General features: G+C 38.3%; 1 protein-coding gene across 2 annotated transcripts; it reads left to right on the top strand.

Annotated features, from left to right (window-relative positions):
• The first annotated feature begins 23576 nt into the window (after positions 1-23576).
• PLEKHF2 (pleckstrin homology and FYVE domain containing 2) lies at positions 23577-54363 on the top strand. Of its 2 annotated transcripts, XM_066266016.1 has the most exons (3): positions 23577-23915; positions 40776-40885; positions 51689-54363. In XM_066266016.1, exon 3 carries the CDS (start codon positions 51703-51705, stop codon positions 52450-52452), a length of 750 nt encoding a protein of 249 aa, XP_066122113.1. In that variant the 5' UTR covers positions 23577-23915; positions 40776-40885; positions 51689-51702; the 3' UTR covers positions 52453-54363. The 2 variants fall into 2 exon arrangements, with proteins under 2 accessions (XP_066122113.1, XP_066122112.1); XM_066266015.1 differs by lacking the exon at positions 40776-40885.
• The last annotated feature ends 1358 nt before the right edge of the window (positions 54364-55721 follow it).

Genomic DNA, 55721 nt, shown 5'->3' with positions numbered 1-55721 from the left:
AGTGGGAATACAAGGAACATACCTCAACATAATAAAGGCCATCTATGACAAACCCACAGCCAACATTATAATCAATGGGCAAAAATTAAAAGCAGTTCCGTTAAGATCAGAAACAAGACAGGGGTGTCCCCTTTCACCACTTTTATTAAACATGGTTCTGGAAGTCCTAGCCACAGCAATCAGATAAGAAGAAGAAATAAAAGAAGAAATAAAAGGCATCCAAATTGGAAAAGAAGAAGTAAAACTGTCATTATTTGCTGATGACATGATACTGTACATAGAAAATCCTAAAGTCTCAGTCAAAAAATCACTTGACCTAATAAATGAATTTGGCAAGGTGGCAGGATATATAATTAATATTTAGAAATCAGTGGCATTTTTCTACACCAGTAATAAACTGTCAAAAAGAAAAATTAAGGAAACACTCCCCTTTACTATTGCAAACTAAAGTATATACTTAGGAATAAATTTAACCAATGAAGTAAGAGACTTGTACTTGGAAAATTATAAGATATTGAAGAAAGAAATCAAGGAAGATACAAACAAGTGGAAGCATGTACTGTGTTCATGGATAGAAAGAATTAACATTGTTAAGATTTCCAAAACAATCTAGAGTCAATGCAATTCTTATTAAAATACCAATGGCGGCCCTGGCTGGTTGGCTCAGTGGTAGAGCATCGGCCTAGCGTGCAGAAGTCCCAGGTTCGATTCCCGGCCAAGGCACACAGGAGAAGCGCCCATCTGCTTCTCCACCCCTCCTCCTCTCCTTCCTCTCTGTCTCTCTTTTCCCCTCCCGCAGCCAAGGCTCCATTGGAGCAAAGATGGCCCGGGCGCTGGGGATGGCTCCTTGGCCTCTGCCTCAGGTGCTAGAGTGGCTCTGGTCGTGACAAAGCGATGCCCCAGAGGGGCAGAGCATTGCCCCCTGGTGGGCAGAGCGTCGCCCCCTGGTGGGCGTGCCGGGTGGATCCCTGTCCGGCGCATGCGGGAGTCTGTCTGACTGTCTATCCCCGTTTCCAGCTTCAGAAAAAATACAAAAAAATAAATAAATAAATAAATAAGAACTTAAAAAATACTAATGGCATACTTCACAGATCTAGAACCTATTTTGCAAAAATATATATGGAACCAAAAAAGAACACGAATAGCCTCAGCAATCTTGATAATGAAGAACTGGGAGGTATCACACTTCTTGGTATCAAGTAGTATTGAAAGGTCATTTCAATCAAAACAGCTTGCTTTTGGTATAAGAACAGGCATACGGATCAATGGAACAGAACAGGGAATCCAGAAATAAACACACGCCTTTATGGTCAATTAATATTTGACAAAGGTGGCAAGAGTATACAATGGAGTAAAGACAGTCTCTTTAATAAATGGTGTTGGGAAAATTGGACTGGTACATGCAAAATATGAAACTAGGCCACCAACTCACACCATTCACAAAAATAAACTCAAAATGGATAAAAGACTTAAATATAAGTTGTGAAACCATAAACATCTTGGAAGAAAACAGGCAGTAAACTCTCCAATATCTCTTGTAGCAATACTTTTGCCAATTTATCTCCATGGGCAAGTTAAATAAAGGACAAAATAAACAAATGGGACTATATTAAACAGAAAATCTTTTGCACATCCAAAGACATCATTAACAAAATAAAAAGACAACCCACACAATGAGAGAAAATATTCACTGATACGTTTGATAAGGGGTTAATAACCAAAATTTATAAAGAACTTGTAAAACTCAACACCAGGAAGATAAACAATCCAATTAAAAAATGAGAAAAGAAACTTAATAGATACTTCTCCATAGTGGACATACATATGACCAACAGATGTATGAAAAAATGTTCAACATTCCTAAACATTGGCCTGACCTGTGGTGGCGCAGTAGATAAAGCGTCGACCTGGAAATGCTGAGGTCGCCGATTCGAAACCCTGGGCTTGCCTGGTCAAGGCACATGTGGGAGTTGATGCTTTCAGCTCCTCCCCCCTTCTCTCTCTGTCTCTCTCCCTCTCTCTCTCCTCTCTAAAAAATGAATAAATAAAAAAATTTAAATAAAAAAAAAACAAAAAAAACAAAACAAAACAAAAAAAAACATTCCTAAACATCAGAGAAATGCAAATTAAAACCACAGTGAGATAGTACCTCACACCTGTCATAATGGCTTTCATGAACAAATCAACACACAACAAGTGTTGATGAGGGTGTGGAGAAAAGGGAACCCTCCTGTACTGCTGGTGGGAATGCAAACTTGTGCAGCCACTGTAGAAAACAGTATGGTGTTTTCTCAAAAATTAAAAATGGAGCTGCTTTTTGACCCAGCCATCCCACTCTTAGGAATATATCCCAAGAACACCACATCACTGATTCAAAAGAGGAAATACAGCCCCATATTTATGGCAGCATTGTTTACAATAGGCAAGATCTGGAAACAGCCCAAGTGTCTGTCAGTGGACGAGTGGATTAAAAAGCAGTGGTACATATACACAATGGAATACTACACAGCTGTGAAAAAAGGAAATTTTACCTTTTGCAATGGCATGGATGGACCTAGAGATTATTATGCTAAGCGAAATAAACGAGGTAGAGAAAAACAAATGTTATAGATCTCACTTATATGTGGAATCTAATGAACATGGCGAACTGAGGAATAGAATATCAGAGACAGGGTCATGGGGAACAAAGGGACAGCTGTCAGAAGGAAGGGAGATTAAGGGGCAGGATTAGAGGAGTTTAAGGGATTAGTGAAATTATATATACATGACACATAGATACAGATAACAAGACAGCAAATCTGAGAGGGAAGAGTGGAGGGAGTTAGGAGGAGGGGGCAAAGAGGGTGTAATGGGGGCCATGTTATTGGGGGGTGAGGGTGTTATATTGACTGGGACACTTGAATCCATGTTAACACCATAAATTAAAAAATTTAATAAAAAATAAAAATAATAAATAACCTACATCTATCTTAAAATAAAATAAAATATTAGTGTCATTAGTCCAAGAATAGCCAATAATAATGGCCAGGTGTCCTTAGGGCCAATGGCATACGACCAAGAGATGGTTGAAGAAGCAAAGACTTCAGTTTGGGGACATAGAACAGAATGAATGATGTATTTAAGTCTACAGTTGTGTTCTCATTAGCATCCTGCCTCACTAACAAATCACACACCAGGCAGAATGTGCAACCACCAAGATACCTTTGGGGGGGTTCAATATTAACAGACACAATTTCATTCCTCTGTGAGGTTCATTTCATGGGTGCCACTTGCTTATGAAGCCAGATGGGCTATCTAAGCAGTGTCTGTAGTATTGGAAATGTTCCATAAAAGTATTAGCAGTTAAAACACACTGAGTGCTTGCTGAATGCATCCCAGGCACTTTTCAAAGTGCTTTTTATACATTTGCTCATTTAATCTTTAAAACATCTCAATAAAGTAGGTGTTTCTATTGAACCAACTGAGCAGATGTAGAACAAAGAGCTGTCAAGTCACATAACCAAAAGCAGCAGTCAATAAATGGCAGAGGGGGGAAGGAGCCCAGAATATCTGGGTCCAGAATCTGTGTTTTCAAATTGTTCTGCAATTCTGCCTTCCTTCCCACCTTTACTTATGATTTGTTATAATGGATCATTATATATCAGAACTGAGCTATCTTCCAGGCTTCTGAAGGACATGCTTGCTTGTTTTTCCCTAACAAGGTGTCATGGAATTACATTCTTTCTGGATCCCAATGTTCAATGTCAGAATTGTGTTGCTGTGAAATTTTTCTGAGTACAGTTTCTCTGCTGATTGGTAAGTAACTTGTAAGTTTTTCAGGCAATGTCTTTCTGGAAGGGAATTATTATCCCATCTCTCTGTTCCCCTCATTCAGGGGTCGGGAAGCTTTTTGGCTGAGAGAGCCATGAACGCCACATGTTTTAAAATGTAATTCCATGAGAGCCATACAACAACCCGTGTACATTAGCATTATCCAATAAAAATTTTGTGTTGTCCTGGAGGACAGCTGTGATTGGCTCCAGCCACCCACAACCATGAACATGAGCGGTAGGAAATGAATGGATTGTAATACATGAGAATGTTTTATATTTTTAACGTTATTATTTTTTTAAATTAAATATTTGTCTGCAAGCCAGATGCAGCCATCAAAAGATCCACATCTGGCTCGTGAGCCATAGGTTCCCGACCCTTGCCCTAGTTGGTGTTGAAGCCTGCAAGGCTGGCCTGGCTTATCTGACCCTGAGTAACCTGGCAGAGGGTCTGAGGTTCTCATCTACAGTTTTGAAGGGAGAGCCAAGACTCCCAGACTGGGTGGGTTATCCAGTGAACTTGGGAATTTCATTGTACTATGTCATCTAAACAAGGTAGAGGTGAGGTAGGTAAAGAGAGCTAAAGCTAGGTAGAATGGGATCAGAAACCCAGTGAGGAGAGGAGAAGGAGAGGCAAGCCAAAAAGAGTCACCGGAGGGCATTATGGGCAGTTCTGAGCAACCTGGCACGATCGGAGACAGGAGGCTATTGCCAGAAATGTAAGAATGTTTAAATAAACTTTACTTCAGAGAAAACTTAAAACTCTATTCAAATATTTATTAATTTATTATGCTTTAAACAAAATTTAATCAGTATGAATAATTCTGTGCACTCTTTCTACTTACTTAGTGTTGTGAGTAGAACCTTTCCAGAAATCAACATAGTCTACATTCTTGGATTTCTGGTAGTTTTATGGCATTTCTTCCCATTGCTGGTTGGCCATTTCCTTATTCTAGTATCTTTACGTTCTGGGCCATGCTTTGGTAAGGTGTTGTAAAACTGTGCCTGCTAAAGTGCCATTTCCCCATGCACAAAGACACCTGGACTATTCATTGTGGGCATAGACTCTTGACCAAAATAGTCATTCTTTGTCCACCTTGTCCAGATTTTCACCTATAACAATAACCAAGGGAGTACTGGGACTAAGGGCTTTATAAAAACCTCAAAGGATTAATTGAGGAAGACCAAACCCAGACAATGAAAAACTATATACCAATTATTCTATGTGGGTGGAGCGCAGAGCACATTCCTAGCAGCTGTGGCTGATGCAATGCTGTGAGAATACTCCAGCTCCCAGAAGCCTCCTGGGCATACCCAGGAAGGAAGCTCACCCACTATAAGGAAGTGACTTAGCACCAACCACACAGCTCCCTGATCTTTTCAGCCATTGGCTATGAAGGACATGCTGTAACATCCTATTGCCTGAACCTGTGTATATAAGTTAACTGAATAAAGTGGATCTGCGTCACTGAACCTGGTCCCTGGAGTTGGGTCTTTGCGTCTCCGTCATCCTCACCCGCGGCAGGGCTTGTCCACAATTCTATACATGACCAGATATTCCATAAGTTTCAAAATTTTGCCTGGGGGCTTCTATGTTAGCTTTCAAATCCTCTGGTTATGGCTAACCCTTTTGTCCCTACTACCCAGTATGATTCTTCCTCTGCTTTGTCATCCTGACTCTGCTGGTTTCACTTCCCTGCTCAACACCCTCCACTGAGTCCTACTGCTCTCAGAATGACACCCAAGTTTCCAACTAAGGTCCACAGAATAATAACCCCCAAAGATGTCCACATCCTAATTCCTAGAACTTGATTATGTTATCATACACAGCAAAAGAGACTTTGCAGATGTGATTAAACCAAGGACCTTGTGATGGGGAGATTATCCTGGATTATCTGGGTCGGCCTACTGTAATTATAAGGGTCCTTGTAAAAGGGCAGCCAGAATCAGAGAAAGAAGATGTGATGATTGTGAGCAGAGATGGGAGTGAGGTGAGGCCATGAGCCAAGGAATGCAAATGGCCTCTAGAAACTGAGAAAAACAAATTCTCCCCTTGAGCCAGAGCAGCAGAGGATGCTGAAGAACATTCTGGGTAAACACCAATGCTTCCACATTATACTTTTTAATTTTGTAGAATTAACCTTCTGAAAATCTTCAAGCACAGTGAAGATATGTATCAGTCACGGTATTTATTAAGTGCCCTAATGTGCAAAGGCCTCTGTTTTGTATATAATTGTATTGGGTTGATAGTACAAAATAGTGGTTTACTCCAAAAGATATGTTCAAATCTTAACTGCCAGAATGTGACAGTATTTTGAGAAAAGTTTTTTGCAGATGTAATTACATTAAAGATTTCAAGATGAGATCATCTTGGACTTAGGAAGGACCCTAACTCCAATGACAGATGTTCTTATAAGAGAAAGGCAGAGGGGGGATTTGAGGTCCGGAGACCCACAGGGGCAAGGCTGTGTAAAAAAGGAGGCAGAAACTGGAGTTATGTTGCCAAAACCCATGAACACTTGGAGCCATCGGACTGTGGAAGAGGAAAGGAGAGATTCTTTCCTACTGTTTTCAGAGGGAACGTGGCCCGGCCAACACCTTCAGAGAGAGTTCAAACTTCTGGCCACCCAAATTATGAGAATAAATTTCTTTTTGTTTTAAACCCAGGTTGTGGCATTGTTATGGCACCACAGAAAACAAACACCACCATGTTCCCTACACTTGCTATTATGCTGAAAACCATTAAGATCCTGTTTGCCTATTGTTTCACAGATGAAGACACCTTGCCATCCTGTGCTCTCCCATTCCTCCATGCTTCTGCTTGTGATTCTTGTCTCACCCTCCAGTGCTTTGATGAACCAATGGAACACATTTCTTTGACTTTGCTTTCACTATATGTAGTACAGCCAGCATTAAGATTAAAAATGTTTAGCAACCAGGATGTCACAGGTGCTGAGCAATGGGAGTAGACACTGTCTGCAGTATTGGAGCAAAGTCCAGGAGGCCCCCGCTGTGGCAGGCATTACCTCTTTAGGTGCTGGATCATGGCTACCAGATATTGACAAGAGTCCTAATTTTAATTCTTACTATGTCCTGGGAAATGTGCTAAGTAAACTGTCTTTTGTTGTAAAGTACCTTAGCGCCAGGTTTACGTAGAGACACCAAGTCCAAATGAATTTTTAAGGAGTTTTATTAAAAGAAGGAAATTTAATATGCTGGCTAACACAGGGCATAGCTGACCCAAATCATGCACGCTGCACACAGCCCTGAGGCAGGTTATATACCTTTGATCACACACAGGTTGGTGGGAAAAGGGGGAGGGAAGAGATGACACAATTCCTTAGCAAGCTTATAACATTCTTCTATAGGATTTATAAAAAATATTTCTACATATTAAAACTTATAAGATAATACCATAGCGAGAAGTGTTGTTCTACATATTAAAAGATATTCCCAAATTTTTTAGTGTTCATTTGCCACCCTTTGTTTAGAGGTATATACATTAATCACACGTTTTTTAGGAGGGGAGGGGGAGTCTACATGCTGCCTAATGGATAAATGCCTGCGAATGGCCCATTAAAGAGGAAAGAAGGAGAAAGGAAAGGCTTCACTTAATTTTTTCTTCCCATCCCCCGCACCTAGCTAGGTGTTTACTGTTACTCACAGAGGTGGGGGAAGGGGAAATTTAAGTCTTCTTAGCAAAAAATCTTTTTACACTACAATACTGTTGTCTATCCTGAGTTGGTGCAAAGCACAAAAGTATAAAAATCATTTTTACAAAATATCTCTGTATGCCTAGCCCAAATTATAAAATGCCCTTTAAGCTTCCTGGTAAAAAGGGGTTTCCTACACAGTATGTCTCTGCAAGCTAGGAAACTCCCACATCCCTTTACTTTCACTCCCTACAGAAAGGAAAGGACAAGAAACCTGACTTTAAAACATCAATATTAATTTTTCAATTCTTTGGTACCTTACCACACTTTCTGAAACCTCACTATAGCCTGATGGGTGAGAAAACTGAGGCTTAAAAGCAGTGGTGGGATTCAGCCAGTTCGCACCAGTTCAGCAGAACTGACACCTAATTTTTTGTTGAGTTCTGCGAACTGGTTGTTGAAATGGTATTTATAATCAGGGTTCTCTCTAATGTGGGTGTCTGAGCAGCCGCCCTATATGGAAATCACAAATTTACGTTCCTTACTTTTTTTTTTAACATTCATCTGCACAACAGCTTATTCTAAGTGCCTGTAGTAATGTTCATACTGTCCACAAGTGAAAATAATTCAAGTGAAAATGCCAATCAAGAAGCAATATGAAAATATCTTAAATAACAGTATTACTGGGTATTTTTTTTTGGTCAGGTATTATTTAATATTTTTTCATTAATATTTTAAAACTCTTCCTTATAATATAATGTAGTTTTGTGTACCTGTATGGCCAGTGGCTGTAGCCATTCAGGTTCCATTGGATTTGGGCAGATGGTAAAGGAACTGTGGAGCCAGAAAATGGTGGGCCATTCTGCTTATTAGAGTCTCGCAAAGGCGGACAAGCAAGCAGATGGGGAAAACCGCTTCCCTCTCTCTCTCAGGACTCCCCGGTAAAACAAGCAGGCCGGGTAGGAAAAACCCCTTCTCTGGCAAACAATAGCAAACAATGACCCCTCCAAAGCAGGCAGGCAATCCACAATTTGCAATCTGCCACCCTGAGGGCAAGCATTCCATAGACTATGCACACCTGGGGCTGCCTCCCATGATGCATCAATCAGGCAAAATACAAGCAAGCAAGTCTAACACACTTGTTATACACTTGTTTGCCCAACAGTACCTCTTTTATTGTTCTTATTTATATTAATTGCATGAAATAATAAACTATGTTTTAGCATATTGGTTTTTTATACTTAAAACAGTCATTAGGGCAGAGAACCAGTTGTTAAATTATTTTAACATCACCACTGCTTAAAAGAGTTCAGTAATGTGCCCAAAGTCACACATGTGGTCGAGCAAGTGCGAGGAAGGGGTGAGCTCCATGCTTAGGATACAACCCAGTGCAGAGAACTCAGACTATGCAGAGGCTCAAGGACTGCCAGGAGTCAGAAATTTCAGCCAGGACCTCTAAGGTGAGAACCTGGTAAGATTTCTTGAGCCCTTGGGCTTCCCCACACTTGCTGTTCTTTCCCTGCCTGCTATCTGCACTGATCTGCAGGGAAGTCTTGGCATGGAGAGGACACGTGCTTATGTGAGGTCGGAGCAGAGACCAGGTAAAGCAAGCAAACCTGTATTTCTAGCCTTGGAAGGGGGAAGTGGAGCCAGAGAGAAAATGGGTGGTAAGGCTATAAAGAGGAAATGGCCCTCAGCAACCTGAGGCCTGTAGAAGAGAAGAAAGGAGAACCAGTGAGACCCACTTCAGCCTTAGCCAGATGCATAGCCCCTGGGGCTTAACTACTGAACACCTGTGCTCCCCAGACAGGCAGGGGGAGGATAAAGTAAGGGGGCTTGTGCCATGATGCTTTTTAGTGTTTGACCTTCCTGCTTGTTCCTTATAATGCTTATAAGCCGTGCTTGCTGAAAGTCAGTGGCATTTCTGGTACTACAATTGTAGGTGTACTTTACAGGAACTTTTAAACAATTCTAGTCCCAAGTGACAAATCTATCACAAGTATGCAAAGTGGAGCTATTTCAGGGGATATACTTATGAGTCATTTGCTGACTTTATATTTTCTACCACTGTTCTACAATTGCTTTCTTTCATTCAGTGTATACAGGTGATAGTTATGTTTTTACCTCTTTCTACCTTTTCCCCCCCCTGTGAGATCGAAATGGCATCAACATAAAAAAAGGCAGATATGGTTTTCTTTAATATTTCATGGAGATTTATAGAATTAACTTTGATACTAGTTCTTCAACTTACATCTGAAATTACAAATAAGCTCATTTAAATGCTCTTCAGAGATTTGTAATACATAAAAGTATATACATCAAGATAGCTTTGCATTTGAAGAATTTATCAAATTGTGTGCCCATCTTGCAAGATTGCCAACTCTTCATAAAATTTTTTATGTTTAATATATCTACTTAATCCAACATTGCTAGTGAATTTTAAAAAATTTGTCTTGAACACCTCGCTCATTTTATGGCAACACCAGGAGGGCTAAAGGAGAGAAGAAAAAATATATATAGTGACCCAAGAAATGATGACTTGGTGTGACTGAAAAGACCAAGAGTTTTTATTCACTATACTATTTCTGGAAGGTCTCCCTTGGCAACTCTTAAGTGTTGTTGTATCACTTTTCTTGGAGGCTTCTCTAGTGGTTTAAATATGGTGAGATATAATGAGAGAATTATAATACAAAGGGAGGGGAGAGTTTGGCTCCTCTGATTGAAAATGTGTCTCCATTTTCCCCTTTTATGTTAGCTCGAAACCCTTTCCAGTTGACTCAGCTATACTGGTTGGAGCTGTGTTGCAAACACTCAGAAGGACCCACACTTCCCCATTCATATCACCACATCAGGAAGTTAGAAGCATAACTTTAACTCAACAGTAGTTTTTCTCTCCACATCTTTTCCATAAAGTAGTCAGGCCTCAGATGAGGGTCTTTACTCTGCACCAAGGTTTCTTTTCTGTGGTATCAAACCTGATTGCTCTGCGAGAAGTTCTCAGATAGTTCTGAGGGAAGCTTGGACCTCAGAGAACTTCCCACAGTCATTTATCTAAGCAGATGCTCTAAAATTACAGCTATCTACAAATTAACACTCAAGGAACGGTGTTCCTCAATAGCTGCAATGTTCTGTTTTTAAAAGGCTTTCGAGATACTGCAGATGGTAATTTTTTTGTCAGTCATGACAACAGAGATCAGGATCATGTTTATGGTGATTATGCTCATTACATTTAGGGCTCAGTTTAAGCATATTTTGAAATAAAAATAAATGTATTTTAGAGACCCAAAAGTGACTCAAGGTGGCTGGATAAGACTGTTGGTATTTTGAATTAGGGGTCTTTGTTGAAATCAACAGAAAACCCAATTTATACTGACTTAAACAATTAAGGGAATTCATCATTTCACCTAAAAAGATCAAGGTTGTTTAGGCTATAGATAAGGCTTGATGCTGTCCAAGTCTTGTTTCTCTTCCTCCCTCTGTTCTGGCTTCTACTGTGTAAACTGCATCAGAGGGCAGACTTCCTTCACGGTCCTGAGATAGTTTCCAGCAGTTCTGGGTGATAGGATTCCAATATTTCACAATTAAAAAGTGAAAGTAACATAAGGTTATGACAGACATTATCAGTTTTCACCAGTATATCATTTTCCTTCCTTCCCGGATGCACAAGAGAGTATACTTTCTAGCTTGACTGGTGCTGACCAAAAATGAGTGTACGCTTCCAGACTGAGGCAGTGAAAAGTCCTGTGGGAACGTTCAGCTCTACCTTCCCTTTCAGGGGGATAGGGAGGGCCAGATATTGAGATGGTGAAGACACAAAAGCAAAGCAACCTAGATCCCTGAGTCACTACACGGGTGTCTGTTGCCTTGGAGAGTCTTTAGATGTTCTGGCTGTTGATTTCTGTGTGTTACATCACTCCAAAACTTAATGGCTTCAGACACCAATTTACTATTATCTCTATGGTTCTTTTTGGGGTGACTGGGCTCACACAGTTGCAATTCTCACACTGTTGCAGTCAGGTGTTGGCTGGAGCCACAGTCATCCAACAACTCAACTGAACTGGATGTCCAAAATGTCTCACTCATCTGGCTGGCTAGAATTGATGTTGGCTATTAACTTGGTAATCTGGAGCTGTAACCAGAGCACCTATTTGGCTTGGGCTTCTCACTGCATAGGTTCTTGGCTCTAAGAGGAAGTATCTATCCCAAGAGTGTGTGTTCCGAGAAACCCAGGTGGAATTGAAAGGTTTGTTATGACCTTGGATGTCCTTGAAGCATTATTGCTGCCATATTCTATTGGTCAAGGCAAGTCACCAAGTCTAGTCCAGGTTCAAAGGTAGGAAAATTAGATTCTTAAATTTTTTTTTTCTTGAGAGAGAGTGAGAGAAAGAGACAGGAAGGGAGAGAGATGAGAAGCATCAACTTGTAGTTGTGTCACTTTAGTTGTTCATTGATTGCTTCTCATAAGTGTTTTGACTAGGGGACTCAAGTTGAGCCAGTGACCCCTTCCTCGCTCAAGCCAGCAACCTTGGGTTCAAGCCAGTGGCTTTGGGACAATGTTGATGATCCTATTCTCAAGCTGGCAAGTCTGGGCTCAAGCTGGCAACATTGGGTTTTCAAACCCAGGTCCTCAGCATCCCAAGTTGACAGTCTATCTGCTGCGCCACCAATCACAGGCTAGATTCTTGCTTTTGATACAGGGAGTAGCATATGGTATAGAAAGGGAAATTATTAATAGTGGTGATCTTTTATTATCTACTATACTTGACCAAAGTGGATTTTAGGAAAATGAAATGTAAATTTTATGTGTTAAGCTATTGAAATTTTAGAGGTTGTTTGTTACTTTAGAATAAGCCTAGCCTACGCTGGGTGGGAATTATAGAAAATACAAAATAGACTGAATAAAAAGATGATGATTAATCTTTTATATATTTCCTTGTCAATAGTTATCAGGTTATTTAGACAAATTTGTAGTGTTTTTCCTCACTTAGCATTACAATATAAACATCTCTTTTTCATCAAGGTCTTAGTAAAGATTTTAATTATTGAATAATATTTCATTGTGACAAAGTATGTGACTGCTCCCAAATAGACATTTAATGTTTCCCCATTTATTTGATAGTATAAATAATACAGCAATAAATACCTTTATGCACAAAGCACTATTTCTTTGTTATATTATATTCATTCATCTTTAGATCCTTGGTTTTGAAAGGTTTTATTATAATAAATTTCTTGAAAACATCTTTAACTATACTATCATTCCTATTTTTCGGTGGACAAAGCCCACATTCAGATTTTCAAGTCCTGATATCTCCTCTTACTCTAGATTTGACATTATTGCTTGGGATCACTAATAGGCATTTCAAACTAAATATGTCAAGTGATTCTTGATTCTCTTTCCATTTTCTCAAACTAGCTTCTTTCCTAGGCATCTTTATCTCAGTAAATGGTGCTACAGTCATCCCAACTGCTCACGCCTAAATCTAGAAGTCCTTCTTCCTTCCATTCTCTCTCCTTCTTAGTCAGTTAGCAAGTCCTACTTGTTCTACCCCCAAAATTTATCCCACCAGTCTGTTTCTCTTTCTTCCCAAAGTGACCAACCCGGTCTAAGCTATCTGCTTCCCTTGAGCTACTTACTGCAATGGCCTGCTGAGAGATGTTCCTGCTTCCATTTTTGCTTTCCATTCTGAATTAAATCTGGTGAAACTGTAAATCAAACAGTATGATTGTCCTGTTTTTTATCCTTTAGTTAGGCTCTTCTGGTTCAGGCCCAAACTCGTCTGGCCTCTGCCTACCTCACTTAGCTCTTTATAGCTGCTCCTCTGCCAGCAACACTGCTCTTCTTTCTAGTCTGAGTTCACTACAAACTCTTTCCGCCTTGAGGCCTTCGCATATGTTTCTCTCTTGGCCTAGAACACCTTTTTCTATCTCTTCCAAGAGTGGCTGCTCTTATTTTTCAATTTCATTGTTGTCTACTTAGAGAAGCTATATGAACCTATCTAATGTAGCCAGTCACTTTCAATTTAGTACCCTGTGATGGCTCCAGAACTTTTCTTTTCAACCACAGTTTATATTCAATATTATTTTATATTAGTTTCAGGTATACAGCATAGTAGTTAGACATTTATATACAGTGGTACCCTGAGATACGAACAGACCAACATACATTTTTTTTTTTTAAGATATGAGCTGCGACTTGGAACTGTATTTATGAGCAGATTCCCCCAATAAGTCTAGTACCCATCTGGTACCACACATGGTTATTACAATGTTATTTACCATATTCCTTATGCTATGTTGTAATTATCAACTTGTACTTCTAAATAACTCCAGAACTTTTATAGGAGAGTAGTTTAGGGGCAATAATCTGGTTGAAAGTGTGTGATGGTGGAAAGGGATAGTGGTGACTTTAGGTTAGGACATTTGTCTTGAAGACTCATTTGCAAAGCAATTTACACAATCATAATCAAGAGATTCACAATTTTCCTTCTCAAAAAAGAGTATTAGTGGTTGTGAGATGAATGAATATTATAGAGCTAAAGTACCCTAAACAGACTTAAGTGATGCCATGGTACTTACCATGTCTATATCCTTTATTGTATTCATCACTGTCTATAATTATTATTATTATTTTTTAGTGAGAGAGAGAGAGAGAGAGAGGGGTGGGGACAGACAGAAAGGAAGGGAGAGAGATGAGAAGCAACAACTCATTTGCGGCACCTTAATTGTTCATTGATTGCTTTCTCATATGTGCCTTGATGGGGTTGGGAGGCTCCAGCTGAGCCATTCACCCCTTGCTCAAGCCAGCTACCTTGGGCTTCAAGCCAGTGACCTTTGGGCTCCAGCAGGTGACCTCTGGGCTCAAGCCAGCAACAATAGTGTCATGTCTATGATCCTAACCTCAAGCTGGAGAACCCATGCTCAAGCTGAATGAGCCTGCCCTCAAGCCAGTAACCTCGGGGTTTAACCTGGATCCTCAGAGTCCCAGGTCGACACTCTATCTACTGCGCCACGCCTGGTCAGGCTGCTTGTAAAAGCATTCCAGGTCAATGTTTTATCCACTGCATCACCTCAGGTCAGGCCCCAGTTCTTAAAATAATACTTAGCTCATAGCAGTCAATAGATATTTATTTGAGTAAATGAATAAATTGATATATAAGTAAATAAGATTAATTCACATTATCTTTACTTTCCACCCTAACTTATCCCCAACTAAAAGATTTCCATGGTTCATTTTAGTTTTCAAATACATGATGTACATATTTATATTTCTATACATATACACTATGCTCCATTTCTGGGAAAGTAGAGCATATATCAGAAGTCTTATTTCAGGAAATCAGAGGCTAAGAGAAAATAAGGTGAAGTTATGTTGTTGACGATCTGGCAAACAAATAGGAAAGCAGTTCAGTCCTTGGAGAGAGTAGGAAGAAGGTGCTGCGTGGCAGGAGGAGACCCTTTATAACTTTGTGTCACCATCAAAAAGCTTTTAAGTATTTTTCAGGTTGACATGTCCTTTCCAAACCTTAGGAGTTTTGACCCCAGCTTTAGAAGTAGTCCTCTGCACCAAGTCCTATGGTCTCTGGCAGTGAGCCCAGGTTTCTTGCCTCTGTTTCCTGTTTCTGGGGGCTTTGACAGCCAATCAGTTTCATTTCCAAATTTGGGTTTCCTTCTGTGTGAGTCATAATGCAATAAATAGTGATTGTATGCACTGAGGCCCATTTGAGGTGGAGCAGGGCAACTGCTCTGCAAGTTTGGACTTTCTCTCCGGTTGCTCCTGGTCCATCCACCTTGCTCCTCTTCTAGAACTAGATGCATTGCTCTATCTGGCCATCTGTGCCTGTCCTGGAGCTCAACAGGTCTGATGGCTGAGCTTGAGCTAAGAAGTCAAGAAATATGTGGGTGGGTTTGGGTAGAAATCTGGGTTGGAGATCGGTGTCAGGGGTAGCTCCATACAGAATTATAGGTAGACCAGGTGGGGAGTGCAGTTGAGTGGTTGCTGCTGAATGACAGCTTATTTACACAGGGTTTGTCCTGTTTATGAACATTCCTGCTTATCTCAATTTAAAGTATATAAAGGGTCATTAGAGAGGCACAAATACAGAGGAAAGACTTTTGTGAGAATTTGCCAGAAACTGTGAATCAGGGATATCTAGGTTTTATTTACTATTTCCTGCCTTTTCACATAAGTGGTAAAGCTATTTTATTAATAATTTTGATAATGCCTGACCAGGTGGTGGCGCAGTGAATAGAGCGTCGGACTGGGATGCGGAGGACCCAGGTTTGAGACCCAGAGGTCGCCAGCTTGAGCACAGGCTTATCTGGTTTGAGCAAAGCTCACCAGCTTGGACCGAAGGTTGCTGGCTCAAGTAAGGGGTTATTCGGTCTGCTGAAGGCCCACGGTCAAGGTACATATAAGAAAGCAATCAATGAACAACTAAGGTATCGCAACGAAAAACTGATGATTGATGCTTCTCATCTCTCTCCATTCCTGTCTGTTTGACCCTGTCTATCCCTCTCTCTGACTCTCTCTCTGTAAAAAAAAATAAAAATAAAAAAAAATTTGATAACAACATTTATTACTACAACTAGTAGCACCACATCCACTGTTTACTGAACACCTACTATTTGCCAGGCACTTATTATTTACTTATATTTACTTGCTTTAGTTCTGTTATCCTTAATCTTTATAATTATAGGGAGTAGAGATTATTTTTCTCATTTTACAAATTTTGGCAGTAAGAAAATTAAGGCACAGAACAGTTAAGCCATTTATACAAAGTTATACAGCTAAATTACAGAATTAGAATTTGAACCCTGGTCTACCTGGCTCTAAATTATAAAAGTTTTTGTTTTTAATTTTATTAAAAAAAATAAAATTTTAATTAAACAATGCTTAAACTTCTTCTCTTCCCATAAAAGTATGAATGATCTATTTATACCAGTATTCTAGAAAAATATATTGCTTTTTTAAAATAGATTTTTTTGAGAGAGAGAGAGAAAGAGAGGGAGAGAGAGAATGAGAAGAATCAACTCATAGTCGCTTCACTTTAGTTGTGTATTGGTTGCTTCTTGTATGAAGGCTTGACCAGGGATTGGATCTCAGGCTCAAGCCAGTGATGTTTGGGCTTTCAAGCCAACGACCTTTGGGATCTTGTTGATGATCTCATGCTTAAGTCAGTGACCCCTTGACCTGTGCTCACGCTGGTTACCTTGGAGTTTTGAACTGGCGACCTCAGCATTCCTGGTAGATGTTCTATCTACTGTACCACCACAGACTAGGCATAAAATAGATTATCCTGATAATATATAGATTTAAAGTTTCTGTTGAGTTTTATTCAATCTGGCTCCTGCTTTATAAGTTATATACAGTGTTCTAACTTTGCAGGTTGTATACTTATTTTGGCCTAGTTTTATAGAAGGTGAGCTTTTTCAGTAACGCTTATTGAGGTTTATGCTTTATTTATAATTTACAGTAAGTAATGTTGAAGAGTAAGGAATTAGTTACATAATTTCTCTCTACTGGAAGGGAAGGCTATATGTAAATAACTTAGGAATTTTCTATAGAATAAAGCAGCCATTATGTCCTTTTATGTATGAGTACTTGAATATGATTTCTACTTCATTGAAAAACTTACTCATGGTATTTGCCTTTAAAAAAATAATACAAGTCTGACCAGGTGGTGGCACAGTGGATAGAATGTTGGACTGGGATGCAGAGGACCCAGGTTCAAAACCCTAAGGTTGCCAGCTTGAGCATAGGCTCATCTGGCTTGAGCAAGGCTCACTGGCTTGAGCCAAAGGTCGCTGGCTTGAGCAAGGGGTCACTCAGTCTGCTGTAGCCACCTGGTCAAGGCACATATGAGAAAGCAATCAATGCATAACTAAGGCGCTGCAACAAAAAATTGATGCTTCTCATCTCTCTTTCTTCCTGTCTGTCTGTCCCTATCTGTCCCTCTCTCTCTGTCTCTCTCTGTCCCTGTCACAAAAACAAAACAAAACAAAAAAACAATACATACTTATTATAGAAGTAAATTGCAGAGAAGAAAAGAATCATGAATACTCCCATCAAAGATAACAATTGATGTAGTTGTATATTTTATATGTCTTTTTATACAAAAGTTTATATATTTTACATGTAATTCACTAATCTACCTGGAATTTATTTTAAGCCTTATGTTTAGGATAAGACAGAGATAATGAGAATGAAACTAGTTCCTTTAGTTTTCAATATGACAAATAAATTATGTTCTTGTTAGATATATAATCTTAGTTTGGAATGAGTCAAATCCTAATAAATTTTTTCCATTGTTAGAAAAATTCACAAGATTTTTGCTGTATATTAGGTAGATAGGTTAAAACCTTCAAGATCAAGATCAGATTTCTACCATGAAAATTTAATTTTTAAAAATATGAATATGCTTCTCTGTTCAAATTAAAAAAAAATTTTTTTAGGTTAGATAGTGAGGCAGACTCCCACATATGCCTGGACTGGGATCCACCTGGCAACCCCATCTAGGTCGATGCTCCAATTCTAAGCTATTTTTAGTGCTTGAGGCTGATGAGCTCCAATGGAGCTATCCTTTGTGCCCAGGGCCACACCTGAACCTATGGAGGCACTGGCTGCTGGAAGGGAAGAGGGAGAGAAGGGGGAGTGGGAGGAGGAGAGAAATAGATGTTTGCTTCGCCTGTGTGCCCTGACTGGGAATTGACCTGAGACATCCATATGCTGTGACAACACTCTATCCACTGAGCCACTGGCCAGAGCCTAAATGTCATTTTTTAATTTAAGCAAGGGAGAGAGAGACAGAGAGATGAGAAGCATCAACTTGTAGTTGTGTTACTTTTAGTTGTTCATTGATTGCTTCTCATACGTGCCTTGACTAGGGGGCCCCAGCTGAGCCAGGGACCCCTTGTTCAAGCCATGGACCTTTGGACTCAAGTCAGCGACCATGGGATTATGTCTATGATCCCATGCTCAAGCTGGCAACCCTGTGCTCAAGCTGGTGGGCCTGCCCTCACGTCGGTGATCTTGGGGTTTCAAACCTGGGTCTTCAAAATGCCAGGTCGATGCTCTATCTACTGGTCAGGCTTAAATGTTATTTTTTGATACTAAGATAAGATAGCTTGACAGATGGTTAAAAGAGCAGTAGTCTGAGAAATATGATTTACAATAAATCTTTCAAGAAATGAATTAAAATGCCCGCCAAAAAGCTTTTCAAATAACTTCCCAACCTCTCCGAGACATATGCAATAAGTTTTTTAAAAATAGATTTTATTATTTTTTTAAAAGACGTTTTAGGTTCTCAGCAAAATTGAGTGGAAAGTAGAGTTCTTATATATCCTTGCCCCCTTCCCTCCAACACGCACAGCTTCCCCACTGTCAATATCTCCAGAGTGGTATATTTGTTATAACCCATGAACCTACATAGACATGTCAATATTACCTAAATTCCATAGCTTACATTAAGATTCGCTTGTAGTGTTGTACATACTATGAGTTTTAACAAATGTAAAGTGACATGTATCTGCCATTATATAGTATCATACAGAATAATTTCATTGCCCTAAATATCCTCTGTGCCCTGCCTGTTTATTTTTCCCTTCCCCCCAACACCTGACAACTTCTGTTCAGCTTACTGTCTTGCAATATTTTAAAAGGAATCTTCTATGTCATTTAATTGGGAAAAAATTTAAAAATAATCTTCTAACTAGAGACTGTAAGGCTCTCTGATAAAACAGCATTGAACTGTATTTCCATGAGTCTTAGGGCTTCCTGCTTCAAAGCAAAAAGTACAATGCTGCAATTTGGGAATATGGTTATAACTTTTATATATAATATTTAACTTATATGTTATATGTGAAATTTTTTTGTGAATCATTTGAGGGTAAATTACATCATGGTCCTTTACCCTAAATATTTTAGTGTGGATAGTCCAAGAATAGGGATATTCTTTTATATAACCAGAACAGTGAATTTAACTTTGGTACAACACTTTTATCTAATTTTCTGTTCATATTCCAATTTTGTCAATAATGTTTTTCGTTGCATTCTCCTCTTCCAGTACAGGATTCAGTCTAGGGTCAGGTATTCTACTTAGTTGTCATGTCTCTTTTGCCTCTCTTAATCTAGGACATTTCTACTGTCCTTTTAGAGAATATATTCCCCACCCTCTTTTAAAAATAGAATATTCATTTTTTCAGGGTTGTCTGAAACACACCCAGAAGTCTAGGGAAACAGCCCCCTGTGACCTGAGCTGCCTGTTCAAAGCTATACTGGAAAATAATAATTTCTCATTTTCTTCTGCCTTTCAAATCTCACACACGTGTCTCCATTGGCAAAATTCAACCCGGAACCATTTGGGAAAAGTTCTCTGGAAAATAGAGTTCTAGGATTTCTCCCCAAAGTGCAGAAGAGAGTGTAAAAAGGAGTGGCAGTAATGCTGAGTGGACCACTGACTAACTGGCTCTCAGATAGAAAGGAGAACAAGACAGTGAGTTGTCTGCCCTCATAGAGCTTATAGTGTTCAGGGATATCTGTAAGTATTGTAGGGGAAATACATAGGGCTGTGACTGAGAATAATAGGGGCACTCTCTAACGGCACAGAGGCCTGAAAAATGACAAGGAGCCCCAGCTCTGTGAAAGGCAGGAAGGGGTGGGCTTTAACTGTCTATGTAGAGAAGTGGCCAGGGCAGTGGGATCCATAGCAGAAAAGAGCTTGATATAGTTTAAAAATGACCAAAGGTCTGTCTACATGACTGGAATTTGATGGAGCTTGGCATTATTTTTAGGTGGAGGGGATGGTGGAGGTTGGATTGTGCTGGAGCTTATAGGACCTGGTGATAAGGTGGCATTTTGTTTCTATGTGAAATAAAAATTTTCCTACCCTATGTGTCACACTTGGGCACATAATAATGCATCCATTCCTCAAGACTTTTCTTTTTGTTGGAAAATAATAGTAAAATACTTTTATTAGAACAAGGCACTTCACTAAAATCTACCAGAGAATATTTGTAATAAACATAAAATTTACAATGCTTCAATGTGAAAGGTACTCTTCCAGAGGGTTGTTCTACTACAACCTATATATAACTGTGTATGGCAGACTCAGTGGGGAGCCCCAGAAGGGTTTTTGCAGAGGAGTGACACAATTGTGTGTGGTCCTATATGATGGGACAGAGAGGGGAGTGTTTTGGTGTTCGATCCTACAATATTTTGAAGGCAAAGGGATTAGATGCAGAGATGGGAAAGCGGATGAGATAGTGATGACTCATAAGGTTTGTGGATAGCAGTGGCATTTCACTAAGATGTGCAAGACTGGGAAAAGACCAGGGTCTATGGGTGGGGAAGACAAAGAAATCAGGAGGTATTAAAATCCAGGTATTTAACATTCCCTTGCACACTCTGTTTTCAACTAAAAGTTAAGCAAACTTCTCTCTTTTCTAAAATCAGTATCCTTCAGCCTGACCAGGTGGTGACGCAGTGGATAGAGCGTCAAACTGGGATGCGGAGGACCCAGGTTCGAGACCCCGAAGTCACCAGCTTGAGCGTGGGCTCATGTGATTTGAGCAAAGCTCACCAGCTTGGACCCAAGGTCGCTGGCTTGAGTAAGGGGTTACTCGGTCTGCTGTAGCCCTCTGGTCAAGGCACATATGAGAAAGCAATCAAGTGCCACAATGAAAAACTGATGATTGATGCTTCTCATCTTTTTCCATTCCTGTCTGTCTGTCCTTATCTATCCCTCTGACTCTCACTCTGTCTCTGTTAAAAATAAAAAAATTAAAAAAAATAAAATCAGTATCCTTCATATGCTTACCCATTAGAATCAAGGACAATAACAAGGTTTTTGCCTTCTAGACTTTTATAATTGGGTTAATTTAAACTCAAATTTTACTAATATTTGCAAGTTTCTCTATGTTTTAGGCACTCTGCCAGAGGCTTACATACCTACCGTTTCTCATTTCCTTCGTTCAGCCATCCATGAGGTATTTTCCATATTTATCTTCTTTTTTCAGAGAAGATGTGAAGCTCAGAGAGAGATCTATGGCTTGATATGAACAGTTGCTCTTACTGCCTGAGTCCCTTGTTGTTTTTTTTTCAGGCTTGCCAGTGCTATACAGTAGAACTTTCTGCAATGATGAAAATATTTTAGATCTTCACTGCTCAACAGTCATGTGCTTTTTAAGTACTTGAAATGTGGTCAGTGTGACTGAAGAACTGAATTTTTAATTCAAATAACTACATGTGGTTAGTGGCAACTGTATTTGCAGCATGCTCTAAATCAATGGTCTCCAAATAGGGGTCCACACAGCCCAGGGAGGGTACAGAATATTCAGACAGCAGAAAGAAAACACACACACACACACACACACACACACACTTTAAATCATTATTACTGATTTTTTTCTGTATGTTTTATAATGTACCTATTAGATATATAGTATATAACTATTATATATTGTATATAGTGATTTTTATTTAACACATAGCAGTTGCCACTTTGCTTTGCAAATATTACCTCATTTAATCTTCATAATGACATTTTTGGGTAGAGACTTTTATTATCCTCAAACTAAAGCAATATTTGAATGTGTTTAAGGACATAGGCAGTTGATGGCAAAGCCAAGATTTGAGTACATTTTAATTTCTAAGTCCATGCTCTTTAGGATAAACTAGATAAGTACACTGGACAGGGGGAAGGCGGCAAACATTTTTACTGATGGGTGACCAAAAATCTTTGGTGACTAATTGTACTAGACATTAACAACCAATGAGATACAGCAATTCCTAATCTCAAATTTTAAAGGTACTTTGGAGATGAAGATCAAGTCCATCTTTTTCTACTGACAGATGTTGCTCTGCATATATATGGGTATGAGGATGCATGAAAGTGGGGTAGGTTACGGTTGAGCCAAGTCATCAGTACTCATCTGCAGAGACAACTATAAGGCATGTAAAGATTTGTGTGATCGTGATCCTATAAGTTTCCCCATTAAAACAAAAAGTTTATCCCTTCCATTTTTGTTCTAGTTACTAATTAATATATATATGTATGTATGTGTGTGTGTGTGTGTGTGTATATATATATATATATATATATATGCTTGTATTTGAGGCATTGAAGTTCGGAAGGGTGGGGGGACCAAAGACCTGGAGGAGGCAGAATCCCAGACCCAAGGGCAGGTGGAAAGAACGAACGCACATAGGAACTAAGAGTTTCCTTGGTGGGTGCCGAGTTCAGTGCGCTTTCGTTGCTGGCGGTTCTAATTAAAGTGTAATCAAACAAAGGTAAAAGATCCCTGAAAGAGATCAACGAGGAAGATGAATGTACCCAAATCTAATTTCCACATACACACTTTGTTTGAAGTGAGTATGCCGTCTTCTTTCTCCAATTCCTTGTCTATTCTAGAAATCCCCAGCAGCTCTCCAAGCACCCACCAGCGCGCTAGCCTTACACACTTATCGTTGGAGTTTCCAGGTAAGTGAAGTACTAGATGAGGTTTTGCGTCATCAGAAAAAAGTTTAGGAAAGACTAGAGATCTAAGGCAGGGAATAAAGCCACTCACTAAAAAAAGAAAAAAAAAAAAAAAGCGGGGACGGTGGGTGGGTGGGCTGTGCAGAGTACGTGAGGTATGGCTCGCTCGGTTTCAAGCGCTAGGAATTTTAGAGAAAGCAATGTAAGATGTGCCTAGCAGGACGGCCCTGCTAAGTGGGAGTAGCAAATTTCCGCCCAGCAGCCTTTGGGCATCTAAATTCAAAGCCTTTTTTTCCCGGCTGCAGAAGGTTCTTGAGCTGCTGAGGAAGGCTGTTTGGTGGTGGGAGAGAGGGGGCCCAACCTTCCTTCTATTCTCCCAGTCTACCTAAGAACTTCGGAGAGAGATGAACAATTCTTTTCAAAAGCTTGAGGGAGCTAAGGCAGGCAGGGAAGGTAAACTATTCCACAAACACTCAAACTACTCCCGAGACCGCACCCCACTCTCGGCGGAGGAACCAATCCCAAGACTGGCTGGCCGGGTGGGTGTGGCCTCCGAGGTGGCCCCGCCCCCTAGAGCGCGGCGCGCGGCGTGCGGCGTGCGGGGCTGCATGGGCGGGGCGAGGGAACCAGCAGGAAAGGGCGGGGAGCGAGCGGTGTGGCTGGCTGTGCTTGTGCCCGCGCGCTCGCGCGCTCGCGCATGGCATGTGGGCGGTGGCGCGCCCGTGCGCGCGTAGAGGAGGGGCCGGCTCCAGCGCGGTAGTAGGGTTCGACCAGGGGGGTGGGGGAGTCACCTGAGAGAGGCTACGCCCGTCGCCCGGCCGCTTGCCCGCCGCGTCTGGATCGCGCCGGCTCCGCGGGGCGGCTGGCCGCACACCCTGGGAGGCCGGCGCGGCGAAGCGGGTAGAGTCCGCGCCCCACTCCTGGGACAAGGAGGAGTCGGACCTTGGCCGTCGCCGCCGCTGCCTGTGCCCGGCCGGGTAGGTGAAGGCTGGTTGATTGTCCGCCGGCCCCTGGCGGGCCGGGAGAGGAGAAGCGAAACTTTCCGGCGCTTCTCCTCTCGCGGTCCCCGGGCTGCTTGCGGCGCGGGGGGGTGTTGTCGTCGCGGGCGGCGGCGGCCGACGCCATGTTGGGGTCTGTGATAAACGGGGCGCTCCCGGGCGGCTCCCTGCGCGCTGGCCGGCCCGCGGCGCTCGGAGCGGACGCGCAGCCTGCGGGACGCTGTCGCTGCCGTCGGCGGGCTCCAGAGCCGCCCGGAGGGTCCGCGTCGGTGCGGGTCCGGTCCGCGGGTCCACGGGTCCACGGGGCGGCGGTCGGGCGGACGCACTAAGGGGGCCCAGAGGTCCGGCTGAAAGTTGTGGGACTAGAGGACCAGAGTCCCTGTCGTGTCCAGGGCGTCTTAGGGCTCCAACATGTTTCTGTCCAGAAGTTTGCAGAGTTTGGGCATCAGAGACGTTGTAACTTCAACAGCGTATCTTCAGTGACTTGGGGCAAAAAAAATGGCACCGCAGGATTTTCTGTGATAGAAGCGATGGCCCTTACACATGATTTATTTGGAATCTAAAAATTTTGTGGGTTTGTTTTTTTTTGCCGAGTTCATGTTTCCTTTTTAAAATTTTATTGAAGGCCGGCAGCTTGCTGTTCATGTTGCTTGAATATAGCCTGTGTCCTCTTGGTCCATGATAGCAATAGCTTGTGTACGGCAGAAATTAGTGGTATTAAGGTAGCAGATAACTAAACCCTGCTTAGTATTCATAGATTCACAAAATATGTAAGTTGATAAATGCCTTCTTGGGTTTCCGTACAGGACTGAAGAACGTCATTAAAGAATGATTTAGACAGGAACTTTGACTGAGAGACTTAAAGGCACGTGTTCTCTTAAGAACCAGGTGAAGTGATGATCCTGATATAGCGAAGTTTTTTTCCTTTCTGGTTCCTTAAAGGTGCATGCCTGCCATGTTTTGAGCATTTACCTTTTTCTGTACTCGGGTAGCTTATGGGGTCCTTAGGTTAATTCAGTATTAACGAAGGCTTCTATTTTTAATCTCTTCGGGTCCTGACAGCACTGGAGGTGAATGGTATTAAGTTACGTATTTGGAAAGCACACATAATCGCATCAGTAAAACTAGTGTACTAACCAAGGCCTCAAACGACATTCAGCTTCAATTACTCCAGTAAATATGACTTGCTATTTTTTAATAAAGGCTTTAAAATTCTGTTAAATTAACTGACAAGACATTTCAACACATGTATGATAAACCCTAAAATGTATCTTGAAGAATTTATCTTAATTTATAGGTAAAAATACAGCTTATGTTCAGATTTGGTTGCTGATTTTCTTATTTCTTAAAAAAATTCGTTTTTGTTTTGCTTCGCTGTCAAGTAAGTGCCGTTATACATACTTGTTTTTATGGATGAAGAATTACCTAGAAATGAGGTGACAACTAACTGCACAAATCTAGCAGCCATTCTGGGGTTTAACTCAGGTCTTATGGCTCTGAAGTCCTCTCATTTTTCTTATAGTATCATTTTATAATAGTGATCTGTTACAAAGGTGTTTGTAACATCTCTGTCCACTTTTTCCTGTGCCTTGCTGCTCATTCTAATTTTAATTTAGTTTCTCAATATGAATACTTAATTTCAAGAGAGCTGATATACAAGGGTTCTTGTACTGAAAATTTTCCTCCTGAAAATGCTTAAGCCTCTATATTATTTAAAGCCTTTTTTGCCCTGTTCTTAACCACAATCCCTCTCTATCTACAAGAATAATTCACTTATCCTATTGCATCTCAGTAAATATTCATTGACCTGTCATGGTACCTCCTTGACAGCAGGCTTTGCAGGTCTGATTTGCCTCTCCAAACCCAGTGTGCAGAGAACATTAGCAGATGCTCATGGAAGGCTTGAGCAGATGAGTACACATATGTTTCTTGTAAATATACTTCATGAATTTCTTACTAGAGTTCAGTTTCCACGGCATAGTAGTTAAATATTCTCTAATGCCTTTATTTATTTATTTTTTTGAGGATATACATTGGTAACTCAAATTTTGGCCTGGAGATACAGGACTTGAATGTTAAGGAAATTTCCAAGTAGATGATGGACTGAAATATACACTATATAATCAGCAAAGAAGAGCCATGGGTCAACAAAAGGATAATAATCATAGTATTAAAGTGTGATTGCATTTATTTGCACAGGATGGAAATAGAGTTAATGCCTAAACGTTTTGAGTTATGTTTATACATTTAAGCTCTTTGATGGAGCAGAGGTCATTTTTCTGCCAGTTAGTGTTTTCTAAGAATTGTCTTAGGATTTTGATTTAGAATGCCTTGCTTAGTGGAAAGCATGTACAAATTACTTTTCTGTTTATAAATTTTCTTTGAGAACTAGCTTTGTACACCAGCTGCATGTTTAATAGCAACATGAATGTACATGTTGGCTGAACCCAATGAAATGTGCTTAATAGATATGCTTTTAGAAGGCTATTTTATAAGTTGCAAGAGCCCTGTATTCTGTAATAAAACTGCTGTAGAATTTGAGGTTAATTCTCTGCCCCCCACCCGTGATAACTTTCTCTCCAGTGAATCCATAAACTACAAATTGGTGTGCTGCTCAATTTGGTACGTCCTGGGAAGAAAATACAATAGAAGACATTCAGGTCGTTCCTGTGTGAGTGCTAGAGAAAGCAAGTTACATATAGGACTGGAACAAAAAAGCAAACCTGAATCCTACCTCGCTCTGCTCCTTACTAGCTTGTGACTCATGGACAAGTCCCTTCACTTCTCTAAGCTTTACTGGTTTTGTTTGTGAAATGTACAAAGAAATATCTGCCTCACAGTGTTGTGAGGATTTACTGAGGTGTTCGTAGAAGTGCCTATTGTATGAAGTTAAGTAAGTTATATTAACAAATGAACAGAGTAACAGTGAATTATTTAGAAGCATAGAATTAAAAAAAATTTAAAGGAAGGTAACCTTTAGAAATTCTTAGTTCAGGTGTCACACTTGGCTGCGCATTAGAATTCCCTCAGTGGCTTCTTAACAATACTGATACCTTAATGTCACCGTACAATAAATAAATTAGAATTACTGGGTTTGGGTAGTAGGTAGTTTTATCCTTTTTCCCCCCACCCATTATTTTAATGTACAGTTGGGGTTGAGAACCATTGATTTAATTCAATATCCTATGTCCTTATTTTCTTCATTTTGTGGTGGAATGAAGTGCAGAGAAGGTTAAATGGCAGCCAAATTATTATCATTCAGGCTAGATGTATTTGCAGGGGAGGAAAGTGAAATTCATATAGGTTAAAGAATAGTTACATTTATTTCAAACCAGAAAGGCCACATTTGGAAATACAGATCACTAACTCCAGGGACCTTTACCTCTACTCTACATCAACATCCTTGTCATTATTTAACCTTGTCATCATTCAGAACTACCTCTGCTCTTAAGCTCTGTTGCTAGAGATGGTGATTGAATGCCTGTCTTTCTTTGTATTTCTGTTTTCTGTCATACTTGATGAACAAGCTTTTTGTCTTCATTGTCACCTCTAGTTCCAGGTTGTTAGTTTTCTTCTGTCTTTGCAATCCTGCACTCTGTTGTTCATATTCTGTGAACTCACTAGCACTGTATAGACCTCCTCTCCTTGACCTTTTTGTTTATAACTGGTCAGTTCTCAACTTGTAAATGTCACCATTTACTTTTTCTACTTTTGTCCCTGCCTACCACCTTTGAAAACAGTCACAGCTGTGGTGACTGTTAATACTTGTTTTCCAGCTACCTATATACTAGTTGCTTTCTAATCCTTCTCTTTGTGTGTGTGTGTGGGGGGGGGGGGAAGGGGGGGTTCATGAATCAGTATTGTCCATTCCTTTTTTTTAATTTTAAAATTTTATTTAGAAAATTAACTCTAACACAAGAGTAATATGTTTCAGGTACACATTTCTGTGGCATTTGAACTGTTGATTATGTTGTATACCTATCACAAAAAGTCAAATCATTTTCCGTCACCTTATACATATTTGTCTTCTTCACACTCTTCCCCACATCCCCTCCCATGTCCACATCTCCCATGTCTCCTTCCCCCAAGTAACCACTTCACTTTTATGTCTATGAGTCTCAGTTTTATATCACACCTGTGTGTGAAATCATCCAGTTCTTAGCTTTTTCTGATTTACTTCACTCAATATAATGTTCTCAAGGTCTATCCATGTTGTCGTAAATGGCACTATGTTATCGTTTCTTATTCCATTGTATATAGGTACCACATCCTCTATCCAATCCTTTATCGAGGGACACTTTGGTTGTTTCCATGACTTGGCCGCTGTGAATATGCTGTGATTAAATGGAGGTGCATGTGTTTTCAAACTTTTGGGTAGATACCCAGTAAAGGGATTGCTGGGTCATATGGTAATTCTGTTCTTAATTTTTTGAGGAAACACCATACTTTCTTCCATAATGGTGGTACTTATTTGCATTCCCACCAACAGTGGATGAGGGTTCCTTTTTCTCCACGGTCTCTCCAACACTTGTTATTACCTGTCTTGTTGATAATAGCCAATCTAACTGGTGTGAGGTGTTATCTCATTGTGGTTTTGATTTGCATTTTTTGAATAGCTAGTGAACATGAGCATCTTTTTATCCATCTGTTGGCCATTTGTATGACATGTCCTCTTGAGAGAAATGTCTGTTTATGTCCTCTCCCCATTTTTTAATTAGATTGTTTGCTTGTTTGTTGCTGAGTTTTGTGAGTTCTTTATATATTTTGGATATTGACCTCTTATTGGAGCTGTTGTTTGCAAATATCACTTCCCATTTGGCTGTCTGTTTTGTTTTGATGTCAGGTTTTTTATTTTTTGCTGTGCAGAAGCTTTTCAGTTTGATATATCAATAGTTTCATTCATTTATTGTCGCCTTTACTTTCCTTGCCTTTGGGGTTAAATTCATATGTTGTTCCCTATGGCCAAGATCCATGAGCTTAGTACCTCGGTCTTCTTCTATGTAATTTATTGTTTCAGTTCTTATATTTAGCTTTTTGATCCATTTTGAATTAATTTGGGGGGACAAACTGTAGTCAAGTTTTATTTTTTTGCATGTAGTTTTCCAATTTTCCCAGCACCATTTATTGAAGAGGTTTTCTTTTCTCCACTGTGTGTTTTTGGCTCCTTTGCCAAAGATGATTTGTCCATAAATACGTGGTTTTATTTTTGGGCTCTTGATTCGGTTCCATTAGTCTGTATGTCTGTTTCTCTGCCTATACCATGCTGTTTTGATTATTGTGGCTCTGTAGTATGATTTGAAGTCCCGTAGTGTGACACCTCTGGCCTCATTCTTTTTCCTCAGGATTGCTTTGGCTATTTGGTTCTTTTAATGATTCTGTACAAATCTGGTGATTTTTTAATTCTATTTCTTTAAAAAATGACATTGGAATTTTGATGGGAATTGCATTAAATTTGTATATTGCTTTGGGTAATATGGCCATTTTCACTATGTTGAGTCTTCTAATCCAGCGGTTCTCAACCTGTGGGTCGTGACCCCGGCAGGGGTTGAACGACCAAAACACAGGGGTCACCTAAAGCCATCGGAAATACATATTTTATTTAAAAATGTATTGTATAATAAATATGTATTTTCCGATGGCTTTAGGCGACCCCTGTGTTTTGGTTGTTCGACCCCACTGGGGTCGTGACCCACAGGTTGAGAACTGCTGTTCTAATCCATGAACATGGAATAGTTTTCCATTCCATTGTGTCTTTTTAAAATTTCTTTCAATAATCCTTTGTAGTTTTCAGTATATAGGTCTTTCACATCCTTTGTTAAGTTTATTCCTAGATATTTTATATTTTTTGTTGCAATTGTAAAAGGAATTGTTTTTTGAGTTCATTTTCTGATGTTTCATTGTTGGCGTAGAGGAAAGCAATCGACTTTCGTGTATTGATTTTGTATCTTGTGACTTTACTGTACTGGTTTATTGTTTCTAATAGTTTTTCAGTGTAATCTTTGGAATTTTCTATGTACAAGATCATGTCATCTGTAAAAAGTGATACTTTTACTTTCCCGATATGGATGCCTTTTATTTCTTTCCCTAGCCTGATCGCTCTGGCTAAAACTTCTTGAACTATGTGGAATAAGAGTGCAGAAAGTGGGCACCCTTGTGTTGTTCCTGATTTTTGAGCAAAAGCCTTCATTTTTTTTCACCATTTAGCATGATATTAGCTGGTGGTTTGTCATATATGGTTTTTATTATGTTGAGGTACTTTCCTTCTATTCCAATTTTATTGAGTGTTTTAAACATAAAAGGATGTTGTATCTTATTGAATGCCTTTCCTGCATCTGTTGATGGGATCATATGATTTTTTTGTTTTGTTGATGTATATTACATTGATCGATTTCCATATGATGAACCATATTTGTGTTCCTGAAATGAATCCCACTTGATCATGATGTATAGTTTTTTTAATATGTTATTGTATTCTGTTTGCTAGTATTTTGTTTATGATTTTTGCATCTGTATTTATTAGAGATACTGGTCATTAGTTTTCTCTTTTTGTGTTGTCTTTGCCAGGTTTGGTAGGAGAGTTATGTTGACCTCATAAAATGTGTTGAGGAGTATTGCTTCTATGTTTTGGAAGACTTTGAGGATAGGTACCAAATCTTCTTTGAGTGTTTGGTAGAATTCACTACTCTAGCCATCTGGTCCTGGACTTTTGTTTTGCGGAGGTTTTTGATAGTTGTTTTGATTTCCTCCCTGATTATATGTCTATTTGGGCTTTCCACCTCTTTGTGACTCTATCTAGGAAGATTGTATAGTTCTAGGAATTTATCCATTTCCTCTAGGTTGTTGAATATAGTGACATATAATCTTTCATAATATTCTATGGTCCTTTGTATATCTTTGCTCTCTGTGGTAATTTCACCTCTTTTATTTTGGATTTTGTTTATATGAATCCTTCTTTTTTCCTTAGTGAGTCAAGCCAGTGGTTTGTCAATTTTATTGATCTTTTCAGAGAACCATCTTTTGTTGTATTGATTTTTTTTTTGAGTGTGTGTGACAGAGACAGAGTTGGAGAGAGGACAGATAGGGACAGACAGACAGGAAGGGAGAGAGATGAGAAGCATCAATTCTTTGTGGCACCTTAGTTGTTCATTGATTGCTTTCTCATGTGTGCCTTGATCCTGGGGCTACAGCAGACCGAGTGACCCCTTTCTCGATCTAGTGACCTTGGGCTCAAGCTGGTGAGCCTTGTTGAAACCAGATGAGCCTGTGCTCAATCCGGTGACTTCAGGGTCTTGAACCTGGGTCCTCCGTGTCACAGTCTGACACTGTATCCACTGCCTCACTGCCTGGTCAGGCTTGTATTGATTTTTTTCTATAGGTTTTTTGTCCTCTATTTCATTTAGTTCTGCTCTAATTTTTACTCTTTCCTTTCTTCTGCTGACTTTGGGTTGCCTTTTTTCTTCCTTTTCTAGTTTCTTAAGGTGTGATGTTAGGTTGTTTACATGGGGTCTCTCTGGTTTCTTAACATAAGCCTATAATGACATAAACATCCCTCTTATACTGTTTTTGCTGCATTCTTAAAATTTTGATTTGTTGTGTTGTCATTTTCATTTGTCTATATATGTCTTTTGATCTCTGCTTTTATTTCTTCTTTGACCCAGTCATTTTTTAGAAGTATGTTATTTAATTTCCACATTCGTGTGGGTTTCTTTACTTCCTTTATACAGTTGAATTCTGATTTCAAAGCCTCATGATCAGAAAATATGGTTGGTATAATTTCAGTCTTGAGTTTTTTTTTTTATTTTTATTTTTTATTCATTTTAGAGAGGAGAGGGAGAGACAGAGAGAGAGAGAGAGAGAGAGAGGAGAGACAGAGAGAGAGAAGGGGGAGGAGCTGGAAGCATCAACTCCCATATGTGCCTTGACCAGGCAAGCCCAGGGTTTCGAACCGGTGACCTCAGCATTTCCAGGTCGACGCTTTTATCCACTGCGCCACCACAGGTCAGGCAGTCTTGAGTTTCTTGATGTTAGTTTTATGACCCAACATATGGTCTGTCTTTGAGAATGTTCTATGCACACTGGAGAAGGATGTATAATCTGATGTTTTAGTATGAAATATCCTATAAATGTCCATTTGGCCCAGTGTGTCATTTAAGGCCTGTTTTTCTTTATAGATTTTCTGTTTGGATGATCTATCTAAAGCTGTCAATGGTGTATTGAAATCTCTAAGTATGATTGTGTTTTTGTCTGCTTTTATTTTTAGATCAGTTAGTACATGTCATATATTTTGGTGCTCTGATTTAGTTCACATACATTAAGAAGTGTTATGTTTTCTTGATACAGTGTCCACTTTTTCATTATGAAATGTCCACTTTTGTCTCTGGTTACCTTCATTGTCTTGAAGTCAGCATTGTCAGATATTAGTACGGCTATACCTGCTTTTCTTTGGATATTATTTTGCTTGGAGAACTGTTTTCCAACTTTTCACTTTGAATCTACTTTTGTCGCTGCTGCTTAGATTTATCTCTTGAAGGCTGCATATGGTTGGATTTTGCTTTTTGATCTGATCTGCTACTCTGTGCCTCTTTATTGAATTCAGTCCATTTACATTTAGGTTAATTATTGACAAGAGGATTTTCTATAGCCATTTTATGTTTTGTTTTCTGGTAGCTCTGTGTCTTGTTTGGTTCTTCTTCACTTTTTTGTTTCTGTCAGTTGTTTTTGCCTGGTGGTATTCCACACTTCTTTCCCCTGTTTCTTCTTTAAGCTGTGTGTTTTAGTAGTGGCTTTTTCATGGTTTCTTAATTAGGTTATTAAGAGAAAAATGTTCATATGTACAAGAGTCCTTTGTCTTATGAGTTCTTCTGCACTCCATCCTTCTTTGCTACTGCAGATCTTTATCCTCTCCCCCTTTATGTTGTTGTCACAGATTATCCTTGTTTTTATTGTGACCTTGTTGGAGCTTTTACTTGCAGTTTTGATTTGTTTTGTTCTTTGTGTGATCGAATATCCCCCTTGAGTATTTTCTGCATGGGGTTTTCTGGTGATAAATTGCCTCAGCTTCTGTATATCTGTAAAAATTCTTATTTCCTCTTGGTATTTGAAGGATAACTTTGATGGATGTAGTATTCTTGGCTGATAACCTTTCTCTTTTTTTGAATGTTTGGGTCCACTGTCTTTCTGGGTTTTAGAGTTTCTGCTGAGAAGTCTGATGATAACCTAATGGGCCTTCCTTTATAGGTTATGTTGTTCTTTTCCCTAGCTGCCTTTAGGATTCTTTGTCATTTATTTTTGATAATTTAATTATGATGTGCCTTAGAATACGTCTGTTTGGTTTGAGGTAACTTGGTGTTCTGTTTGCTTCTTTGATTCAAAGCTCTCTTTCCATAGGCCTGGGAAATTCTCATCAATTGTTTGAATAGGCTCTCCATTACCGTCTCCCTCTCTTCTTCTGATATACCCATTATTCTTATATTGCTCTTTCTGATGGAGTTAAACAATTCTCGTAGAGCTCTCTCAGTTTTTTAAAATTTGTGAGTCTTTTACTCTCTGTAGCATCTCTAGTTGCCTGTCTTTGTTGTTACTGATTCTTTCCTCTATCTTGCTCATTCTGTTAGCTAGACTTGCTACCTCAACCTTCAGTTCATATATTGACTTCTTCATTTCTGTTTTTAAAGTTTCATTCTCCTTGGTGAGGTATTTGCTTTATTCATTAATTTGTTTTCCAAGGTCGTTAAGTTGCCTATTGATGTCTTTTCGCCTCTAGTTGAGTATTTTCTTAACTTTAATTTTGAATTCTTTATTATTTAAATTCAAGGTTTCTATTTGATTGAGATTTTTTTTTGGATATTTCATTTTCTTCCTGAACTGTGTCTCTGTCTTGTGTAGCCATGTTATTAGTTTACTTTTCCCTTGATGGCATTTGAGACTGCCATCAAGCACTCTAACATGAACCCTAATAAAAAAATTTTTTTAAATGGAAAATTAAAATGAAAAATTAAAATGAAAAAATACAATAAAAAATAAAAAAATTATTAAAAATGGCAAGTAAGGAAGAAAAACCACATAAAAGCAATTGAAAGCAAAGAAAAAAGAAAACACCCACAAAAATAATAGTATAAAAATTAAAATGAAATTCAAAAGAGAAAAAGATTAAAAAATAAAAAAGAGAAAAGGGGAAAAAGAGGAAAAATAAAATTTGATTCTGAGACGTTTCTTCAATAGGTGTTTCTGTATTGCAGTTTTATTTCTGTGATGTTCCTGGGTGTCCTCTGCTGAGATGTTGCTGTGGTGATGTAGGCGGGGTCAGAGTCGGAATGGTTTCTGTGGTGTCTTGTGAGTGCTTTACAGCTTTAGCTTTTCCCAGCTTACGGCTCTAGCAATGGCAACCTCAAGTCTTGTGGGTGCCTTTCCTTACCTCTGAACAGACCCAGGGACCGGACATGTAGCATCACTGTTCTTCTTGGGAGAGAGTGGCTCTGGAGAGATAGCTGTGGGGGTTTGTCTGCCACTCTCCATTTGGTGGGATGGGGGAGGTATGGGATATGGAAGGCTGGGGGCTGCACTTTAGCTTTCTCTGTCTGTTGAGTACCAGCGGCAGGCAGACTTTGGGAACGCTGGCCGTGACCCTGCACTCTGGCCTCTTTGGTTTATCTTCCCCTCTGCCCTTCTGTCTCACCACTCCTCCCAGCAGAAGGAGACCCAGTTACACTGAATTTCCCTCTCCATACCCCTCAGACCAGAGAGCCCAAGCTTCCTTTGTCGCCTTAGTCCAGCAGAGAAAACAAGACCCAGTCACTCCAGGTTTGTCTCCTCTCCAGAGCCCACCATGAATGCATTTTATCTTCTGTCCCCCTTTTCACCCTGACCTACCTTTAGTCCATTTGGTATGTGGATCTTTCCAGTGTGCCTGTTAGTCCAGCTGGGGTTCCTTCACTGTGTTATAGTTGTTCAATTTGTTGAAATTTCAAGGGGAGAGATAAGGAGTATCTCTCATGCTGCCATTACTCTGATGTCTGCCTCTTTCTAATATCAAGTTGACTCATGTTCTCTATTGCTTTCGCCCTCAAATTCAGGTTGCTAACCTCAGTCTTGAAACCCTTGACTCTTAGCAGATGACCTTACTTCTTTCTAAAATGATTAATATTTCATGATACGAGGTTTCTGTGTTCCCTCCTTCCCTTCCCTTCCCTTCCCTTCCCTTCCCTTCCCTTCCCTTCCCTTCCCTTCCCTTCCCTTCCCTTCCCTTCCCTTCCCTTCCCTTCCCTTCCCTTCCCTTCCCCTTTTCCCTTCTCTTCCCCTTTTCCCTTCCCTTCCTCTTTTCCCTTCCCTTCCCTTCCCTTCCTCTTTCCCCTTTCCTTTCCTTCTTTTTAGAGGAAGAGAGATAGACTACTGTATATACTCTGACTGGGATCTACCTGGCAACACCTGTCTGGGGCTGATGCTCAAGCCAGTTGAGCCACTGGCTGTGAGAGGGGAAGAGAGAGAGAGAATGGGGAGAGGGAGAAGAGAAGCAGATGGTTGCTTTTCCTGTGTGCCCTGACTGGGGATTGAACCTGGATGTTCACATGCTAGGTCTACATTCTATCCACTACCAGGGATCCCCAAACTTTTTACACAGGGGCCAGTTCACTGTCCCTTAGACCGTTGGAGGGCCACCACATACAGTGCTCCTCTCACTGACCACCAATGAAAGAGGTGCCCCTTCTGGAAGTGCAGCGGGAGGCTGGATAAATGGCCTCACGGGGCCGCAATTTGGGGACGCCTGCACTAAGCCAACCGGCCAGTGCCTGAGTTTTCTTTCTTCTTAGCTTCAACTTTTTTTTTGTCTTTCCATTTTTATAAGTGGAACTATCCTTAATTTTTTTAATTGAACTTTATTGGGGAGACACAGGTTAACATAATTATATAGGTTTCAGGTGGCCAGTTCTACAACACATCTCTGTACACGGTCTTGTGTTCATCCTGCTCCCAGGCCTTTGTCTGTCACCATTTATTCCCCCATGCCTTCCTCTGCCCTCCCCCCTCCCCTCAGCCCCACCCCTGCAGTTACCATACTGTTGTCCATGTCCACGAGGCCTTTTCTGGGGGGGACCCTTTATTCTAGGCCTCCACCTTTCTCACCCATCCTCAATTATTTATACTTGTTTCATTTAAACAGTAAGTAGTTGGGGAAAAATTAAAATGATTTTTGTGTTTTTCATATTTTTATTTGCCTATAATTGTATTTGCTTATTGTTTATAATTTTCTATATATTATTAGCATTTTGTTACTTAAAAGTGTTGTGGTTTTTTTTTGTTCATGAGAGAATATGTGTTCATTTATAAAATTATTAGGCAGTATCAAAATATTTTACCCTAATACATAGATAAAACCAGTACTAAATTTTTGTTGTGTATCTTTCTAGACTTGAAAGGATTTCTATTATATGTGTCGTTTTAAAAACTTTTATTTAATGTATTTCCTCAAATTTTTTCCACATTAAATATTAATCTGTATACTCTCAAAAGTTGTCTAGTTCTGGCTGGGTTGCCCAGTGGAGAGAGCATTGTTTTCATGTGCCAAGTTTGATTCCCGGTTGGCACGTACAAGAAGCAGTCAGTGAGTGCACATCTAAATGGAGCAACGAGGTGATGCTCCTCTCTTTCCTTCCCTCCTCCCCTCAAATCAGTGGAAAAAAATGTTAAAAACTGCTATAAAAAAGCTTGTCTAAAAATCTATTATATGGATATGCCATAATTTATTTAACCCATCTTCTGTTGCACGTTTAGTTTGTTTTTACCTTTTTAGCATTATAGACAAAGCTACAGTGAACTCTATATGGACAACTTTGTACAGTGGTCTAATTAATTTTTGTATATATTCTTGGGAACAAAATTGTGTGGACCTTCTGAAGTGCTTATATTACCAAAAATGGTATTAAGAAAAGTTGTTCCAGTGTATATTCTTAAGACTATGAGTGCCCCCATTACCCCCACATTTTTTCTTTTTTTTTAGAGAGAGGAAGAGAGAGAGAGAGAGACAGACAAGAAGGGAACGAGTGGAGAAGCCTCAGCTCATAGTTGCGGCACCTTAGTTGTTCACTGATTGCTTTCTCACGTGTTCCTTGACTGGGGGGCTCCAGCCAAGCCAGTGACCCTTAGCTTAAGCCAGCAACCTTGGGGGGCTTTAAGCTAGCAACCTTTGGGCTCGAGCCAGTGACCATTTGTGTCTTGTCTATGATCCCATGCTCAAGCTGGTGACCTCAGGTTTCGAACCTGGGTCCTCACCATTCCAGGCTGGTGCTTTATCCACTGTGCGTGCCACCACCTGGTCAGGCATCAATAATACACCATTTTAATTTTTATTTCTCTAATTAGCATGGAGAAATAACATATTTTTTCTATTTACTGGTCATTTTCATTTGTTCTTTTGGATTTGCCATTTATATCGTAACCATTTTTTCTTTGGAAGTATTTTCCTTTTTTCTTATGATTTACAGGAACCCTTTATATATATATTAAAAAGTTGACCCTTTGTGATAAGTTACAAATGCTTTTCCCCTCCTCAGTGTTGAAATGTACAATTTTTATGTGGTAAAATGTTTTGTTTTATACTATTTGGACTTTTTCATGTTATATTTAATCATTTCTTTCTATGGCTAGAAATTTAGGTTCTGTTTTTATATACAGTATTCTGTCCCTCGCCCTTAACAATAGTTTATTTCGCAGGATAAATTTAATTTCTGAGCTTAAATATGGAAAGGTCAAAGAGCAGTGTTTTCTGAAATATGTTATTACACGTTATCATTACTTTAAAAATTTTCCATGTGTTTCACTGCTTATTGTGACTTTTTGGCACAGTAAGGTTATTTAGTCTCTGAGACTTGTGACACATGTGAAAGCATGTTGAAAATGTTTTGTACTGCTCAGTTGTCTCCCCTTCTCTTGTCTCTTCTACTTTCTAAACTGGATGTTCCTCAAAGTTTAGTCCTTGGCCCTCTTCTGTATTGCATATCATCAGCCAACTATGTGGATGACTACTAAATCTTTTCTGTCCTGGAGCTCCCTCCTCATCCTGGTGTTTTTGTTTGTCTGATAGATATTTGTCTTATGGGTACCCTAAAGGATCTTCAAGTTAAATATGTCCCAAACTGATTTTTCTCTCCCAAAACAAAATTAGCGTCTGACCAATGGCTTGTGCTTAAAATTTTGAAGTCATCTTACACTCACTTTTCATCTGCATATTTATAGGTGGCTCCTGAATCCTAACTGCTGCCCCTCAGTAATCTCTTGTTTGCATCTATCTGCCCTTTTTATTTCTGCTGGCAGTTATTGTGGCTTAGGCTTTCATTACCTTTAACTTAGAGACTGTTATAATACCTTTCTATCTTTTTTCCCTTCAATTTGGCTTCTTCAGTAGTCTCTGTAGTCCATATTGTGTACTGCTTTTGTGTACTGATTGATATTTCTCTATTTAAAAAGTTTTCTTTTTGTTGTCATTGCCTATATAATAAAGTCTGGCTTTCCCCCTTTTACCAGATTTATGTCCTACTGCTATACTTTCTCCTGGCCCTGGCTCCTCCAGCCTGGGCTCAACCATTTTCTCTCTGGGGAATATATTTATTCCCTAACAGGTTGTTGGCAGTTACTAGAATTATTATTGTGATTAAAAATATTAGAAGGTATTTGAAGAAGCGGTTAATATGTGGTCTGAGTGTACCATATTGAGAATTCTGTACCATCATCTGCTGATGTGCCACTTTTGCTTTAAGGCTCAATCTGAAGTTCTAGTCATTTAAGAGTTTTTCCTAGATCTCCCTGTGATCAAAAGTACCTCTCAAGTAAACCTTTTGGCCTTATGCTTCACTACTTTATTATTTTTTTTTAATTAAAAAGATGTTTTTGGTTTGTTTCTCCTGTACTCCTTTAGACTTTGAATCTACACAGTAGAGGTAATCAGTCTTCAGTTTATAGCGCACTGTGGGTACCAAAACTCCTTTCTTGTCTGTTTTTTTCCTTTCTTATCAAAGATTGTTAGTTTTGAGTGCTTCTACCTTTTAATGCTACTTTGCAAATAGTAAGTGGCCAATAAATGTTTTCTACTTGAAAGTCAATGAAAATTATCGTTGATTTTACTAGCATCATATTGCTTAGACTAAAACCCTGGGGATTTAATTTCAGCTTTACTCTTTCACATCTAGTTAGAGCAATTCTGAATCTATTCTCCTGTTGTAAACTTCAGACTCTGACCATTTCCCCCTCTACTTTTGCAGTAATTTTTCAGACTCTCCTTTCTCAGTTTAATTGTCATTGTGTGTACAGTTAGTTTCCTTAGAAAAATATGGATCAAATCAAGCTACTCCTTCCAAAAGCTTCAGAAAGAACTCTCAGGAACCAATAAGATCTCTTATTTTTTCTCCCTGTTTTTTTTCTAGTAAATAATTCCCTCTAGCCTTTCCTGCAGCTGTATAGGTGACATTAAAATAAACAATTTACTTTCAGAGCTTAGTGCTTTTACTTATCATTTTTTGCCTTTTTGAAGTTCCATTTATTGTTCACAACCTTTTTCAAGTGTTCAAATGCTTCATTCTCCAAACCAGGCATCCCCAAACTACGGCCCCCGCGAGCCACATGCAGCCCCCTCAGGCCATTTATCCAGCCCCCTGCCGCACTTCCAGAAGGGGCACCTCTTTCATTGGTGGTCAGTGAGAGGAGCACTGTATGTGGCGGCCCTCCAACAGTCTGAGGGACAGTGAACTGGCCCCCTGTGTAAAAAGTTTGGGGACCCCTGCTCCAAACCGTGCCTTCCCTTTTAGTTTGCTTACCACTTTGTTAATATTTTTATTGTAGTACTTAATCTCATTGTGCTTTGATTTAAAACCTTGTGGTACGTGTCTTCATTCCCAGTGCCTGATTTAGTCTCTTTTCTTTCTAACACAAAGCAGAAAGTCTTAAAAGTGTATTAAGCAGATCGGAACTTCTTTGAAAAAATACTGAAGATAATTTGGTAGGAATGTGATGGGATAACCAGTTCCATAGTAGTATTTCAGTTGAGTTTTGCCAGCTTAATTTTTCAAATATTATACAATGGTTTCTAATAGCTGTCAGCACTGTACAGATGCTTTTGTAAAAACATTTTTTTGTTTTTATTTTTTAAATTAAGTGAGAGGCGGAGAGGCAGACAGACTGGCTCCCTCATGTACCCCAGTCCACTTGGCAAGCCCCGTACGGAGCGATGCTCTGCCCATCTTGGGCTGCTGCTCCATTGCTCTGCAGCCAAAGCTATTTTAGCCTGAGGTGAGGCCATGGAGCCATCCTCAGCACCTGGGGCCAACTTACTCGAATCATTTGAGCCATGGCTGCAGAAGGGGAAGAGAGAGAGAGAGGGAGAAAGAGAAGGGGAACAGGTAGAGAAGCAGATGGTCCTTTCTTCTGTGTGTGCTAACTGGGAATTGAACCCGAAACTTCTGCACGCCAGGCCTGCGCTATACTGCTGAGCCAGCCAGCCAGGGCTACAAATACCTTTGGAAATGATGAAGGTTTTTAACGGAATTTTGTTGATGAAAATATGCACACATTTTTTTATTTGCTGACTAAACAGCTGTGCATTTGGGGGAGAGAAAAAGCAATCATTTATATATATGTTATCATAAGATTGAGATTTGCTTGAAATCAAGATCTGTTGTGCTCAATACTTAGAATTTGTAATTAGATACTATAGTTAAATGAACTAGACATTTGCTTATAAATTTAAAATATGTGGGTCTAGTGAAACACTTAATGTGTGGGGTGTGTTTCCTTATTTTCTGTGAAAATTAGTATAGACATCAAAAATAAAGTTTGATTTTTGTCAAACTCCAGGTGAAGAAGTTGCTGCCACTTTTAACTGCTGGTCATATTCAGCTCAGTGCAGTTCGATAGCATGTATGTGCAAGCGTTCAGGAAACTTCAGATCTGGAAGGAATGAGCAGGTACACAAATCCTTGTAAAATGTAATAGAATTAAATGCCATAAAGTACAGATAAAATGGTATGAGAATTTAAAAGTGAAATAGTATCTGGCTGTGAGGCTACTGAACTGACTGCATCTTGAAGGACTGGTAAGATTTCAGAATATCCAGGGAGGGGAGGACATGTTAGCCCAGAGTGGGAGGAAACCTAGAGTATATTCTGGGGAATAGCTAGTAGTCTGGTTTGACCACAACAGAGAGCATGTCCAGAAGGAAGGTAAAACTGGAAAGAGTGAGTGGGACAGGCTGGGGCTTGATTGTGAAGGGCATTGTATACCAGGTTAAGGATTTTGGATTTAATATGGCCAGGGAATACTTGGTTTTTGAATTAGATTTATCTGATCATAGTTGTAGATAAAGAATATTAATCTTGCCTTGTGTGGTGTGGTTTAAATGCTAAAGACTAGAGAGAGGACTTGTTTAAAACTTGAGGCCCATATTCTTAACCTCTCTCCTACCTTTCTACAGAAAGACCCTGTGTAACTCCCAATGTGGCTGTTCTGGTTTTCCAAATTAATTTTCTGATATCCTCTACTGTGACTTAGTTGTTGTTCTTATATACCATGGTGAATTTCTCTGTCAAGCCTGATATATTTTCAATACTTGAAACCGCCTGTACTGACACCCTTAGTCACAGCTTTACTTCTTACTTCCTTTAGTATTTGAAGAAACATTTTGAGCACATTTTATACTTATTACTATATGCTTTAAATTTTTTCTCTTATTTATAACTGGCTTTCCCCAAATATTTTTTTTTTTAAATTTTTTAATTCATTTTAGAGAGAGAGAGAGAGAGAGGAGAGAGAGACAGGGGGAGGAGCTGGAAGCATCAACTCCCATATGTGCCTTGACCAGGCAAGCCCAGGGTTTCGAACCAGCGACCTCAGCATTTCCAGGTCGATGCTTTATCCACTGCGCCACCACAGGTCAGGCCCCAAATATTTATACATAATAAAGTCCATGTATAAAGTATTCCTAGCATATTTATCTCTGAAGGTAGCAAAATATAATGGAAAAAACATGCATTCTTATAGAACCTAGTAGTGAGACCATAGGAAAATTGTCCATGATTCAGTTTACTTTGTCAAATGGATCACTTAAGAAAATTGAAACTACCCCATGATTTAATTTACATTTTTTGTGAAGCAGATCACTTAATGAAATTGAAATTAGTAAACAAATAGTAAAATGTGGACATGCCTACCATATGTGTAGGTGTTGAATAAATGTTAGTTTTTTTCTGTTTTCCTTTTTTTGGCTAAGACAGTAGAATGAGTCTGCTTTTCAGAAAGAGACATATTTGGAGCCTAGAAGAGATTTAAAAATTACTATCACTTCTCCCTAACTGTGATTCACAGTTCTGAAGTTTCAGTTCTTCTCAGTGCAGCTTTACGTGAGTTTAAAATTAAAATATAAAAGCTTGTTTTTTCAATGAACCTGTTTCCTTTTTATCACTGTTAATTTCTACAGTTGGTTTTCACAGTGGCAGATAATCCTAGTGGAAAAAGCAGGAAAAAACTTTGTCTCTTCTTACTGATGGAATAAGAAAATTTACTAAAATTCAAAATTTAATTTGCTGAACTTTCTTTAATCCTGCTAATATTTTATTAAAAGTCTCACCTAGAATTCCTTGATTAGTTTTGTGCTTACTATAGAATTTATGAAATTATTAACTGTCTTGTTCTTTGCATAAGGTAGGCATTCAGAACAGTTGTTCATCATTTTGACTTAGATGCATTAGAAGAGGGTGTAGTTTGTTCTCATGCTTACACATTTGCTCAGGGAGGCTCTCTACCTTTGTTAGTCTGTTGCTGTTTGTTTTTACCTCTTCCTTCCCTACTTTCCTGTATGTTTCTCCCTTTCCTTTTACATTTTCTGAAAAATATCAATTAGGCAGTAACACAGATTTTAAAATCTTGATTTGTATTAAGAAAGTAAAAAGTTTGATTAAAAATTAGTTTGTAGACAAGTGAGGCTTGCTGCTGCTGCTGCTGCAGCCACAGCCTCCTCGTCCCCCTCCCTCCCACCTTCTCTTCCTCTGTCATTTGTGTTAATTTCTTATTCAGTGCCTGAGTTTAGATTAGAATTCAGGTCTTTTGGTTCATAGGTCATTGATTTTTCTCAATATAACGCACAGTTGAATACTGCAGTTCACTGATATCAGATGTCATGGGTACGTGTACGGAATTAGATGATTTTTTGTCTTAACTCACCTTTACGGATAAGTAGTATTGATTTTCAGTAAGAAGAACTGGGCCATAGTATTTTGTGACAGTTGGGCTTTTTTCTCAGTTGTAAATAGTATTCTTTCTCTTTTTAAAAGAGTTTTTACCTCTTCTAGTAGTATTATATATATTTTTAACAGGTGAAGAGACATTCCACTGAAGAACATATTACTTTAGCAACAAGATATTACCAAAACACTAGGATGGAATTTGGACAATTCAAATGCAGTTCTTGTCTACATTTGTGAAGGAGATAACTTGAAACTTTGAATTGTTTAATTTTTAAAAATTGAAATATAAAGCTGGCTTTATGAATGTTGAGACTTGGTGGGGGGTGGGTTATGGTTCTTATATTTTTAACTATGAATTAAGATTTCCAGACACTAATTGCTAAAAAAGAAGACAAAGGAAGTCAATTGGAAAACTTTGGAATTTATAAAGTTCTGTGAAGTGTCTGGATGTGAGGAATCCCTCCTCCCTAAATTTCAAGTTTTCTTACCGATAGTAATGAATTAAAAAATATGTGGAAAAGAGATTAGATTCATAATAGCAGTAAAAGCAATGAAATACTTGGGAACTTTCCTAAGAAATGTAATAATCTTGTGAGAAGAAACCTACAAAACTACTGGGTCACAAAAGGAGATTTGAAACCTTGGGAAGAGACACTGTCAGCGTGGCTGGGAACACTAAAAACTGTAGATGTTAATTTATTCTAAATTAGTTTATGGGTGTAATATAAGTTCCATCAAAATTTCAATGGATTTGCCTGTTTATTTTTTCATTTATTTATTGTAACTGAAAAATGGTTCTAAACCATTGCTGCACATTAGAATTACTCGAGGCCCTTTAAATATTCCAGTGCCCAGACCATGCTTCACATACCCCAGACCAATAAAATGGATAAAAGCAGAGTGTCCGGGGGAGCATTGCTGTCAATTTTGGTTTTTGAGTTTTTATTTTAAGTAGATCTAATTATTTGCAGTAATTGATATTTTGTGACTTTTATTATTTCTTAGAGATATTTACAAACAAAAAGGAAATGTAGTTATTTTTAAAGACTAGAATAAAATTCATTCTAGCTTGCCATTACATGGGTTCACTGGTCAAGTATAAATCTAAGATGGGATCTTGTTTTTCTTATATCTTGAAGCATTTTGCTATTTCATTATCTTAGGAATTATTTAATCAAAAAGAAGAAAATGGAAGAGTGGTATAATTGCCTAGATGATGATGCTGTGATGAAATAATTCATTATTGTACCATCTTTTAGTTTAATTATTACATTGCCCAAAGTATTGCATCATCTTTGAAGAAGCTACAAAAGCAGTTTGAAGATATTCTTGTTAGTCTTTCTGTTTGTTTGGTTTAAGCTTTCATTTAATATATTTGAAAATTTAAATTTTTTTATTTTTCTTTTTTCATCTTTAATGGGAAAGAAAACTGGGAAAGGTAGACATTCAGAACTAAGAGACAAGTCAAAAGATGAGTGCAAAGAAACAGCAACACTTAAACTAATGATGATGAATCATTATTAAGTACAAGTGAAATCTCAGACTGGGAGTCTTCAGATTTTTCTTAGATGCACATTCTCAAACTTAGAATTAATAAACAGTATTACTAAAGAAAAGAATGAAAATACAGTTGACCATTGAACAATATGGGTTTGAATCACATGGGTCTCCTGCATATAAGCAGATTTTTTTCAATAAATACCTGTACTGTTTTCATTTGAGGTTGGGGGTCTGCGGATAATACAGAGGGCCAACTTATCATATGTATCAATATAGGACATTTTATATAGGGGAATTGATCATGGACTGATTTTGGCATATGTGAAGGGGAGTTGGGTGGCTGGGGCTGGAACCAGTCCCCCACAGATACTGAGTGACAGCTTAAGCTTTTGGGGAGTCAAAAGTTAAACAAATTTTTGACTGCGGGGGGGGGGGCGGGTGTAGGTGCCCCAACCCTTGTGTTGTTCAGGGGTCAGTTGTATTACAGATTAATACGTGAGAGCTTATGAGCAGTTAGTTGCATTCAAAGGATGCTGCTATTTTGGATAAATGTACCTTCAATACCAGAGAAACATGGAATAAGAAATTTGCTATGTTGAAATTTTATATTTAGATTTCTCAAAGTAATTTTTTTTTACTATCCCTTTATTTTTATTTATATGAATTAGTCATAAAATAGCTTAAAATACTAAAATTAAAAAGGGTATTTTGGACTTGAGTAGTAAATTGGATGATTATTTTTCCTGGTACCTGAAGGCTAATGCTTCCCTGTGGTCCCTGTGTTCAGCTAAGGTTGAGGACCACTGTTTTTAGTAGACTTAATCTGGACAAATACACAAAGGAGATTTAAGTAAAACGTTTTTGAAAGGTTAAGTAATGGAAAAAAAAAAGGTTAAGTAATGGGGTATATATAGTCTAGACTAGTTCTGCCAGATGTATGGGACTGACCAAGAATTATGAAGCAGTTGAGTATATATATTAGAGCAGACAGCCTAGAGCAGACGTTAGAATAGGTAACAATTGAACGTGATAAAGAGAATGTCATATCAATAAGTTAGATTATTAATATCATTAATAAGAGGTACCACTTGTTGACCTCTTGCTGAATATTTATATACATTATTTCATTTAATCTTTTTTTTTCTGACATAGCTGCTATTATTCCCAGTTGTTACAAGCGAGGAAACCCGAGGTCACACAGTACTTGGTGATTCTGGAGCAGTTCGTTCACTCTTTTGGGATGCAAACATTTGTAATGAGAAAAGGAATTTTTATCAGCGTGAGAGTAAATTTCAGATGGATATAAGAAATATAAAATTTATATCACAAGATAGGTAATAAATGTATCTGATATTTTCCATTATTTAGGAGGGAGCTGCTCCTAAGGCTGGGTTGCTCAGTTTGTTAGAGTGTCGTCACGAAAGCCATGGTTGCCAGTTTGATTCCATGTCAGGGCACATACAAGAAATCAACCAACGAATGTATAAATAATGGGAACAACAAATCTGTTTCTCCCTCTTTCCCATCCTTTTACTCTCTAAAAATCAATTAGAAAGAAAGAAAGCTATCTCTGTGTCAAATACCATAAACAAAATGATAGATTAATATATGAAGAAAAGCAAAGAAATAAATGAGTTAATAGCCTTTGTGCGTAAAATAATCATTAATATTGATAGCCCCTAAATATATATTTATATATGATCTAGAAATACAAATAGTTATTAACATATTAGGAAGTGGCTGACTTCACTACATAGCTATGTAATTTGTAAGGTTGATAAGATGCTGGAGGAATTCAACTCGTTTATATCAATTAGCTTATGGTAAAATTGGTTTTGATGTATTTTTTTGCTTACAGTCACAAAACTTAATGACCTTAGGTAGGGACTTACTATATTCAATAAATGAGTTTCTTGCTGTATCTTGGCACCCTGTGATTTTCTTCTTTGCACTTACCTTTCAGAATTACCAATTTGTTTACTTGCTTTACTTTCTTCTTCACTGGACTCTAAGCTCTGAGAGGAAAAAAATGATATCTGGCATCTGGAAAATGTTCAATAAATGTTGAATGAACAAAATAAAAGTGAATGAAATGAATAAAATGAGATACGACTTTTAAAATCCTGGCTGATGAAATTTTTAAAGAAAAATATTTTCTGTGAGACAAAATGGGATGGATGCAGTCATTGTGCTGCTTGGTACATTGGTGTTACTTTTCAGAATGGAAATTTTGTAAAAGGTAGCAAAAGCCTTAAACATTCATGCCTTTTGACCCAGTAATTTTACTTCTTGGAATCCGTCCTAAAGAAGTCATCTCTGCCAACCGAAGGGGAAGCTTTCTTTCTAGCTCTTCCTATGTTTACTGGTAGTCCTTCCTCAGAATAGGTAGATGGCTCCTATTGGACCACATTTTGTAGTCTTCCGCTTCCTCTGTCTTGTCCCTCAGTGAGTAAAATATGCAAAGGATTTAAATCCTTGCCTGGGCCTAGTAATCTTGTATTCTAGCACTCAAAAAGGCTTTAAGAATTCCTGTTGTTTGAGGCACCTCAGTGTTGTGGTGGTAAATTTGGATTTGGGTTTTGAGAGAAGACTGAGGCCCTGCTCAAAGGATAGTGCTCTAATCCAGTTTACCAAAGAACCTTGCCTTGGGGTATTGAGTAGTAATTCAGCTAAAAATGTACTTTGATTTGCGCCTTTTCCATTCACCCTTTCCTCCTTCCCTCCCTCCCTCCCTCTTTCTGTCCCTCCCTCCCTCCCTCACTGCCCTACTCACCCCCAACCTTACAGCCTTACAGTATAAAACGTACTTCTTATGTAGGTTATTGTCAAACTTTGAAAGCTGTTGGTTCCAGCCAAATACCAATTAATAATACCCCAGATTTCTCTTATGTTTCATCATTCTTAAATGGGAGAAGGACTAACGAAGAGAGATGTAGGCTTAATAAAACTGCAAAATGTGTATAATGAAACAGTATCAGGAGACTTGCAAAATAAATCATGATGACCCAGTCTTTCAGATTATTTGTTCAAGATAGCATTCTCTTATCTATCTTCAGTATTTTTGGGGTTTGCAGTGAAGGTCCAGAGGTTAGCAGTAGCTTTCTTAGTTCTTTGTAATCTCAGTGGAGCCTTAAGAAGTAATTAGCGTACAGTAATATACTGTTAACAGCACAGAGGAATCAGATTGAGCCCCAGTTCTGTGACAGCTTTGGGCAGGGTACTTAACTCCTTTGTTTCTGTTTACTCATCTATAAAATGGAGCAAATAGAACATAATTATACTAAGGTTAACCTGAGTGGGAAATATGATAATGAATGCGAAAGACTCAGTTGCTTGCCTCAGCTCCCGGTGAATAAATTCCAGGCTGCTTTGCCCTTTACACCATTGACTCTCTGTTGGTGTCTTAGTTCTTTGTTCAGCTCACACTTCAGTTAATATTATTAGATACTTGTTTGGAAGATAATAAAAATTTCTCTAGTTCTCAAGAATTTGAGACAGTTAAAATCAGAAGGTAATAAATATAAAAAGTACTGCACAGATTTGTGATAGTTTTAATTCTAGGAATAATAATAATAGGAAACCTGTTTACATTGCATATGAATTGATTAATATCTCTTATGTTCAAATGAGTAGAATTAGCATTTGATTGTGATGGGAATAAATAGGTACTTTCAGTTTTCTAGAAGTGCCAACCAAGCTCTTTTCTGCTTTTGGGCCTTTAAAGTTACTCCTTTTGCCTGGAATATTCTCCTTGTCCTCACCCCTCATCCTACATACCTAGTTCTTCCTTATCAGCCTTCCCTGGCTCTGGCACGGTAGGTCTGTCGGTTAGAGCATCATCCCAACATGCCAAGATTGTGGGTTTGATCCCTGGTCAGGGCACATACAAAAATCAAACAATGAATGAATAAATAAGTGGAACAGCAGACCAATGTTTCTCTCTCTCTCTCTCTCTCTCTCTCTCCCCCTTCCCTTCTCTCTCTAAAAATTAATAATTAAAAAAATTTTTTAGAAAGGTCTTTCCTGACTATCCAATCTGGGTAGCTTTCAGTTTATTTTTTTTTAATCACAACATTAATTACTACTTGGTTCTTAATTTTATTTTATTTTCCCTCTCTCTAAGTAGGATGTAAGCCAGGGGTCCCCAAACTTTTTACACAGGGGGCCAGTTCACTGTCCCTCAGACTGTTGGAGGGCCGGACTATAAAAAAACTATGAACAAATCCCTATGCACACTGCACATATCTTATTTTAAAGTAAAAAAACAAAACGAGAACAAATACAGTATTTGAAATAAAGAACAAGTAAATTTAAATTAACAAACTGACCAGTATTTCAGTGGGAACTATGCTTTTCTCACTGACCACCAATGAAAGAGGTGCCCCTTCTGGAAGTGCGGCGGGGGCCGGATAAATGGCTTCAGGGGGCCGCAGTTTGGGGATCCCTGATGTAAGCCTTGAAGAGCAGGGACTTTACCTGTGTCATTTCTTATATTTTTTCTGAATGTTTGAATATAATGTAAAGTATGAAAAATTATCCTCAGTTGTACTTCCCAGTGGTAAATAACCATTGTTGATATTGTTTTACAGTTTTCTAATTTTATTTTCTGTGTGTGCTTATGTATTTATGTGTCTATGATTATATGCATTTACACCATATATTGTGTCCAAAGATGAACATTGTTTTACTATATTTTATGTCTGTAATTGGGATGCCATATAATCAGCGTTATGCCATGATTGAATTGGAAGCATTTTTCTTTCTTAGTGGCACATAAAATGCAAATGTGTCTTAAAATTCACAGCATCTTAGATTTGATATAGATTTTGAAACAAAAAAGAGAATATGATGTTAAATTCTCTCCCCACCTGAATAAATATCTTGAGCATTTTCCCATATCACTATATTTAGATCTCATTCTTAACAGATATCTAACAGTTTATAAAGGATGTATCATATAAATTATTTAATTCCTCTTGATGGACATTTGGAGCTCTTGATTTTTATTTTTTTGGTAGTATTGTTAAAACAGTACTGTGCTGAATATCCTTGTATAAAATGTTATGCACTTGAGTGAAGTTTCTTTTGATTAACACCTGATTAGTGGGTATACATTTTCTAGTTTATGAGGGTGCCTGTTTCCCTATCTCCTCAGTAGTATTGCATTTTCAGAAATTCAAAAACTTCTTGATCTGATAAGTGAAAAAATGACCTAATATTTTAATATAATTTCTTTAATTATGATTGAGATTGAGCTTTTTTCATGTTTTATTAGCAGTTTTTATTTCCTCTTCTGTGATGCTCTTATGCATAGGATAGTAGACCTTTAATTGACTGGCAGATTTGCCTTAATTAAAAAGAGGTTGTATCACAATTTGGAGCCATGCATTAGGATATTAATTCTTAGGAACAACTTTTAGGGCGTAACCCACCCTTGTGGAGGGCAATAGCATTTTATAAAGACCCAGATTTGGGGATGAGACAGAATTCCGGATAATCAGAATTATATCCTTTACAGTGGATACCAGGAAGGATTATAGCATTGTCAGTTTGTGAGTTGAATACTGGAACTTAGACTATGTTTTTAGCCTTTAAACTTTAAATGCACCTCTTCTCTTTAATATGCTTGATTACAGTGTGGTAGATTAGGTTAGTAGTTGTGAAATAGGACACAACTCTAGGATTTGAGTGAAGTATCAATATAAACATTGGAGCTATAGATTATTATATCTATGATGGTTTAAGATTAGATTTAATATGGGTCTGCTGTGCCAGTCTGTCAGTTTCAAAGTTGGCTATCAGAGGTTTCTGCCATTTAGGTTCCACTGTAGTCTGCGGAGGAGACAGCTGGAAGGTACAAAGAACATAAAGAGTACAGAGGAAGGTGTTTAGTCTTAAGAGTTCAAGGAGGGGCTTCTTGTGTAGATTTGATAAAATAACTGAGTATTGAAGAATGACTTAGAGTTAGCTGTGGGGTAGTAAGTAGTAAAGGATACAATATGAGAGAAGACGTGAATGGATGAAATGGACTACAAGTAGGTAGGGTATTCCTGGAACGTGAAGTTTGAGGTGAAGGTGACTATGATGAGTCTGAGAGATACTGTATTTCCCCATGTATAAGATGCACCTTAATTTTGGGGCCCGAAATTAAAAAAAAAAAAGTATTACATAAAGGTATTGAACTCAAGTTTTATTCATCATAAAATTCATACAACTCTTCATCACTGTCAAAACTCCCATCCATTAACTTGTCCTCATCTGTCTCTGATGTCGAACCACTGTCTTTATATATTGACTCATCCTCAGTTCTATCTATGGCATTTGAAATGCCACAACCACTGTATAAGACGCACCCAGTCTTTAGACCCCAAATTTTTTGAAAAGGGGTGCATCTTATACATGGGGAAATAAGGTAAGTAAGAATCAGATAATGATTTAAGTGCTGTGCTAAAGATTCTACATTTTATAGGTTAAGGGAAGTAATTTTGAATACTTTCATGGTCATATTTGTATTTGAGAGATCATTACCTGAAGATTGATTTTGAGGCAAGACCGAAGGCAAGAAGACTTGCTGGGAAATAGTTCTGTTAATTCATCTGAGAGGATTAAGGCCTTAGCTCAATGGTAATTTTTTACTGAAAAAATCAGTCATTTCTTTTTGTTTATATAATATTTGGTCCTCTTATTCAGAACCTCTCTTGAGATTAAATTTCCTGAAACTGGGTTTATTATTTTGCAGAGATGACTTATAGTCATTGTCGGATTGGTGTTCCTTTAAGTCTATAAGAAGTTTGTACTTTTAGAAATTACCTGCCTAACTGGAATGGTGCTATGTATAGATGATTAATAAGTGTTTTTGGTTATTATAAATTGAGAGATGTTAGCCCTTTTGGTTATCTTAGAGGGAAATAATTTTGGAACATTTTGCCTTTTGGGTAAAAGTAATGATTTGTTAGACTAAATTTAGGTTATATTCTTACATGACTTTACAATTTCTGTGTGCTAATTTCTTATTTTCTTTTTTTAAAGGCTATTAGCAAAAGATGGTGGATCGCTTGGCAAACAGTGAAGCAAATACAAGACGTATAAATATAGTGGAAAACTGTTTTGGAGCAGCTGGTCAACCCTTAACTATACCTGGACGGGTTCTTATTGGAGAAGGTGTATTGACTAAGTTGTGCAGAAAAAAGCCCAAAGCAAGACAGTTTTTCTTATTTAATGATATTCTTGTATACGGCAATATTGTCATCCAGAAGAAGAAATATAACAAACAACATATTATTCCCCTGGAAAATGTCACTATTGATTCCATCAAAGATGAGGGAGATTTGAGGAATGGATGGCTTATCAAGACACCAACTAAATCATTTGCAGTTTATGCTGCCACTGCCACTGAGAAATCGGAATGGATGAATCACATAAATAAATGTGTTACTGATTTACTCTCCAAAAGTGGGAAGACACCCAGTAATGAACATGCTGCTGTTTGGGTTCCTGACTCTGAGGCAACTGTATGTATGCGATGTCAGAAAGCAAAATTCACACCTGTTAATCGACGTCACCATTGCCGCAAATGTGGTTTTGTTGTCTGTGGGCCCTGCTCTGAAAAGAGGTTTCTTCTTCCCAGTCAGTCTTCTAAGCCTGTGAGGATTTGTGACTTCTGCTACGACCTGCTTTCTACTGGGGACATGGCTGCGTGCCAGCCTACTAGATCGGACTCTTACAGTCAGTCATTGAAGTCTCCTTTAAACGATGTATCTGATGATGACGACGATGATGATAGCAGTGACTAAGGACATAGTCTGAGTTACTTAATTGGGTATGACTATCTGAGAAGTCAGCTTTGGAGGGAGTGTAAAATTCTGAGCTCTCTCTCAGTTTTGCTCTAGCCATGAATTTGCCTGAGAAACTTTTAACCTATGTGCCTTAATATATTCTATAGAAAATATGTCCTGTTGTCATTCCCTTCAACCCTCCTAGAACCCCCCCCTCCACCCCCACTTTCTACTCTTCTACCAGGATAGCCTATTACAAATACAGCAGATAAATTTTGGTTTCTTATTCTTGTTTAATTTTGGATTGTTTTCTTGGAAGATTGGGAAAAGGTGTTTATTTAACAGGTCATGTACTACGTTGTTGCTTATTATATGTTCTGTTATATGGAAAAACTAAAAGCAAGGTAATGGATAAAGGAGTATAATGTGGTTAGTTAATAATATTATAAGCTTTTTTCTAACTAGTCTATCTAATGGTTAAGACACCAGTAGCAAAAATACATGATTTGGAAATACTTTTGCTTTTTCATATACCAAGTGGTGCCTTATCATTGTAATAGCACTGTTATATGAAAGAAACCCCTATCTTCTCACTTTTTAGTTTGTTTTAAAAATGTACTGGTGCTCTTTGAGGTGATAAAAGGAATGTTTATGAATGGGTATAGTTAGAAAATGTTTGTCATCTGACAGCTATAAATAACTAAATTTAGAGGTTTTTCATTCTATAGGAATAAATATTTTTCCATAAAATAGTTATGATTATATTTTTATGTTTTATAGATATCAAATTAAAATTGGCAAATATGAATTTCAAATTAGTAAGAGGTCATTCTTGGGAATTTAGTTTGAAATTTAGTCAATACAGAATTGTCATATTGCATTAGTTTTTATTTTTAGTAAGACATTATAGGTATGAATTCATCTGCTTTAACATTATTTCTAGAATGAAAAATCTTTTTTTTTAAGTGAGAGAGAGAGAGAGAGAAAGACAGGGACAAACAGGTAAGCAGCATTAGTTCATGGTTGTGGCACCTTAGTTGTTCATTGATTGCTTTCTCATATGTGCCTTGACCCGGGGGCTCTAGCTGAGCCAGTGACCCCTTGCTTACCTTGGGCTTCTAGCCATTGACCTTTGGGCTCAAGCCCGTGATCATGGGGTCATGCCTATGAGCCCGCACTCAAGCCGGCAACGTTGGGGTTTTGAACCTGGGTCCTCAGCATCCCAGGTTGATGCTCTACGCATTGCCCCACTACCTGGTCAGGCAAGAATGAAAAATCTTATAAAATCCTTGAAATATATTTAAATCCTATGATAGAGCACAGATCTACTTAGGCTAAGATTTGGAAGAACTAATGTGTAAGAATGATCAAGACCAGTTAAATTTGACTAAACTTCTATGAAAGTATTATCTATTTCAGTGTGAAACTATCTTGAATTTATAAATATAGTGTTATATTTTATAAAGTTTTGTAAAGTCCCAAACAATATTCTATTTTTATAAAAGTTGTATGTTCAATCTGTTTCTGGAATCATTTTGCAATGTATGGAACTAGAGTAGCAATTGATCTTTCTAAATTGTGAATTTTACAAAGTCAGTCTAGATTTTGAGAAATAGTTTTATACACTGCTTTAAGGCAGCCTTTAGGTTGAAAGTATATTTATCGTATAAAATTTGATGCATCTTGCACTATTTTCTCCATTTGTATCCTGCAAATAACTACAGTCTTTCAAATATGAAAAATTAGTCTAAAGATTGTATTAATTTCTAATTTTTTTGTTTTTAAACCTTTAAATCTGGGTATATTACATGTATTATGAGAAGTTTGATTCAATAACTTATGATGGAGGATTCTTTGGTTTGATTAAGGCACTTAACTTTGCTGTTAAATTTGAAAGCATTTGAGATATGTAGATCTCCCTGTAGGAAATGTGAAAGAATGGAACAAGATTGTTTGTTTTAATATCAAATGGGCTTTTGTTTCCAAGCAATACATCATATAATCAGTATATCTGAAAAGGACCATAAACCTGAGAAGTGCTAATGGAGACTTACTGGTACAGAGAAGCCTAACAGATTCAGGAACCAAGGGGAAATGTTCTGCGGTAACATTTGCATTGTCAACCTCTTGACTTTTTTTTTTTTTTTACAATAAAAAATACTTCACAATTTACCTTCTGTTATGTGCGTATTGTGACTTAAGAGTTTTCCCTCTCTTACTAAGGTAATGGAAATATGCACTTTTTGTCTCATTCAACCGTTGTGAGTGCCTCCGTGGTGCCTTGAGGAAGAGTAATGAACACAAATTTGCTCCTTTCCATGAAGTTTACATGCATATAAAATTTAAGATATATTTTCTTCCAGATTATTTTTCTGCAGTTTTTAAAGCCTTTGTAAATCTTACTTGTATATAAACCTGAAATAATTTGGTGCCAATTTTTCATGCCGTTTCTTTGGAATGAAGTTTACTTGAACTGTACTGGAACCTGAATGCTTTGTCCAAGTTAGTAACCATTGTTGTAAAGGGAGAAGTATTTTGTAGATGCTAAGGAAAAATATTGAGAACAGGAACTTAGGCTTTTCGGTCAAGTGCATAAAATGGCCATAGGTTATATAAAGTCATTTGCTTATATATCTTTATCATCTTTATGCTGAAGTTCTTAGAAGTTGGTAGTATTAAATTGAATACCTTTTGATTCTTGAAGGGTTGCAGTACTTGAGTTGCAATCCCCTTTCTCTTGGATTGGGTAATTTGGTTCTCAAATACATATTGTAGCATTTTTTTTTTTTTTGGAACAGTGTAGTAGCGATTATCTACATAATCACATGTATTAGATTGCTGTACATTTATAGATGAAAATATATAAAATTGTGTTTAGTTGATAGTAGTTTTAAAGTCTTTAAAAGCTAAATTATTTTAAATTTATGAAACTTTTTAAGTATCTTATGTCAAGACTTTATAGTATTGGTGTTGGGTATTTTAAACTTTTTAGAGGTACATTTCTACATGAGTTATTATAAATGACATTCTTTGAATATCAAATCAAAATAAATTTCTTAAAAATTATTTTGTATTTGAGAAAGTTTTTATAGCCATGAATCTTATATACCAAATTTCAGCAGTCGAAGCAGAATTTAAACCTATATACCAACAGTATTTCTTTTTGTGTCCACGCTAAATTTAGTAGTTGGCAGAGAAATTGGCAACAGTAAAATTGGTTGGCTTGATAATTTTATTATTTTATCAAGAGTAGAAAGGTAGAGAAAGTTGGTGATAATATTGCTAAC

Source organism: Saccopteryx bilineata, chromosome 3 (assembly GCF_036850765.1).
Source record: "Saccopteryx bilineata isolate mSacBil1 chromosome 3, mSacBil1_pri_phased_curated, whole genome shotgun sequence".
In the NCBI taxonomy this organism is placed as follows: Eukaryota; Metazoa; Chordata; class Mammalia; order Chiroptera; family Emballonuridae; genus Saccopteryx; species Saccopteryx bilineata.
This window is presented reverse-complemented; position numbering and strand designations above follow the sequence as displayed.

Coding starts and splice junctions, on each gene's coding strand:
- PLEKHF2 (XM_066266015.1), top strand. CDS start 51,703: ATGGTGGATCGCTTGGCAAACAGTGAAGCAAATACAAGACGTATAAAT.